Below are 72,089 nucleotides of genomic sequence, written 5' to 3'. Positions count from 1 at the left end.
GAGCTTATGGGAAAGGTACAGGATGGTCAGGAAACAGAGTTCAGCGTCTCAGATGATGGAGCCTTGTGGTTCCGTACTAGGTTATGCATTCCTGCCGATCCTGAGATCAAAAAGGTTATTCTAAAAGAAGCACATCAGTATTTGTATACTGTACATCCAGGTAGTACTAAAATGTACAGGGATCTTTGAGAGTCCCTCTGGTGGAGCAACATGAAGATGGAGATAGCCTAGTATGTGGATCAGTGTTTGACGTGCCAGAAAGTGAAGGCTGAGCATCAGAGACCGGCGGGATCATTGCAGCAACTCCATATTCCTGAGTGGAAGTAGGAGCATATAGTGATGGATTTCGCCACAGGATTACCACTGGCATTTTGTGGACAGGACGCTATCTGGGTAGTGGTGGATCAACTGACAAAGACTGCCCACTTTTTTCCTATCAGAGTTAGCTACTCCATGGATACATTAGCTAAGTTATATATCCAGAAGATAGTTAGACTCCATGGCGTCCCAGTGTCCATAGTTTCAAAAAGATACCCACGGTTCACATGTCATTTTTGGAAGAGTCTACAAGGGGCCATGGGTTCTTAGTTGTCATTCAGCACAACTTTTCATCTTCAGACAGATGGGCAGACAAAGAGGACGATACAGATTCTGGAGGATATGTTACGAGCATGTGTGCTGAACTTTGGAGGTTGTTGGAAGCAGTATTTGCCACTGGTTAAGTTTGCGTATAATAATAGCTACCAGGCCAGCATTTTGATGGCACCGTATGAGGTGCTGTATAGCAGGAGGTGCCGATCCCATTGTATTGGGATGAGATCGGGGAGAGACAGATATTGGGGCCAGAGCTGATACAGTAGACTCAGGATAAAATCAAACTCATCAGAGGCAGGATCTGAACAGCACAAAGCCGATAGAAGAGTTATGCAGATACTCATCGACGAGATTGGAGTTTGACGCAGGAGATCACGTGTTCCTAAAGGTGGCACCAATGAAGAGGATTATGAGGTTTTAGAGGAAGAGTAAGCTAAGCCCTAGGTATATTGGACCATTAGAGATTCTTGAAAGAGTGGTCCAGTTGCCCATCGATTGACATTACCATCGGTCCTATTTAGGATCCATGACGTATTCCACATTTCTATATTGAGGAAATACGTCCCAGATCCCTCTCATGTGATCAACTATGAAGCACTAGAGTTGAGAGATACTTTAGCTTATGAGAAAGTGTCAGTGTAGATTCTTGACTAGAAGGAACAGGAGCTATGCACGAAGAAGATTCCACTGGTGAAAGTCTTGTGGCGCAATCATGCTATTGAGGAGGCTTCCTGGGAACTAGAGGATCAGATGGGCCAGAGATATCCACACTTATTCAGTGGAGTTTAGAGTTGAGCTAGTCAGAGTGAAAAGGAATAATATTGTATGTTTTTATTTGTAAAGTGTAACGTAGGATAGATAGAGTTTTTAGTTTTTGGAAATATAAATGGCTTTGGGAGAATTTTGGAATAATTGTAATTTCCCAAAACCCTCTTTGTAACTACGGTATTCCTCCGCCATAAATGAGCGTAATTAATAAAATTTGGGAGTGTTTTCTCTAAGGATGGGAAATAGACGAATAACAAATTTCGAGGATGAAATTTTTATGAGGGGAGAATGTAATAACCCAAAAAATGATTATACAAGATTAGTGGGGTGATTTCCAAAAATAAAAATAAAAATAAATAAATATAATTAAAATTAATTAATTAAATTAAAAATTAAAAAATAAAAAATAATTAAAATTTATTTTGATTTTTATTAATAAAATATATTATTATTAATATTAATTAAATATTTTATTATTATTATTATTATTATTTTATATATATATATATATATATATATGTAATCATCCTAAAGCTTGAAGCTTCAAGATGTTTTCAGAATTGGCGCAATAGAGCCCCTCCTGGTTCTCTGAATTCTCTTTCTCTCCTCCCGTTCTCTCCCCCTCTCTCATCGGTTTCTTGACGGATTTTCGCCCGATTGAAAATCAGAAGATATCGTTGGGCTCTATTCTCCGTTGCCGTCATTTCTATAGGAGCGGATCGGTGGTAGAAGCGGCATAGACGTATCTCTTGGGGTAAGCCAATTTCCCCGTTTTCTTTAATTTCTTGCAAATTATAAGCCTGATTGACGAACGGACTCCACCATGAGAATTTAGGGATGATTCTTTACAAGTCTAGTAGGACGGAATTCTCGTGGGGTCGTCGTGGGCAAAACCCCAAATTTGGGGTACAGAGGTTATTAAGGGACTTAATTTAATTAATTATGATTAATTTAGAAATGCTAAAATGTTGAGCATCTGGAGTTGAAGTAGAATTTTTGGAATTTAGGGTCCGAGTGAGAGCCGCGGGTGTAATTTTGGGACCCACAGGCAAAATTCAGAAAATTAAGTGGGGGTCTCAAATATTGGTTTAAATGTTAATTTGGAGTACATGGGGCCTAGGAAAGGCTAGATGGGTATTATTTTGGGAAAATAAGTTAATTAATCTGAGAAAAATGTAAATTTTAGGATTTGAGTTTCGGGCGCCAAGGACGTGAGATTTGGGGTTCTAATGAGACTCACAGTAAGCCAGGTAAGTTGAATAAACTATAGTAGTATTTTTAGAATTACTGTTTGAATTAATATATGAAAATGAGCATATTGTATTTTGCCTAAAAATTATTATGATATAAATATTAGATAAATTGTGTGACATTTGAGTAATATTAATTTGTGATGCTTTGGAGTCTAAAATTAATATATTATGAATGTTAAATGAAAATTATGTGGCACATGACATGTGTTGAAAAATGTGAAATATAACGATGGGTATTTTCTGAGAAAATATTGAAATGAGAATGATTGATGTGATTAGTGGAAAATAATGAAATATGGTATTTATATGTGAGTGGAAATTATTTGCATGAAAAATGAGTTTGTACAAGTTACTGATATGACTATTTTTGGAAATGTGCAAATACGTGAAATATGATATATATTATTATGAAATGATGAAATGTGCACAAAAAATTATGAGAATATTTATATTGAACTGAATTGAGAAATACTGAAATATGATTGATGATATGCCAATACCGCACAATAATTGCAGGTGGATGGTATTCCTTTCCTATTAATACCGTTAGGGAGGTATGCTCAGTATGAAGATTGTGTGTGTATGTGAAGTTCCTACTAACGCCGTTAGGGAGGTATGCTCAATAGGGAGAATGTGTGTAAGAAGTTCCTACTGATGCCGTTGGGGAGGTATGCTCAGTATGGAAATTGTGTGGTGAAGTTCCTACTGATGTCGTTGGGGAGGTATGCTCAGTATGAAAATTGTGTTGTGAGGTTCCTACTGATGCTGTTGGGGACATATGTTTGGTATGAAAATTGTGTTGTGAGGTTCCTACTGATGCCGTTGGGGAGGTATGCTCAGTATGGAAACTGTGTTGTGAGGTTCCTATTGATACCGTTGGGAAGGTATGCTTAGTATGGAAATTGTGAATGTGTTGAGAATTAGAATTATGTGATATATTGTATTATATAAAGTACATAAATGTGAATTTATGTATACATAGATATGTAATGAGTTAGAATGGGAAATGATTATGAGATATGAAGGAGTGTGTGTTTTATAAGATAATAAATTGAGACAAAGTGAAACTCTCCGCCTGAAGGCTTACTGAGTAAGGTGAGTGCCCTGATAGGTATCAGTTGTGGTCATACCCGGCTGCATAATGTGTTAAGGCAGAGGGAAGCTACCTGTATGGGCGGGTAATCTTCCCTATTCTCAGGAACTTTGCAGGTAAAAATGTGTTGGAATGACTGATTTTGAGAAATGATTTTAAAGCTTATAAAAGCTTGTGTTGTATATCTATATGACTACGAGAATATATTTTCCAATGTATTGTATTCTAACTAATATGTATATACTGTGTTTCGTTGTTAGGTTGTATAATGAAATAATTTTTAACTCGGTACTCAATGTGGATCGGGTCATATGAATGGTAATATGGTGGTTGACGTGACTGATTTATGGATGTTGTCGATGATGTGTAAATAATTTATTATTGTTATGAAAAAAAAATTGTACAAAAATCGGGGCGTTATAATAACATTGAAGGTAAAAGACTTGGAGCTTAAAGATGTGCTTATGCATGAAAGTGATGGGATGAATTGTAAAAGAGGTTCACATCTTAAATTATTCATCACTTATAATTATTGATACAATATTGAGGGATCAGTTCAATATACCACACAATGAGACAACTCTAAACAAATTATATGTTTCAAGCATTCCATCCATTGTTAAGCTAGTTATATAGTTAGTTAATAGTTATAAATATGGGTAGAGAGTTAATTAGTTAGGAAGAATATTGTTATTACTTAACTAATTTTCAGTTTGTAATTTTTTTATCTGTTGATTTAGGTGTAATCCCAAGAGGGGAGGGGGTGAATTTGGTATTTTAAAAATCCTTTCAAACTTATTTACTAATTAATCCCTCTTCCTATATTTAACAAATTACTTATCAAGTTTGTGTGAGATTATTCGACATACATACATGCAATGTAAATAATGAAGTGCGTTACAGAAATTAAAAGATAAGGGAAAAGAGAATGCAAACACAGTTTTTATGAGGTTTAGCTAACCTAGTCTACGTCCTCGTCTTGAGTAACCCACTCAAGGATTCCATTATAATCTCTGCTCCTTAAATTAGGATGGAGCTTCCCTTACAATCCACTACTTACAAAAGGTACAACTTCCTCCTACTCTGCTACTTACTCTCCACACACCCGGTTCACAACTCGAACCGTGAATACAATGAAATCTGTAAAACACTCAAAGTTGCTTCCAACAAAAGTTAGTGAGTACAATTCAAATTCCTAATTCATGATCATATGATAAAATTTGAAGCTCAGAATGTATGAAATGATACAATCGTTTATGAATGATTATGCTTCAATACGCAATTTCCCTTCTAACCAAAAACTCCCAAGTAATGATATATTTAAATGCTTTGGAGAATATTAGGGTTCTAGTTCACTTTGTAAAAATGCACAAATATATCTAATGTGAACTTATTCAAAAAAATTTTCTTGAATATTGAATCAATCAAAATCAACAACTTACTTTCAAATATTCAATCACACAATGATCTTTGTAATAAGCCAATACATATATATATAATATGATTTTCAAAGATCACAAAACTGAATATATTGTTTTTCCAGAAAATATCTCTCAATAAAAAGTATATTTATAAATACCAAGAATATTTAATCAAGTGTTAATATATCTAAAATATAGATCCTTTAACAAAACACACACTTGAATCAAATCTATTTAACCAATGATAAAACCCTTTATCAAGTAGTGAGATTATCTAAATAATATATATATAAAGTATACTCACTCTCTATCACTCAGCCTATTTCAACTATAGATTTTGAAATGAGTAGTTCTTTGAAAAAATATATATCAATGGCAAAATAAAACTTTCTCAAGTAGCAAACTTGTCAAGAAAAACAATCTCTATATAGTTAGGAACACTCAAGATCAAACTCTCTAACAATATTCAATAACAGATGATGATATGAGAATCTCTTGAAAAACACTAAACGGATTTACCAAACCTCAATACCAAGTTGAAATCAAGAAGTGTAAATAAATTCCCTTTGATTTTTTGAGTTGATTTGACTAAGCTTGATGATTGTAAGTTGAAGTGCAGACAATCGTATATCAAGACGTTCAAGTTTCTCAATTCTCTATTCAACAAGATGGTCTCTTCTTTTCTCATTTTTCTTAGCTTCCACACTAGGGTTTAGATGTTCAATATATAGGTGCTTAACCCTTAGAAACAATATTGACCGTTGGATTAAAAAATATCTCGCAAGTTGTAAGAACCCGAACCGTGAGATGTGGGTTTATTATGTAAAAGAGGGGTAAAAATGGAATTCTATAGATTTCATCAATGAGGCCATAATTCGTCGATGAAGCTAGTGAAGAATTCATCGACGAAATTCAGAAGCTCGTTGACGAGTGAATGCCGAGAGGTTTAGAAAAATTGGAATATCTGGCTCGTCGATGAGGCTGTCGATTTGTCGACGAGGCTAGTGAAGAATTCGTCAACGAGGACCTCAATTCGTCGACGAATCCCCCCGGGTCAAAGGCTTATAAAAGTTCTTTTGTGGGTTGCTAAGTTTGGAAATTCACTCTCTCTCTCTCTCTCTCTCTCTCCTTGATTGCTTCGCCGTTTGTCGCCGGAATCGCAAATCCAAAGTTACTGCGAGGATCAGTGAAGGATTCTCTACATTTCTAGCGGATCGGAATCTCGTTTCTGAGGATTTCGATTTTCGGGTTAAAATCGAGGTAAGACTCAGTTTTCGTTTCTGATTCAGTATATGTGTAGTAGTATGGATTGTAAGCCTGTACTGTACCGTGGTTTGTAGGTTTTGGAGTCTCGGTTCGTAGTTTTGAGGACCATAGAGTTTCTAGTTGGATTTCGGGTTAAGGTAAGGGGGTTCAGTTTATATTAGTCCATTTTTTAAATCAGGATCGGTAAGCTTATAGGCTACGATCGTATGTATGTTTTGGCTACTTATTTGGAAAAATCTATTAGGTAAAAATGCACAATTTTCGGGTTACAGTTTTCGAGAAAAATTGGGGATTTTGGGTACCACCTCTACTTTGTTTGGAAAACTGTTGGTTATGCTAAAATTGTATCATTGAGGTGACCGTAATCCATATTTGCATAAACTGTATACTTGAAATTGTAAATGATATGATTTGCTGTAAACCAAATAAGTGTGGTATGTATGGATGTATGTATTTGTTCCAGGTATTTGTAAAATAGCTTTGTGGCGGCTAATTACCGTACACTGAAATGTATAGGGACGTGAGTTCCAAAATGATTCCAGGGATTTGTAAAACAGCCATGTATCGGTTAACTACCGTGGGCAAGAGTGGCCGGCTCTATATCTGGGGTGTGAAATATCACTAGTGTTAGAAAAGGTGTATTCCCAAGAGGGGGGGTGAATTGGAATTTAAAACTTTTTCTCCTAGGTTGCTTTATCCAACAACAGTATATACACAACCTAGGGTCAGTCTATGCAATTTCCAAATACGCCGATAAATATAATATATGGAAATTCAAATCAAGCGCATCATTCACATAATAACACACACACATGCGGTAAATATAAAGTGCGCAAATGTAAACAAACACACGATATGTTATCGGGATTCGGCCAACTGTGCCTACGTCCCCGCTTTTAGCTCGCAAGCCAAAGGATTCCACTAAAGGCTCACTTAAGGGTGGAGCGACACCGTTTACAACCAGGTCAAATTAACACAGGGTTGACCTCAACCTACACCAGGTCAATTAGCGGGGCTGACCTCAACCTACACGCTTTAACAAGACGACGCACCTAGCTTTCCTAACCGGGTCTAAGCTAATCTAGGACTATTCCAGGGCTAGTCTCCCTCTTCAGGCCCGTGCCTAGAAATACAATAGTATTTGAAATACAATCAAATGGTACAATGAATAAGCTTTCGTGTAAAACAGATATGTACCCAAATGCGCGCAATAATATACACCACAATATGAAATAATATGTAAGCTCAATATGGTCTAAATGGTTCAACTCTCAAAAGTGTTTTCTATATGTGTAATGCGTACGTGAGAGTGGCAAACAAGCAGTCTTTGTATCACACAATATTCAACAAATAAGTTCACACAAAGATGTCAAGTCTCCAGTATTTCAATTAGTAAGATAACTCAAGCATGTAAGCTTTAAAAGATGTATATGCTTGGTTTGCAAAAGATATGTAATCTTTGTATTCAGCAAATAATATATGAGTGAAAGAATATTGCAACAAAGACCACTATCATACAAACAAATATCTCTTCAAATATTTTACAAGATTAAAGTGCAATAGATATTTGGAAGTGTTTGAAAAGTTTTTGCAATCAAAAACAAATACAATCTTCTCAAGATCTTGCAATGAAGGTGCAAGCTTAGAAGATCTAACAAAGTTTTCTTAAGATAGACTTATCAACAAAGTCTCCTAACAATCCTTAGGTTTCGCTCTCAAATAAAATCATGTCAAGCAACTAAAATAAGGAGAGCAAACCTTTTCCAACACACACTCAATCCACTTACTGATGATGTAGGCACTAATAAATAATAAGCATGAGTGAATGGGGCTAAAAAATGAGTAGTATAAGGTTTTTGATTTTCAGAGAATTTTCCCTTAATTAAAGTGGCTAATCATGCTTAATTTTCTTAAATGAACTCATATATATAGGCATAGGAGAAAATATGACCGTTGGGGACCTATTGGGTATCATTAGGAAAGTTTAATGATGTTTAAAGCATTTTAACCCTGTTTAAAAATATTAACTGCGGTAAAAAAATTAGGGCAACCCGAGAGGTCCGGTCGACCAGAAGTGTTTCGGTCGACCAAGTTTCAAATGGTCCGGTCGACCAGGGGAATTTTGAACTGAGGTCGTGGTCGACTAGGAGAGGGCGATTTTCCAATTTTTCGAGTTTCGATCGACCAGGGCATTTTGAACTGCCTGATTCGGTCGACCAGACCGCTGGGAATTCTCCCGAGGACCCTTCAGTCGACTAGGTAGTTGGAGAACAAATGTTCTCAGTCGACCAGATGGTCAATTGTTGACCCAGGAGGGTTTCGGTCGACCAGGGCCTTTTCAACTACCTCTGCTGGTCAACCGAGTGGTCAAACTTTGACCTAAGGGAGTTTTGGTCGACCAGGGCCTTTTGAACTACCTTTGCTGGTCGACCGGGTGGTCAAACTTTGACCCAAGGTGTCTCTGTCGACCAGGCCAAAATAAACTGGTTTGGCTGGTCGACCGAAAGTGCATCGTGTGTGCATTTTAGTCCCGTATTGAAGCAAACAAGCTCTATTCAAGTGCCTAACAAATATACGTGAAAGTGTGAGTGTCCTAGGGGCACTTGGGGTCCAATTTGAAGACACCGAAAAAGTCCGGTGTCGATCGACCTTCCGTCAACCAAAAGGAAAACCTAAGGTCTTTCTAAGGTCCCTTCTCATTTACAGTTTACGTAATAAATCATACCTGTGATGTGTGTGAGCTTATTACAAACCAAATATCTACTTACTATTACAGACCAATACAAATATATATTACAATTCTGAATTATAAATTGGTCTTCTAGCTTTTCTTGCTTTGTGCACATCTTGATCTTATCACCCTTAGTTCCTGCACAAAACCTCAAACACTCGTTAGATACAATGAGTATTTGTCATAATCAAAACCGGGCGTGACCCATAAGGTCAACAACTAGTATTTTCCAGCTGGTCATCGAAGGGTGTGTTCACCGTATGTAGCAATGTAATCAATGTGGGCCTGAGTCATCGCAGCGTAGTTGTGCACATGGCAATGTAATCGTGGTGAGACTAGGTGACCTTGTGTAGTTGCGTATGTGGCAATGTAATCACTATTGGGCCCAGGTAGTCACTTCGTAGTTGTGTGTGTAGCAATGTAATCGCTATGAGACTAGGTGACCTTGTGTAGTTGCGTATATAGCAATGTAATCACTATTGGGTCTGAGTCGTCGCATCGTAGTTGCGTATGTAGCAATGTAATCGATGTGAGACCAGGTGACCTTGTGTAGTTGCGTATGGAACAATGTAATCACTATTGGGCCTCGGTCGTCGCAGCGTAGTTGTGTATGTAGCAATGTAATCGCTGTGAGACAAGGTGACCTTGTGTAGTTGCGAACTAGTGTGATGACACTGACCGTATGTTTTGGGTATCGTATGTATTGGAATGGTTTTTGTGAAAATACTGGAACTGTATGGAACTACATGTATATGTATGAAACTGTATGGAAATGTTTCAAACTATATCGTATTTATAGTATTATGAAGTATGTAAAATGACACTGGTATGCCACACACTGATATAACCTACTTTCTCCCTTACTGAGAGGTGTCTCACCCCGAATATATACAAATGTTTTTCAGGTCCCTCAAGTAGCCATAGGTAGTATCCTAGCATCTAGGAGTAAGGGTGTCGTAGCTACTGCTAGTACCTACTAGGTACGAGTTTTGGTATCCAAGCTGTCGGGATAGTTTTGTGGACACCTGGAGTATGTGTTGTAATTATGGGAATGTATATCCTAGTTTGTATAGACTCTGGTATGATACTGTTTATGTATAAAAGACCATATTCCGCTACGTATTATGGATGAGTATGGATGGTTGTAAGTATGTATGTGGGCATCCGTTCACCCCACGGGATTGGACCCTCTATTGTATTGTATCATGTACGTTTAAATTGATACAGAGACAGGTTAGGTTACTCAAATTGACCCCTGAGTCCCATTTCTGGGTTCGGGGCATGACACGAGTTCTCTTAATAAAAATTAAATTTTTAAGTTTTCCCGCAAGTTCAGGAGACTAAGGTCGATGCCCAGGCAACTGAAGTTCCTTAGTGCTTCGAAAAAAATCAACCTGAATACAGGGTCAGGCGACTGAAGTGGAGTTCAGGCTCTTGAAGTGACAACTTTAGGCGACCGAAGTCTCAGGTTCAGGCGACCAAAGTGCCTCGGCCAGGTTCTGTGTTTCACCATTAATTCTTTAGGCGGCTGAACATAATCTTTAGGCTTCTGAAGAAATTTTTCAGGCAAATGAGGTTGAGTTCAGGCTACCGAAGTTGCCATTTCATGAATTTTTTATTTCTAGTTTAAAATTCTACTTTGCTCACTTTCTCAGCTCTTTTATAAAAGTATTTTCCAAGGTTTTGAAAATATTTCTAAGTCCACGAATGTCCCTTAATGATGTTCATGAAATGCATGAGTCCTAAGATCATTCTAGTTTATGATTTGAGCCTCAAATTAAATCATATGAAAATGTAAATACATGAGTTCTAAGTACCCATTCCCATGACGCCCTTGAACTTGGTGCTTGTATCTTTATTCATGTATTCTTTGAGTTCCATGGATTTTCCAGGTTATGTATGCTTTCATCTTCATGGCTTCCATGATTTGTTATCCTTCCATGCATACTATATATATAGTTCTTGTTCACAATCTCAATGCACAGATCAAATACCATGTGATTTGTCATCATCAAAACAGGATTGGACTCATAGAGTCAACATTACCTATTTTGTTTTTGCTTGTTCTCGTGTAGTTAGTTTCAGCTAGAAATACCTACTAATGTAATGAATTATATGAATGAGAATTCAATATTTCTCTCCATATATGGTTATTTCTTCACATGGTATCAGAGCAAGGTTAGAGAAATTCTCCTCTCATAGGTTCGTCTGCAACCTCTACAGACACTTATTATTCTCCTATCAATTTTGGTGTTGATCCGAGCTCAAATCCTTATTACTTCCAGGGCAGTGATGGTCCAAATCTGCAACTTGTTAATAAGGTTCTTACTCAAGAAAACTATCAGACATGAAGCATGTGTGTTACAATGGAACTAAGTGCCAAGAACAAACTGGGGTTCATTGATGGAACTCTGGTAGCTCCTCTACCTACTGATGTGAATTATGTCACCTAGAAATGAGGCAATGGCACTGTGAAGTCATGGATCCTCAATTCATTGTCTGATGATGTTTATTCTAGTGTTATGTTCATCAAATCAGCAAGGGATATATGGACTGAACTTGAAGATTGATTCTCCTTGACCAATGGACCTAGGATTTTCCAATTACAACAATCTATTTCTAATCTAGCATAAGGTCAGATGAATATTGTTGATTATTTCACACAATTGAAGTCCTTATGGGATGAACTGATGAGCTATAGGCCTATTCGTGAAACATCCCCTGCTTCTTTGAAGGTCTTGGCTGATTATCAGAATCAAGATTATGTAATGAAGTTTTTAATGGGTTTGAATGAGTCATATAGTCATATTAAAAGCCAAATCCTTCTTAGCAATCCCTTACCTCCCATAAACAAGGTATTTGCATTGCTTGTACAAGAAAAGATGCAAAGGGAGATTAGTTCAGTGATAATTACTTAACCAATAGCTATACTGGGAAAAGCTACAGGAAATCAAGGATACAAACAGAATTTTGGCAAGAAAGAGAGACCTTTGTGCTCTCATTGTGGACTTCTAGGACACACAGCTAAAAAATGTTACAAACTATATGGATATCCTCCAGGGTACAAGTCAAGATCCAAGCACAATGTTTCTTCAACAAATCAGGTAAACTTGGTAACCAATACTGAGCAATCTGGTGAAGTGCGGCAGCTTCCATTCACTCAGGAACAACTCTGACAAATCATGGCAATCATGCATCCCTTACCTGAAATGCAGCCACAACCTATGGTTGCTCAAGTGATTGGACATTTTCTTCAAAATAAAAATCCTTTTTTCTGCAGATCATCTTTTCTCCACAATGATAGGTATTTCTTCTTGCTCATCTACTATTTGTACTTGAGGCCGAACACAAAATGGCCTCACTTGGATCATTGTCACTAGGGCCACTGATCATATGGTAAATTCTGTCCACTCTCTCACTACTATAACAACTTCCATTAATACATCTATAAAATTACCTATCGGTGCTCTTGTTCCAGTCACACACATTGGAACAATTCGTATAACACTTACCTAACTGCTCACTGATGTTCTTGTTGTTCCTTCTTTTGTCTACAACTTAATTTCAGCCAGCAAACTTCTAAAATCCATTTCCTGCTGCCTTATTTTTCATGGCAAATATTGCTTTATACAGGACCTATAAACATGGAGGATGATTGGATTGGGTGAAGAGAGGGCAGGTTTATATCATCTCCTCAATAAGCATTCAGCTATTTCAATCTCCAATACAACTTCCAATAAGCGTGGCCTAATTCTTGTACCTGTTTCATTGTTTGTCAATAATTCTAATTTGGATGTTTGGCATTATAGATTAGGACATCCCTCCAAATCTAGACTAGATTTGTTGCATAAATCTATTCCTGAAATAAAAGAGTCCCATTCTAGTCATTGTAATATATGTCCTTTTGCTAAACAGCAAAGGTTGCCTTTCCCAAAAAGCAATAATAAATGTTCAAAAGCTTTTCAACTTGTGCATTGTGATATTTGGGGTCCTTTTTCTATTAAATCAATTGATGGTGCAAGGTATTTTTTGACCATTGTAGATGATCATACCCAATGCACTTGGTTATACCTAGTGCAATCTAAGGTACAAGTGAGATATTATGTGCAATCTTTTGTCTCTTTTGTTGAAACTTAGTTTCATATTACTATACAAACCATTCGTACTGATAATGGTACAGAATTTCACATGCCTGATTTCTTTATTTCCAAAGGCATTGTCCACCAAAAATCATGTCTTTACACCACAGCAGAATGGTGTTGTTGAACGAAAGCATCAACACATTCTTGCTGTGGCTAGATCTCTTAGATTTCATTCCAACTTACCTCTTCATTTCTGGGGTGAGTGTGTTCTAACTGCAATTTATCTCATTAACAGGCTGCCCACTCCAATTCTCAATGGTAAATCTCCTTTTGAAATGTTGTTTCATAAACTTCCTAGCTATTTTCATCTTAAAGTTTTTGGTTGTCTTTGTTTTGCCTCTACTATTTCACATGGTCGAACCAAATTTGACCCTAGAGCAAAGTCTTGCTTATTTGTAGGCTATCCTCATTCTGTAAAAGGCTATAAACTATATGATCCACACACTCAAAAGATACTCATATCCCGCGAAGTTGTGTTTCATGAACATGTTTTTCCTTTTCAAAAATTTTTACATAATCATTCTTCTACTATTCCTTATCCAATTTTGCCAAATTGTGTAAATTCTTCTGATTTTATCACTTCAGAACCATCCACTTCTGAATTACCTTCCCATAGTCCAAATATCACAATAGATACAATTAATGTTTCTGTTGATTCTTCGAATGTTTCAAATACCTCAATTCCTTTTGTTCCTTTGAGAAGGACTTCAAAACAAATTCGTTCTCCCCTTTACCTCCAGAATCATCAATGCTCTCTGCCTTCTTTGACAACTTAGCCTAGTTCAGCCGCTGTTGCAGGTCCAGGCTGTCCTCATGACATTTCTCCCTACACATACATTTCCAACCTCTCTCTTGCTCATCAGGCTTTTGTGTCCTCAGTCACCAACCTTGTTGAACCAAAATCTTACAAGGAGGCATCTCTACATATTGAATGGAGAAAAGCTATGGCTGCTGAAATCAAGGCCTTAGAAGACAATCACACCTGAACTTTGACAAAATTACCTGCTAGAAAGGTTGCCATTGATAATAAATGGGTTTACAAGATTAAGTTCAAATCTGATGGTACTTTTGAAAGGGCCAAAGCATGACTTGTGGCCAAAGGTCTTCCTTCATGGAGACCTTGATGAGGAAGTCTATATGCATGTGCCTCCTGGATTTGCTAGCAAGGGGGAGAACATTGTATGCAAGCTTAAAAAGTTACTTTATGGGCTTAAGCAAGCATCACGACAATGATACTCAAAATTATCTACCTCTTTGACAGAATTTGGTTACAAACAGTTACTTGTAGATTATTCACTCTTCACTAAGGATACTAGTGAATCATATACTACTCTTCTAGTATATGTAGAAGATGTGATTCTTACAGGGAATGATTTACAGGAATTTAAGAGTCTGACACGTTTCCAACATGAGAAGTTTAAAATTAAAGATCCAGGAGAATTGAAGTACTTCTTGGGGATAGAGGTAGCAAGGTCCAAACAAGGCAAATCTTTCTGTCAATGAAAATATGCATTGGATATTCTCAAAGACTCAGGTTATATAGGCTCTAAGGCAGTCAAATTTCCTATGGAGCAAAACTTGAAATTAACTACAGAAGAAGGGGATTTACTTGAAGATCCCACTGCCTATAGAAGGTTAATTGGGAGAATGTTGTATCTAACTATTACAAGGCTTGACATATCCTATGCAGTTCAGGTTTTGAGTCAATTCATGGATAAACCAAGGGCACCTCACTTGACTGTAGCATATCGGGTGCTAAAGTACATCAAAGCAACTCCTGGTCAAGGATTGTTCTTTTCAGCTTCTTCAAACATACATTTAAAGGCCTTTTGTGATTCAAATTGGGCAGGTTGCATAGAGACTAAGAGATCAGTCATAGACTACTGTGTTTTCCTAGGAAACACTTTAATCTCATGGAAATCCAAGAAACATAAGATAGTCTCTCGATCATTTGCAGAATCAGAATATAGATCCATGGCAACTACTGTCTGTGAAGTAACTTGGCTGCTTTCACTACTTAAGGATTTAAAGATTGAGCATACACTGCCAGTTTTGATTTTTTGTGACAATCAAGCAGCACTACATATAGTTGCTAATCCGGTATTCCATGAGAGAACAAAACATATAGAGATTGATTGCCACATAGTTAAGGAGAAATTACAAGATGGAATTATCAAGACACTGCAAGTCCCTTCGCAAAATCAGTTGGTAGACATTCACGAAACCCCTTGGATATTCTTCCTTTACTTCATTGCTTCCCAAGATGGGTGTAATTGATGTTCATACTCTCTCACATCCATCTTGAGGGGGAGTGTTAAGCCAACTATATAGCTAGTTAATAGTTGTAAATATGGTTAGAGAGTTAATTAGTTAGGAAGAATATTGTTATTATTTAACTAATTGTCAATTTGTAATTTTGTTATCTATTTTTTTTTCGCTTGTTCTTGTGTAGTTAGTTTCAGCTATAAATACCTACTGATGTAATGAATTATAGGAATGAGAATTCATAATTTCTCTCCGTATCTAGTTATTTCTTCACATCTATCGCTGTGGTTTACTAGGTGCAGGTTCTTTCTTTGTGTTACATGCTTTTTGCACTCTAGTTTTTTTTGGATATTTATCATATTGTCATCATAGATTTGAGAAGAAATGGCATATTTTGCACCCAATGTAATATTTATCTTTAGTGGACATCTTTTCATATGCAAGAAGAAGCAGTAGTTGATATTCTCTGCCTGAATTTATTACCTGTTTCAAAGCTGCATCCTCAAAAGAAATTATGCGTTTTGGTTGTTACATCCATCAATATGATCTATTGGGTACAGGTTCTTTCTTTTTAATTCTGCTAGGTTTTTTGGATTTTTGTTTGGATATGAATCCTATTTTGTCATTCTAGATTTGAGAAGAAATGACATACTCCATTATCCATATGCAAGTGGAAACAGTAATTGATATTCTCTTCCTGAATTTTTCATCTGTTTTAAAACGTCATTCTATATTATATATATTTGCTTTGCAGATTTGGTTGCAATTGCATAGAAAATGGTGATTGTTAAGCATAAGATACTGGTTTATCTGATGAACGTGGGATTGGCACATTCTTTGCCCAACTCATTTGCGCTAGCAGCTATAGAGTACCGAATTGGTCTCCTGGACATTGACATTTGTTACCCAAGCTTCCCAAAGATTTTGGGACTAGAAGGTCATGATATCCACCAGAGCAACCTTTGCTGGTCTTCTGTCAATGTTGAATCATATCATGGTGTCATGTCCATTGGATTAATGCTAACTCCCCCAGATGAACCTGTCATATGAAGGAGACCACACAAAAAGGGGATTATCATGCGGTTTCTAAAGAATATGTGCTGGGGAGAGCTTGATTTTCTAGTGGTTGATCCCCTGCCAAGGACCCTTGAAGAGCAGATCTCATTCGTCCAACATCTCCAGGCTACGGGAATAGATGGCGCACTCACAAGTCGCTCATTGGTGCGTAAAGTAAGCTTTTGCAGAAAGTTGGCACGTGGGTTCTTGGGTTTGGTGAGAAGAATTGGCTTGTTCTACAACCCGTGAATCATTCAGTGGTGTAATTAAACAATATAATTCTATAAACATTTAAACAGGTAGCAGTGTCTTTTTTTTTTTATTTAATCTTAAAATTGCTAATTACCTGAAACAGTGGAACTCAGAGCCAGCCCGATGAAGTTTCCTGTTGCTTTGATTCTGCACAATTATTGACAAATTCCATATAGGAACTTTTTTCCCCTTTGGGAGGATTGGGGAGAGGATTTGCATTTTACTCTGCATGAGGAGCATGCAACCTACCTTGAACACAGAGAATGAGGGTGTCCCCCACAGTTGTTCTGTAGAATAAGATGGAGGTTCAGGCGTGGTATAGTATGATATTGTATGGTATGGTGTGGTGTGGTGCAGTAGCAGACCCTACAATGGACACACAAACATTCCTTTACAAAGACACCTTAAATCAGGAACAACAATGTTACTGTCAAAAACTCAAGCAGGCTGCAGGTTTCTGCACAATGAGAAGCGGGTATTCGGATGGATCATTTCGACATAATTTGGAGGCTTATATCGAAGAATAGGGTCAGTGATTTTTATTTTTATTTTTATTTTTTCAAATAATTATAAAAATTTCAACTTATTTTTTAGTTTTTCAAGATTTTTATTAAAAAAATAAAGAATTTGATTAGCTACAAAAAAAAAAAATTGTTTATTTTCATTTTAAATTTTCAAATAATTACAAAAGCACACCTTGTTCTTTCAAAAGTTATCTTAAAAATAAAAAATTTAGATTTTTTTAATTGTCCTACACAAACATTGAGAAGGGTAAGATATTGACTTTTCTTGAGATTTGACAAAAAGACACAAACCTCCTTGAGGTTTCAAAAATCCTACAAATCTCCCTTAAGATTTCAAACATGGCACAAATCTCATCATGATATTTGATTTTTGGGACACTTAAATCCATAAAGAAGTTTCTCTTTTTGCCAAATATAAAAGAAATTTGTGAAAATTTTGAGGTTTTTCAAAATTTTGAAATCTCAGAGGAGGTTGTGTCTTTTTTCCAAACCTTAAAGAGACTTAATGTCTTTTACACTTCAAAAAATTTAAAAATTGGGTTGCATTTATGTAATTATTTTAAAATTTAGAAATAAAAAATAATTTTTTTTCACAAATAAATAAGGTCAACATCTATTATTCTTTTATTTTTTTATACAAGTATTGTAGAACTAAAAAATAAGCTAGATTTTTGTCATCCTTTGAAAAATTAAGAAAAAAATTATTTTTTATTAGGAAAAATTATATGAATGATTCCCATAAGTAAATTTATGGTGTAATGTTAATATAATACATAAAATGAGATACAAGAAATTTAACGTGGTTTTCTCTAATATTGAGGTACGTCCACGAAACACGATAGTCTGAATTTGCACAAAATGGGCACAAAAGACACAAGCCTTACAAATACACAAAAGTGTATAGCAAATGGAGCAAGATGAAAAAACCTCACCAAATGTTGTGAACAAAGCTTCATAAAAAATCAACCAAAGTAGAGCACAATCCAAAAAAAAAAACCCCAATATTCTATTGATAATCCACAAGCAGAGTCCAGGAGTGAGGGTAGCAGCAGGTTGCTGCAATGGAGAAGACGACCAGTGCAGGCGTGAGAAACACAGTGCAAAATGGCCAAATAAAAGGAACACCTCAGCATCTTTTGCATTCTAGGTAACATTGTGCTCTCCTTCCTCTTTTCATTAAATTCTTTTTGTCTTAAAAAATAAAAAAAAAATGTTTTCAATTCTCATCTTTTATTTCTTTTGTTAAAACTGTGGACTTTTTCAAAAAATCGACACTTCACATGCTTGTCTCTAGACATTACTTTTGTCATCATATTCAAACCATTGTCATCGATGTGAATTTTTTCAAGTTGCAACAATTTTTTATCCAACACATCCCGAATCCAATGATATTTAACATCAATATGTTTTGAATTTGAATGGAAGATAAAATTTTTACTCAAATGAATTGCACTTTGGCTATCACAATAAAGAACATACCTTTCTTGTTTCATGTCCAACTATTTCAAGAATCTTTTCAACCAAAGCAATTCTTTGCAAGCTTTGGTAATGGCAATAAACTCAGCTTCTATAGTAGATAGAGCAACACATTTTTGTAATTTAGATTGTCATGCCACAGCTCTCCCTGCAAAAGTCATCAAATAACCCGAAGTTGATTTTCTAGAATCAACATCACCGACCATGTTGGAATCTGTGAATCCATTGAACATAGATTTATTATTTCCAAAGTACAAACACACCTTCGAAGTGCCTCTAAGGTATCGAAGAATCCATTTTACCGCTAACCAATGCTCCTTTCCAGTATTAGAGAGAAATCGATTAATAACTCCAACGGCATGAGTTAAATCCGGTGTTGTGCAAACCATTGCATACATTAAAGAACTAACAACCAAAACATAAAAAAATTTCTTCAGCTCTCCCTTATCTTTCTCACTTGTAGGACTTTGTTTTGTACTAAACTTGAAGTGACTAGCAAGTGGGCAACCAACGGGTTTTGTTTTATCAATATTGAACCTCTCAAGCACTTTTTCAATGTACCTTTCTTGAGACAACCAAATTTGCCCTTTTTCATGATCACAAACAATTCTCATGTCAAGAATTTGCTTTGCCGGTCTCAAGTCTTTCATAGCAAAAGACTTGCTCAACTCCAACTCCAACTTGTCAATTTAGGAGGAGTCTTGTCCTATAATGAACATATCATCAACATAGAGTAAGAGAATAATATAAGTACCATCTGGAAATTTTTTTTACAAACACACAATCATCCGAAGAGGTTTTTAAGTAACCATGATCGATCACAAAAGAATCAAATTTCTTATACCATCTCTGTGGTGCTTGCTTCAACCCATTCAAACTTTTCTTTAATTTGCACAATAAATTCTCTTTCCCTTTTTGTTGAAGCCTTCCGGTTGTTCTATGTAAATTTCCTTTTCCAAGTCACCATGTAAGAAAGCGATTTTTTATATCTAGTTACTCAACTTCTAAATTCAAGTTTGCTGACATGCCAACAGCAATCCGAATAGATGACATCTTCACAACTGGTAAGAATATTTCATCAAAATCAATTCCCTATTTCTAACCAAAGCCTTTTATCTCAAGTCTAGCCTTCTACCGAAGGTTCTTTCCATAGTCTCCATCCATTCAGCTTATTTTCATGTTTCATGGCTTTTTGATAGCTTTTGGGCTCCCCTTCATCCGTTAGAGTAACATAATCACTTGATGGATATTTAGTTGAAGGTCTTGACTCTCTTGAAGATCTTCTCAATGGAGCTTGCTCTTAAACTTGTTGCTCCCCAGCCCTCATTTTCATGTTCAACATCACTAGGAATTTCATCATTTCCAACATCTTCAAAAGGTAGATGAACATCTTCCATATTTTCATCATATGTCAAAGGTGGAGAAAGTGACTTTGAGTCAACAAAATCATTCCCATTAGATTGTGATTGCTCAACCGTGCCAAAATTTTCAATTGTTTGATCTTCAAAAAATACAATATCCCAGCTTCTAACAACTTTCTTGTCAACCGGATCTCACAATCTATATCCAAACTCATCATGCCCATAGCCAAGAAAAATACATTGCCTTGTCTTGTCATCAAGTTTGGATCTTTCATCTTTTGGAATGTGAACAAATGCACGACAACCAAACACTTTCAAGTGATTTGGCAATTCCAAATTTTTTCAGGAACTTTACCAAGTAAAGGAGTTGAAGGAGACAAATTAATCAAGTCTACCGTCATCCTCATTGCTTCATCCCAAAATGATTTTGGCAACTTCGCATGAGAGAGCATACATCTCATTCTCTCCACTATAGTGCGGTTCATCCTTTCGGCAATTCCATTTTGTTGAGGGATTTTCTTGATGGTCTTTTGATGTCTAATGCATTGGCTATAACAATATGCATCAAATGGGCCAATGCACTCTCCACCATTATTCGAGCGCACACATTTCGCCTTCTTTCCGGTCTCCCTTTCAACTTTGACCTGAAAATGTTTAAACACATTTAAAACTTGATCTTTAGTTTTCAAAGTGTAAGCCTAAACTTTTCTTGAACAATCATCAATAAAAGTAACAAAATAAAGTGCACTACCATGAGACTTAACTTTCAAAGGACCACATACATCAAAATGTATCAAATCTAGAACATTAGATTTTTTAGTAACAAACTTTGTACGAAAATGAGCTTTATGTTGCTTACTAGCCAAACAATGAACACAATCTTTAAGAGGGGTACCTTTCATCCCGTGAAGAAGTTTCTTTTAGAAAAAAAGTTGCATTCCTTTTTCATTCATGTGCCCAAGCCTCTTATGCCACAAATTGGTGGAAGAGTGACTCTCAATTGCATTCACAACCTCATTACCAATTTTACCTCACATCATGTAAAGTGTACTAGTCTTCTTGCCTTTAGCCACCACCAAATTACCCTTTGTGAGCTTCCATTTTCCATCACCAAAATGGTTGTCAAACCCTTCATCATCAAGATTTCTAGTAGATATCAAATTTAGTCGAATGTCGGGTACATGTCTCACATCTTTAAGCACCAACTTGCATCTAAGATTTGTTTCCAAGCAAACATTTCTCATGCCAACAATTTTTGACAAACCTTCATTTCCCATCCGAACAACTCCATAACTTCCTTTGGAATAGGAAGTGAAGAAATCTTCCCAAGAAGTGACATGGAATGATGCACCAGAATCAATAACCCAATTAGTTTTTTGACTTGTCAAATTAATGCAACTTTCATCACAAACAATCATAAGATCACCATTAGATGCAATTAAAGTTGTTTCTTCATGCTTTTTCTCAAAATTTTTCTCTTTGTTTTGCTCCTTGAATTTCAATTTTTTACACTCTTGCTTCATATGCCCTTTCCTATGGCAATAGTGACATTCAATATCCTTTTTTGAAACTGAGCTAGACCGGCCTCTTGATTTATCATTACAGTGAGAAGATTTACTCTTGCTTTTACCTTTTCCCTGGTTTTTTGTCACAAGTGTCTCTGAATGAGAATATCCAATTGATTTTCTTCTAATTTCTTCATTCAACAAACTGCTAGTTACTTGGTTCATAGTAACAATTTCATTTGCGAATTACTAACTGTCACAACCAAAGTCTCTTAACTTTCCGGCAAAGAGCTAAGAAGCATTATGGCCTTCATAGTAGTAAGTTAATTGATAATATTTTTCATCTCATTCAAATCCTCGGTAATAAGAACACCATCTTTATATTTCAAGTTCACCAATTTTCGAGAAAGAAAAGTTTTATTTGTGGCTGACTTTCTATCATAAAGACCATTTAATTGTTTCCACAATTCATATGCTAAAATTTCGATAGAAACATAATGAAAAACACTATCATCAATCCATTGATGGATGACACCAACGACTTTTCTATTAAGCCTATTCCACTCATCATCACTCGTGTTTTTAAGTTTTCGGCTGTCACCCTTAATAGGTTCATCTAAATCTTTGCAAAATAAAAAATCTTGCATTTTTATTTTCCAAGTTACCCAATTGCTTCCATTAAAACTAATCATACGGCCAACATACCATTCATGATTTACATAATCCTAAGGAGTCCAAAGAACACTGGTCTGATACCACTTGTTGGGAAAAAATATATAAATGATTCCCACAAGTAAATCAATGGTGTAATGCAAATAATAAATAAAATATGACACAAGAAATTTAACGTGATTTTCTCTAATATTGAGGTACGTCCACAAGACACAAAGGACTGAATCCACTATTACCAAATTTATACAAAGTGTGCATAAAAAGAACAAGCCTTACAAATACACAGAAGTGTATAACAAATGGAGTAAGATGGAAAAACCTCACCAATATTGTGAACAAAGCTTAAAAAAAAAAACCAACCAAAGTAGAGCACAAAAACCCAATATTCTATTAATAATCCACAGCCGGAGTACATGAGTGAGGGTAGCAGCAGGTTGCTGCAGCGGAGAAGACGACCGGTGCAGGCGTGAGAAACACAGTGCAAAATGGCCAAATAAAAGGAAACACAACGGCAGCTCCGCAGGCGTGAGGAGCTTCTGTAGGTGGAGAGAGTTGCTGCAGAAAAATGAATGGGCTGCAAGCTGCGCATGAAGGCAGGCATGGGAAATCTGCTTCCTTGAGAAGCCAACAAACATTAAAGAAAAGAAGCCTCAAGGAGGGACACCCAACATTTTTGGCAGTTATCTATTTTAAAATCTATAATCTTGTTGACAATAGTAACTGCCATGGAACACGCAAATTAGAACATAATTCTTTTTTTCTGGTTAAAAATTGATTTCCATACCTCGTTGAAATTACTTACAGGAAATCTTTTTGCCCTCTCCTTCACAGTCCTACACCCACACGCATGTATTTTCCTTAAATTGACGTATTTGTCCAGTACATGACAAAGCAAGGCAATTGGTAAATTTGGAATCTTCATCAATTGGTTAAATTTGGGCTTAACCTCCGTTGAAATAACCAGTGGCTGTAGTTTAGTGGTAAGAATTCTACGTTGTGGCCGTAGAGACCTGGGCTCGAATCCCAGCAGCCACATATTCTTGGTTATTTTCGTTCTTTTTTACTATGCCCTTAATTTTTAGTGTAAGAAAATCATTTGTTTGTGCGCTGAATGGAAGTCACAGCATCAGTGATGCAGAACAGCTCTGTAGCTTAAACTGAATGATTATCATTTTTTTAACATAATTTGTTTCTCATACTCCCCACGCTGCACTATCTTTCCAATAATTGGTATGCTAGAATGGAATCAAAAACAAAACTACGACGAATATGTAAAATTACAAAGAATAAATTACATTCTGATCCATTGAAGGATCAATTTTTTCTCTTGTTTTAGACACTAGTTTTAGGGTTGAGTATGGTTTTAGGGTCAGCTCTCTTGGTTTGGCATTTCGAAAATCAAGCAAACCAATAACCTAAGATCATCAGTGGAGGACTCTTGACAAATTGCTCCTCACACTTGGTTGTGACCTAGTAGATGTGAGGATGATTTCACTGATTGAAGTATGGGCTGTGCGGAGACGCAGCAAAACAGTTTTTACAGAACCAACTGGGCTATGCCACCAATTCCCATTTCACCTTAACAATGCTTTCCATACAAATCCATTCAGTATAAACATAGTACCAGCTAGTTGAATAGTGAAACTAGGGCAAGAGGACCCCCATTGGAAAAGCAAGTGCAAAGCCAACAAGACAAGTAAAATGTTTTGAATAACACATAGAGAGAGATTCTGAAAACCACCATTGTGTTCATTTCATCAATAAACTAGGAAAGCATCAACTCTAATACAACAATCAAGATCGATTACAATGATATACTCCTTTTCAGGCAGCAGCAAGCACATATGATCGTCACATTTTTAAGCTTGCTAAATTCAATAACATTTTCAGGGACTATTTTGAAGGTAGTCCGAGATAAACACAGCCAATGCAGAGACTGAAAGACCTAACAGAGGGCCTGCAGGAATTACCTTGCGAGTAGCAACTAATCGTATACCTGAAACAATAGAGAAGGCTCAAAGTCTTGAACCACAAAGTGTATAATTCTTCAACCTAGACTAACGGGGATCATACCAAATATGCATGAGAAAAGGAAAGCAGATCCAAACCCAAGGGCATCCCCTATTTCTTTTGTCTCTGGTGCTTGAATAAGAACATAAGCCTACATGGAAAACCACATGTTTTGCATTAAAAAACCAACAATAAACCAGCCCCGATTTTATTTGGAGAAAATTTTCCAAATGCATATATATATATATTGTTTATTTTGGCCCGTCACATAGTCTATTCAAAATAAATGAAGCATCTATATTTGATGGCATAGAGAAAACAAAGTACCATGCTCAATGGCCCAGAAAAAACAGAGTACCATGCTTGATACTGTCATGAACTGGTAACAAATTACCATATATATGTTGTACATGTGTGCTGCTACATAACCCAATGAACATGTTCTATAAAAAATAAAAAATAGAAATAAAACATGCGTTTTCATAAAATTTACCAAAAGATACGTTCCCAACATTGTTTTTGTTTCCAAATGAGTAAAGTCTTGGGACTTGAGTAATCCCCAGGGGTTGGGATTGGTGGCAGTGGCGGGATTTCAAGGGAATGCTCAAGTCTCAACAGCTATGGGCTCCCCAAGCTCAATTCCTCACCAATGCATCCTGCCTCTACTAGACAGGGCATGCCTGGGGGGCAGGCCTCTGCCTCCAATTTGGTGTCACCCGGGAAGATCCGAAAGTCTAGTTTGGGTTCTGGAGTTCTGAGTTACCGGAAAAAAAAAAGTCCCAGCTAGTAGGCAACAATAAATATTTGCAATTTATTTGTGTCTCTGTACCAAGTGTGAAAGCTAGACATGACACACAGAACAACACAAATGATACCTATAGAAACAATCATATACCAACATGCTTACCCAAATATGTGCAAATAATGCATTGCCAAATAATTATTAAACACAAGTCGGAACGAAATTACAATATCTGAATTGTACGTGTGCTGCCAGAAAAGCCAATGAAAATACTCTTTAGAAAATAAAAAATTAGAAAACGACAAACTTTGATAAAATTTCCTAGCAGACTTATGACATGTAGACATGTTAAATAGGTGGGTATGGGTCAAGATGGGTAGGATCAAAATAGCCAAGGTCATTTATGACTTTCCTCTGCCAAAAGTGAGGGTATATCAATAAATAATTAGGAGGTGCCACCCTCTTTTAGTTGAAAAAAAAAAAAGTCATTTATGTTGACCCATTTATATAAAATATTTGACCTATTTATGACTCATACCCATTTAAACATGGATCAACCCATTTACCCATTTAATTTTAAAGCATATGAAATTGAATACCAACTAAAATTTATAAATACCTTCAAACATTATCATTGTCACAACTGATCACCAACTTTGAAGGTTATTCAATCTATTACTCAATTGAAAAATCTGTATGTAATTAGATAAATTACATGCATGTCTTCAGATTAATTGGCTTGCATAATTGAATTGAATCAATTGAGTATGCTCATAACTGCATAATTACGTAAATATTTGAAATGAAGTGTCAATAATTACAAAATTATGTAAAAATTTACAAGTTATAGTATTAATTACGCAATAACTTATATAGCTTAATTTCAAATGGTAATTATAGCAAACACTATAATTACATGTCAATATAATTATGACATATCTTAATCAATGAGTTATGTATATTAATTGGTTTGTATAACCGAACTAATTATGTACACTCATAATTGCATAATTGCATATATATTTAAACCGATGTATCCACAATTACAAATTATGTATATAGATTTTCCAAATTATAATATTGATTTTGTAATCAATAATATAGTCTAGTTTTAAGAGGTAGTTGTAACCATTAATAATGATTACGTATGTAGCTATAAATTATAGATATACCTTAATTAATCAATTATGTAATTACGTACATGCATGCATGCATATTAATTGGTTTACATAAACAAATTCAATCGATTGTGTATGCTCATAATTGCATAATTACGTACACTCATAAGTAAAATAAACCAATTATGTACATATAATTATGTAAGTGCTCACAGATCCGAACCAAATTATTAGCATATTACAAAATTATGTACATAGATATCCGAATTATAAAATTCATTACACAGTTATGAATTTTAATTTCAAATTATATGTATAATTAATACTATAATTACATATTTATATGATCACAGAGATATCTAAATTAAATCAATTACATAATTACATACATACATGCATATTAATTGGCTTGGAAAACAAAATCAAATCAACTACGCACATACATAATTGCGTTATTACTTACATATTCAAATGGAATTGTCCATGATAATAAACTTATGTTCATACATTTTCAAATTATAGTATTAACAATACAATTGTGTTGTTTAATTATGTAACTACATAGTTACGATTTAAATCAAATCAAACATGTATATGTATGAACCAAACCAATTGTATATATTTATAATTGCTCATAATTATAAAATTATATACATAGATTTTAGAATAACAATATTAATCAAGTAATCATATAATTTAATTTCAAATAGTTAGTATAGTCAACAATTAATATAATTACATACTCATAAAATTACAGACATATCTAAATTGAACCAATTATGTAAACTATGTACATGCATTTATACTAATTAGTTTGAAAAATCAAAGTACATCAAATTACTTACATTTACATAATTGTATAATTACGTACATATTGTAATCAAGTTGTCCATAGTTATAAAATTATACATGTAGATTTCTTAATTATGATTTTAATTACATAATTATATAATTTAATTACAAATAATGAGTGTAGATAATACTATAATCACATTCCGACATAATTACGTACATGTATGAGCCAAACCAATTATGCAATTACAAACGTACATGAATATTAATTAGTTTGAAAGTCATGTCAAACCATGTACATAATTATATAGATATTTAAACTGAACAATACATAATTACATTACGTACGTAGAAATTCAAATTATAATATTAGTTATTTACTTATAATATATTTTTAGATGTGATAAATTAAAGAGATTAATTAAGGTTGGAAATTTAAATGGATTGATGGGTTAAGCAGGTACACACCCATTTAACCCATTTAATAAATGGGTCAAAATAGGTCACCCATTTATGACTCATATAATTATATGGGTGTACCCTAATTCTTTTATTTATCATGGATATTGATGGATTAATGGGTATGGATAGTAATTTCCACCATTACAAATGAATAACATTTTTTGGTAGGAAATGATGTTCTATAATGACACTTCACCTTACCCTAGGTTGTTGTGTCTTTGCGTAAATGAGTTAGACATAACACCTAGAGAGCAGCCTAAGAGAAGCAATCACACCAGCACACTAACCCAAACATGTACAAATAATCTTTTGTCAAATAGACATTGAACAGTGGAAATGGATTCAATTGAAATTATCAGGTAATAATAAGGATTTTTTTTTTCTTGTCCAAAAAGGAGGCAGGGGACAACCAGCATAGCAACCTCATCTGCGCATTACCATAGGGGCTCCCTACCCCCCCTCCTTCCGGTTGCAAAATGTCCAAATTAAGCCATAGCTGTTGACTAGAAGACCAGGACCATCACCATAGCACCACCAAAGTATTAGAGATCAAGACCCCTTTTGTTTGAAGGTCAGGCATTACTCCTGCAAGCAGTTTCAACTAATCTCTGACTCAAACTCCCGACCCTAGAGATGTGGAAGATAAGCCCATAACACTAGGCTACCACCTTAGTGGTAATAGTAATGGAATGGAATTTGGATCCAGCTTCTAAAATTATCCCACGATTCCACAGCCTACTTTACTGTCTCTAAAATTCTCTCCTACTACCAACCAATGCACCACTGAAGTACTAGAGATCAAGACCCCTTTTGTTTGAAGGTCAGGCAGTACTCCTGCAAGCAATTTCAACTAATGTCTGATTCAAACTCTCAACCCTAGAGATGTGGAAGATAAGGCCGTACCACTAGGCTACCACCTTAGTGGTAATAGTAATGGATTGGAATTTGGATCCAGCTTCTAAAATTATTCCAAGTTTCCACAGCCTACTTTACTGTCTCTAAAAATTCTCTCCTACTACCAACCAATGACTTCCTTAGAGAAATCCACGGGAGAACCTCCAAAAGAAACTATATCATCAGATAGAAGACCTCAACTTTTGTTTTTGGAGAGGTAAGAAGACCTCAATTATTGTAAAACAAAAAAGGATCTGGCATGTCAACCATGCTATCAGTTCTCCAGATAAAGGCAAAAGTTAATTGACAATGAAGCTTAATATCTTAATGGAATTATAAGTCCAGAGAGAAAAAGAAAAAAATAATAAATGCCCTGTGCCGATAAGACTAGTTGTTTCAAAGCATTCAAAGAAATTCAGGCCACTCACAACTTCTTTTCAAGATACCGATCTTGATGGATGAAAACAAAACACTTCAAATTCTCTCATGGAGCAAGGGCAACTCAATTAATAGAACCTTTCAAAAATTTTAGTAGGTACAAATTCAAAGTCCAACTGGGTTTGTCTTAATATAAGTTCAGAACTCCATGTGATTCCACCCTTCAAGATTCTGATTGTGTTACAAGGATGCTGATCTTGGAATGCCATCAACTTCTTAAGCTTTGAAAAGAGACATGATTTTTTATTCAAAGATATACTTTGAATTTCTAAATAGTTTCACACTATGTTTGGAAGCATGGATTTAGGCCCTAAATTTGGAACTGTGCGCATAGACAAAATGAAAATATATATTGCCTAGAGTTCTTTCAAATTTCAACAAAAATCCAAGTCCATGGCTCAAATTTCATATTTCCCGAACACAGGTTAGAATCTATATTTGGCACAATTACTATGGAAGCAAACTGCATTGACATGATAATGATTAATCCTTTCCATAATCATTTTATTTCTATTCAAGCAGTCATTATTGTCAATATGTCTCATCTTTACTTAGAATCACTAAAAGATTACCTTTAACCCAGGCCTTAGTACGTTCACTGAAAAATACAGCACACAAACTCAAGCTAAGTTCCTCACTAAAAATCACTGAAGTGATTACCTTTCATGCACCACAGGAGCTTTCATTTCAACACGCTATAGACATCCAAAACACTGAGAGATCACAATCCTCCACATTTTTCAGTATTTATGGGGTTCATAACAAGGTCATTAACATCTTATAAAATTTAACAAGACGACAAAAATGATGCTGTTATACTTACTGTTGCCATTAGAGCGGCTCCGGCAAATCCGCCGAGCAAAGAGCCCTTGCTTCTTGACCTTGTATCTGCGTGAATAGGAATGCAAACTCGTGGCAATTAGGAACCCCACATCCCTCCAGGCAATCGATGAGAAAACTCTCTTGAAGAAAATTTGTCATAAATTCCATAGTTTTTATTCGGTTGATCAATTTTCCCGAGAACCAAGCGAAGGGGAATCAGTGAGGGGTTCCTGTAGATGATTTAAGAGGGGAGGGATCTTACAGGCAAAGAGACCGCCGCCGAGAAGAAGGACGCCGTAGGCGGCGGAAGTGGCGGGGGCGAGGTCGGCGAGTCGAGAGTTGCAGCGGAAACTGCAGTGTCTCCTCCTCGAACTTACAGCGGGGACGGTAGTAGAGATGGTGAAGAAGGTTGAGCATTCCCCTTTCAACTCGGAGAGAGGACGGAAGGAAAGGGAGAAATGGGGTCTTGGGAGGGGACTACTGAAGCTCCCCATAGCTGTTGCAGAAATGGGTAACAATGAGGACGCCATCATCTTCTTCCTGAACAACCTCTCGTCTTCTTCATGGGCTGAGCTACTGCTTCCTGCCTACTCTTTTACTCTTCTCTGTAGCTTCATTTTTAAACAAATAATAATAATAATAATAATAATAATAATAAATATACAAAAAGGAAAAATGAAAAATGTTAGTTTGAAAGCATATTATGGATTTATAAATATTTTTTTACTTTTAAAATACTCTTAAAATAAATAAAAGTATACATGTATTTTCACATAAAATTCAATGAAATAAAATATTTAAAAATTATCCAACTCATTAAAGCATAATATCAACAAAATAATTAAAAAAGATTATAAATTAGTACATAATTTAAATACTAATTAAATTGTGTGACTATTTTTACAACAGCAACAATAATATTAAATATGCGACTTATATGTTATTTTTCAAGGTTATTTAATCATGTGCATCAAAATTCAATTCTTAACTTCGTATTTACAAACTCTTTATGATCATTTATAACAAAAAAAAAAGAGGGAGGGAGGGGGTTGAGAGGCCCTTGTGACCTCTAAAGCTCAAGTTAGGATAAGGATTAAATAATATATCATCGTAAACATAGCTCTTGGAGAGTTTTAGAATGTCTTTTTTAAGCTCCTCCAAGGGTTAAATATCATAGCAATAGGGTTAGGGTTATATATCTTTATATCCTCCATTTAATTTTATAACATGGTCTTCTTTATTAAAATGACTTTCATACCATTGTGGGGCATAACACATTTTTATTCACATAAAATGTCCCCACATTCCGAAGTTTGAAAGTTTTACAAGTAAAATGGTTCATTTTTTTTATCAACTATTTTAGCCTCGGGCTATTAATTACCATCAAGCGGCTTGCTCTTCAAGACTATTGCCAAGATTATCACCTGGATTATTTGCTAAATAAACCTATTTGACTTCGTACTTTAACCATTTTAGGAAGTGAATATATAAGTTATAATGAAGAATTATATAAGGTTGGAATTCCTCAAAATTAATGAGGATTCTTGGGAATTTTTTTTGTTGAATCTATTGACCTTAGATTTTGATTTTTGAGCAAACCCAACAATCTCCTACGCGTGTGCAGAGAGTTATCAAAGAGTGCATCAAAAAGGGGTAATTGCATTTTCATTCCGAACATATATAGAAGGATATTTTTCAATCCATTTCTTGCGACGTAAGATCCATGTGAGGCCTGCCATCAAATCTACACAAGCATGCTCTTTCAAACTCTCATTTCTGAAACTAGGAGGCATCTTTCCTTTAGGAGGGCATCTTTTTTTCATTTTTGCCCTAAAATTATAAAAATTTGAATCTTTGGCTAGAGAAGAAGAGATTACTCTTTTTTCTTTCTTTCTTTCTACTTTTTTTCCCTCTTCTTGGCTGAGCAATCCATGCAAAGTTCATTAATATTTTCTTATCTGTTCAATTTTTCTCTATGATTATCTATTCAAAATGCAAGAATCTTGCTAAAGGATTGTTGTTTTTATCTAAAAAGGCCAAAGAACACTGGGTCGTGGTTCGCTGTAATTGTTGGCTTTGTGCAACACACCTAGCAATGGGTTCTCTCTGGGTTTCCTCTGATGCACCTGAATGGGATGAGGCATAATGAGCACTTATCGACCCTCCAAGATTGGAAATAAATTGGTGAAATGTGGAATTGAATTGTCCTAAAACAGGTTTGTCTTCTTTGGAGAGATCAACTGACTTGATTGGTTCTTTGAGTGTTTAAGAAGGGCTTAAAAGAGGAGGAATTGTGAATAAGGGTTTTGGCTTTTGATGAAATTGTTTGAGTTGGGGAAGAATAGGAGTGGAAAGAGAAGGCGGGTCTTGCTGCAAAGTCATCAATGTTGGTGATTCTGAATTTTTCATTCTCTTGTTACCTCTTTTGCTATCCACCAAGAATTCATAAAAAAAGCATATGCTCCATTTCAAGAGAGTTGGATAAAGGAGAAAATACTCTTCATATGATATAGACATTTGTAACTCATTGTATGGAAACATTTGGGGCTTCTACAGAAAAGTATTAGGCACTTGAATGGACTTGTGTCAAAAGACTATCCACATAATCATGGTGGCATGACATTGTGAAAACTCTTCTTCCCGTTTCTAAAAAATTTACATACACAATGAGGCACCACATGGTGAAAGCATGTTTTTTTTTTTTTCCAATGAAGCATGTTAGGGAAAGAATGAAGTAACAACATTAGATCCTTGAGAATGCACCTCAATGGGGCTCAAGTTAGGTTAGCAACTCAAGGGATGGCAAGTCAGGTTAGCTATGTGCTGATCATGTCATCAAGGGTCAACCACGAGTGAGGAAATTGTCTCTTAAGGGGCACAAGCCAAGTCAATCTCGTGTTGACCATATGACCGGAAAGCTCCCGATGTGCAGATTAGGATGAGTCATGCAAGAGGGCTGAGATGCATCAGTGCGAAGAATGAATCTTGCTGAATACAAGCAATTAAGGTACAACCATTCTACTGCTGTTACACACTCACGCAACACAAAAGCTAACCCCTTGTAATGAAGTGTATGGGGAATCTAGGGCGATTAACCCTATTGCAGTGTTTTTTTTTTTTTTTTTTTTTCTTCATAGAAGAAAAGTTTCATATATTGCCAAATATATGAAAACTATAGAGTTCTCAAATTAGAATGTTAAAACTGCGAACAATTAAGTGTGCTGTCTATTATCGACAGTCTCGCTACATGATCCATATTTAAAGGAGTTCAAGCAGATATTAGAGAAATCCTTATCGTTCAGGAGTGAGAGACAGCAAAAGAGTTTAGTAACTTGAGCAGCTCTTGACTTTCCAAGCCCATCTAACCAATTAGTAATTCCATCCTAATTCGGAACACTATCAGTTCCTATATCTACTTGTTACATATTTGCTGAGGCTTGGCATTCAAAACAACAGGCAGTTCCTTGTTTCCACATGGTATGCTTAGTCCAAATGATGTCATATCAGGAAATCTTTGTTTCTTTTCTCAAATAAGCTCCCAACTAAAGGGTGAAGATACCTGAATTGGTCATACTCCAATGTAGCTCATCTTTATGAACTAAGCTGGGCAGAAAAGACACTAGACTTCACAAATAGTTGACACTTGGGGTGATTCTTCTTGGCAATGACCAATTATTATCTTTTGAATGATGGAACCTAAGTGTGCAAACTTTGCTATACCAAGATCTTGAAGGAGTAGAGGACCATAATAATTAAGAAGTGGACCATGTAAATGCCAATTATCAGAGTATATTGAGTGACTTGCCATTTCCAACAGTCCATTTGATGTTCGGGTACACCTTTGACCTTAGTATGAGAATTTTCCTCCAAATCCATGTGTCTCCTAGCGATTCCTTTAATTCCCATAAGCTCCAATCTTCGATTTTGTAGGCATGAAGCCAAGCCAAGCCAAGTCACAAGAACTTGCTTAGATTCACAATAATGCCAAATAAGCTTGATAATAGTGGCAGCACTCCATTCATCCAATAATAATCCTATCCCCTCTTCATCAATAGGTTTACAGATGTCATTCCATTTAACCTTCAACCAGGAAGTATTCCAATCATCACAATGATTTAAACTTTCTTTCCAACTCATTAACTACAAAAAGAATAGTCTGCCTGCATACCAGAGTAGCTTGTGTGTGTCCACATCCTCCCAGCAATTTTCTCTGGCAAAATCTCACATTCAAGTCTACTAATTCAGTTCGAAATAAGAAGAAAACACAGATATATCACCGGTAGCTTATCAGCAGGAACCCAAGTTGCTGAGCAATTATATCAACATCATCTAGCACAATGGAGTAGAAAGGATTTTAAGACTAATTTATTTTGATTAAGAATGCTTCCACAAACTGCAATATAAAATAATAAAAAAAACAGCGAGCACACAACCAAATAGCTAATCAATTAATCAATCAATCAATCAAATCCCAAATTGTGCCAAAATCAATCAGCTTGTACTGCAATTCATCATCGCTATCAAAGTGTTACACTATAGTACTATGGTTAAAATGATGCTCTAAAGGGCTACCAGTCCCATTGGGAAACTCCCATGTATGCTTACTCATTTTGCAAATAAGGGTAGTTAATGGTCTGCAAGCAGGAAAACAGCCACCACCAAAATTAAAAAGAGGGGGAAAAAAATATACATATATACATAAACACGCGCACACACGCACGCACGCTCGCGCGTGCGTGTATATATATATATATAGAGAGAGAGAGAGAGATAGTAGAAGCTCATAACCACAGCCTCATCAATTATTATTTATAATAGTAACAATTAAGAACCAATATGCATAAGATTATAGCATATTTACATTGTTTTATACAATTCCTATAGTACTGCACCAATCCAAGCATGCATACATTATAATTTATATCAATAGAAAATATAAGCTTACAACAAAGCAGAAGAAAAAAAAAACGAATGATTTTTTTTCTTCATTAGGGAAGGATTCATATAGCCAACCCCACCTAGTGGGACTTAAGGCTCGGTTTTGTTGTTGTTGTTGTTGTTGTTGTAGGGAAGGACATCAATTTAACAATCTACCCATGGCATAAACCTGGCGTTGAAAAAGAGCCAGTTGCATGTCATGCCCTAAAGTTCCATTGACATGAGAAGCCTTTGGTCTTTTGGCAAGGGAGATGAAGCAGAATTTACAGCCTGCAGAAGGCAAATGAAGATCCAATTGAGTAAATCTTGACCAGAAATATATGTATGGTGAGAAATAGAGAAGTGCAAATTCCTCAAAAAGCCAATGAATTTCCAGCACGTAATAAAGACAATGTATTGAAGGAATAAACATGTAGAATAGTGCTATTCAAAATTTTTGGACTAGGAAACTAATTTTCACAATAAGATTCAATTCAAAGCATATAAGGGAAAAATCAAGGTTTATGCTATCTGCTTGCAAGTTTTTCATTCCTAAACTAGCAAGGTTAAATATGAAGCAACAATTCACCATCATTTTCCCCTTCAAAAAGCAGGATTATTAGAGAAGTTCTGAATTTTGCAGATTCAAAAGTGCATCATATTAAGAAACCAATGTCCTTACAAAATCTCACTCTAAAAAGAAAATCCTTTTACATAAAAGAGTTGAAAAGAGTCTGAGAAGTATCATATTTCAACCAAAAGAGTCCGAGAAGTGCAGTATTTTTAAATTAGAATTCAAAGTTCTGTTACAATTGACTGGATAACAAATAAAAATGACATGCATCATGGATACAAATTGCAAGTTCATTATATTTTACGAAACACATGACCCTCACAGCAGCTACTATCAAACTTTATTTGATAACTTTTGAAAATGAAATGCATCTATAATACATAGTGCACATTGACAGTAGCAAACCAACAACACCAAGATTCACAAATATATGCAAATTACAGAGTTGACAATTGCATAGAACAACTTTAAACTTGAAGATGCCTGAATAGATCTTGCTAGGAAAACAAGACTGTTAGAGGTTATTTATGTCTCTTAATATTATTATTAAGCTTGTTAGTATGTTAATTAGTGGGAGTTAGGGTATTATTGTCATAAGAATGTATTTGATTTGTATTATAAATAGGAGAGACCTATCTTCAAGTTAGGCCATTCATTTAATAAAAATCTCAACATGGTATTAGAGAGTGATCCAACCTAAACCCTATCATAATCAGCCATTGCCGGAAAACAACTTCCCATCGCTGCCCTTCTCAGATCCACCTCCAACCATTATTATTTCACAAAACCAACAAATAGCCCAAAACATAGCCCTCTGAAGCCTACCCCCACAAAATCCCATCACCAGCAAGTGCCCCACATGCCGCCATGTGCTGGCCAACTGCTGGCAGTGCCAACCCCACGCACCAACGCGTGAGAGAGTTTCCTGCCACCTTTTTTTTTTTTCCCCTGTCATGTTCTGACTCCTCTAGACAATATTACCAAGCTGTTGGGCACTTGGGCATGTTTTTTTTGCTCAAAGATCCAACATTTTTCGACCATGCGCTCGTGGTAATCCGTTAGTTGTTGTTTTGTGTTCATAAAGGCTTCTTTGTGAGTTTCTTGGAGCAGTGGCAATTTGGTAAGTTGAGTTGTGAGGCTGTGGCAGTGGTATATCAGTTGGTAAGTCAAATTCACCTCATGTGGTTGTGTTGGTGTTTCACATAGTTTGTGATTATCCCAATTAGTTTTGATTGTTCTTCTTGTTTGACATTGGTGTGGCTGCAAGTTTGTGAATGTTGGGATGGAGTCTATGAATCCCAAAAACATGTTTCCTTCATCGCTGCCAAAGATAACAACTCAAAAGTTAGATTGAAAGAATTATGTTCAATGGTCTAAAGCTGTTCAAGTTTATTTAACAAAATTAGGAAAATCTGACCACTTGCACCAATCTGATCATTCTGATGAGAATAGAAAAGAAGTGTGGATTCAAGAAGATGCCTCGATTGTTTCCCTCTTGTGGAATTTGATGGAGCCACAAATTACATGAATGTGCATGCATCTAGATACGTGCAGGGAGATTTCGGATTATGCCAGGTTTCTATACTCTAGTAACATTACACGCATGTATGATTTATCCCAAAAGTACTTTCAATTTCAACAAGGAGATAGGAGCCACAAATTGCATGGATGTGCATGCATCCAGCTACGTGCAAGGAGATTTAAAATTAAGTTAAGTTTCTATACTCTAGTAACATTACACGTATGTAAGATTTATCCTAGGAGTACTTTCAATTACAACAAGGATATAGGAGCATTGCTAATTATTTTGGAGAGATGAAACGTATTCATAAGAAGCTTAAACGTTGTGCAACCTATAACTGCCGACGTTTGTCAGATGCAAAAGCAGAGGAACAAATGATAGTTCTTCGGGTTTCTAGCAAGCTTGAGACCTAAGTTTGAGGCAATCCGATTTCAAATACTTAGTAGTGCAGAGTTGCCATCATTTTCCGATGTTTATTCTTGTGTCCTTCGTGCTTTCCTTTAGCACACATTCTCTTGCTCTTGCATCTCCCTCTGAGAGGACAGCCTTTGCTACGCAGAGTGATTCTAGTTCTCTATCAAACAACCATAAAAGTTATAAAGGTGGTTCTAGTGGTCGTGGTGGTAGAGATGGATGAGGTCGAGGCACTCTTCACAAGTGCACTCATTGTGGACAAGATAATCATACTATTGAGCAGTGTTGGGATCTCCATGGTAGAACTTCACGTGTTACCAATGCAGCCACCACCGACTTCACACCTTTGGGGGCAGCCAAATGCAGCTACCACCGACTCCACACTTTTGGGGCTGAGTTGGGGGTGGGGGGGGAACGTACTATATCCATGTCAAAGGAAGAGTATTCTGATTTCCAATAGCATCAAGCATCACAACAAGCTTCTCTTCCCATTGTATCCATTGCCCAAACAGGTAATCCCGCAGTATGCTTGTCATCCAATACTTGTTGTCCCAGTCTGAGTCATAGACTCCTCTCCCATCACAGGTATACATAGTTTCTTCTCTACTGAAAAGTATCCTGCAAATTTACCTAATGTTACTCCTGCTGATGGATCCACCACTGCAGTCAAGGGAATTGGGACTATAAATCCCACTTCTTCTATTTCTCTTCCTTCAGTTTTGTATATTCCCAAGTTTCCTTTCAATCATATGTCCATTAGCAAGATTACTAAATTTGTGAATTGTTTAGTAACATTCCCCCCCTGATTTTGTGGTTATTCAGGATTTGAAGACAAGGAAGACGATTGGCAGAGGGCATAGAGCTGGTGGACTGTATCACTTAGAGCCGCTATCTCCTTCTATCGCCTGCACTGCTCCTACCACACCTCTCCAAATTCATTGTCACCTTGATCATCCTTCACAAGAAAATTTGAAACATCTAGCTCCTAATTTAAGCTTTGTTTCTAGTCTTGAATTTTAGTCGTCAGTTGGGAAAGCACCATCATGTCCTTTTGGCTTCCCGAGACAATAAAAGGGCTGCAAACCCTTTCATGTAAGTCCATTCTAATGTTTGCGGCCCTAGTAAAGTTGTGCCCAAGTTACGTTTCCAGTATTTTGTAACTTTTGTGGATGATTATTCAAGAATCACTTGGCTATATTTAATAAAAGCTCGTTTTGAATTATTTCTTTTATTTTGTGCCTTTTGTTCTAAAATATAGACTCAATTTAGTTTGCCAATTCAAACACTTCGAAGGGATAATGATGTAGGACAATTCTAGGAACCCTAGTCCTACCAAAGACCCTCTCACAAATGTGCACACACCAAATACACTTTAAGATGAGAATTTAATTAACCACAATGAACAATATAAATTATATGCGAAAACTACAAATTGTGGAAAATTCAAAAAGTTATAAATTCATGTAGACTTGTCCTCAAGGACCTAATCAAGTTGGATAAGATAATTACTTGAAAGATGGTAAATTCAAGCCTTAGAACTAAGCATAAACATGCAAATTATATATCCTTAGAATAAGACAAAATCAAGCATTCAAGTATGAGAATCTTTTGGACTTTGAAGAGTTTGTCTACAGAGATTATTCAAAGACATGCAATGGATATTTTGAAAAGGCTAATGGAAGATAAATATCATATTGGCTATCTAGGGTTTATTTTGGAAGTGATTGGAATGAACTTACTAAAATTATTCGGAATGATGAAAACAACACACTCGAACCTTGCTCGATATCCCGAATGGTGATTCTCGGCGCTTCTTGGGGTTGTGATTGATCTGTTTGATTGTTGAAGTAATAATCTCACACAACAGCTACTGGAATGGTAAGATGGAAAATGGAGAATGATAATCTCGTGGCCTCTCACCACTCAATCTCCAAAGGAGAAGGGATGTGGTCTCTCACCACTCACTCACAAAGAGGGAACAAGCTTAAAGCTTAAGCACAAGGCAATAAATCTTGATTCAATTCAAAATACTTGATGTCCCTAATAACTTACATGTCCAGCTATATATAGAGATGTTGGAACAACCCTCCAACCATAGGTAAATAAAATATAACAAGCTTTGAATGGAAAATGATAAAGTGAAACCAAAAAGTCAAAAATGTAGAATTTTCAAAACAAATAGTCTCATTCTTCGGCCTTCTAGACGTTCCATACTTTGAATTAGCTCACCTACTATATACCAAATTAAAGATACGGAAGTCTTCTTTGCAACACACTTTGAACCACTCCATTTGGACTTTTCTTGAAAAAGTTATGGCATATTTGGTGAAAGTGTGCAGCTGTCCATGTGATGCAGAATTTCTGGACGAATGCCTACTGTTATTGGGCTGCCAAGCCATGTACAATTTGAACTTCATGGTTTTCCCTATACCCAAAGAAAGGTATGGGAGTCTTCTTTCCAACCCAATTGGAATCGGGTTATTTGGGCCTCTATAGATGAAGTTATGCATTTTCTTGTACAGGTGCGCAGTTGCCTTCATCCCAGCGAATGCGTCCACGTGACACCATCTCAGTGAATGTTATGTTTGGGGAATGTTGATCCCCATCATCTCTCCTTGGCTGAGAAGAATTCTGCCCCGACGATTTTTGTTGAAGATACTCGGTGTATAGTTCTGGGTTGAGGCGCAGAACTTCTTCTTTTAAGATCCAACTTCATTCTGATAGGGGCTTGCCTTTCCATTTGACCAAGAATTTTTTATATGATCCAGCCCGTGTGTGTGTTGTTTTATCATCCAAAATTTTTTCAATTTGCTCAGGTTTCTTGGGTGGAATTAATAGTGGTGGCAAAGGCAATTTTGGCTCTTGCAATTATGGTGCATCATCTTCTTCCTCTTCCTCTTCTCTCTCAATTACTAAATTCCTATTAGGGCATTGCCTGGCAAGGTGTCCCTTTTTGTGGCACTTGAAACATACTTCTGTGCCAGAATTTTGGCGAGAGGATCCCGTTATCAGGGCTTTCCCTTTGTCCACTGGTTGTTAGACTGTGGGGTTGCTCCCACGAGAAGTGACTTACCCTACAGATGCTCGTTTAGACTTATCAGTGCCCTGGATTTTCCTAGGATAGGTTTCATTTGAGGGGTTGCCATACCGCCTTCCCATTTGCCCTTTGTTCATCTGCTCAAAGTCATAAGCTAGATTAAATGCTTGTTCAAGAGATGTTAGAGCACCAGTGATCTTTTCCCATTTATAGACACAGATACTATGAAAAAGCCAAAATTGCCTTTGCCACCACCATTAATTCCACCCAAGAAACCTGAGCAAATTGAAAAGATTTTGGATGATAAAACAACACACACACGAGCTAGATCATATAAAAAATTCTTGGTCAAATGGAAAGGCAAGCCCCTATCAGAACGAAGTTGGATCTTAAAAGAAGAAGTTATGCGCCTCAACCCAGAACTATACACCGAGTATCTTCAACAAAATTCTTCGGGGCAAAATTCTTCTCAGCCAAGGAGAGATGATGGGGATCAACATTCCCCAAACATAACGTTCGCTGAGATGGTGTCACGTGGATGCATTCGCTGGGATGAAGGCAACCGCGCACCTGTACAAGAAAATGCATAACTTCATCTACAAAGGCCCAAATAACCCGATTCCAATTGGGCTGGAAAGAAGACTCTCATACCTTTCTTTGGGTATAGGGAAAACCATGAAGTTCAAATTGTACACGGCTTGGCAGCCCAATAATAGTAGGCATTCGTCCAAAAATTATGCATCACATGGACAGCTGCACACCTTCACCAAATATGCCATAACTTTCTCAAGAAAAGTCTAAATGGAGTGGTTCAAAGTGTGTTGCAAAGAAGACTTCCGTATCTTTAATTTGGTATATGGTAGATGAGCTAATTCAAAGTATGGAATGTCTAGAAGGCCGAAGAATGACACTATTTGTTTTGAAAATTCTACATTTTTTACTTTTTGGTTTCACTTTATCATTTTCCATTCAAAGCTTGTTATATTTTATTTACTTATGGTTGGAGGGTTGTTCCAACATCTCTATATATAGCTGGACATGTAAGTTATTAGGGACATCAAGTATTTTGAATTGAATCAAGATTTACTGCCTTGTGCTTAAACTTTAAGCTTGTTCCCTCTTTGTGAGTGAGTGGTGAGAGACCACATCCCTTCTCCTTTGGAGATTGAGCGGTGAGAGGCCACGAGATTATCATTCTCCATTTTCCATCTTACCATTCCAGTAGCTGTTGTGTGAGATTATTACTTCAACAATCAAGCAGATCAATCACAACCCCAAGAAGCGCCGAGAATCACCATTCGGGATATCGAGCAAGGTTCGAGTGTGTTGTTTTCATCATTCCGAATAATTTTAGTAAGCTCATTCCAATCACTTCCAAAATAAACCCTAGATAGCCAATATAATATTTATCTTCCATTAGCCTTTTCAAAATATCCATTGCATGTCTTTGAATAATCTCTGTAGACAAACTCTTCATAGTCCAAAAGATTCTCATACTTGAATGCTTGATTGTGTCTTATTCTAAGGATATATAATTTGCATGTTTAGGCTTAGTTCTAAGGCTTGAATCTACCATCTTTCAAGTAATTATCTTATCCAACTTGATTAGGTCCTTGAGGACAAGTCTACATGAATCTTATAACTTTTTGAATTTTCCACAATCTGTAGTTTTCGCATATAATTTATATTGTTCATTGTGGTTAATTGAATTCTCATCTTAAAGTGTATCTGGTGTGTGCACATTTGTGAGAAGGTCTTTGGTAGGACTAGGGTTCTTAGAATTGTCCTACATCAGATAATGCTAAAGAGTATTTCAATGCACAATTCACTACTTATATAACTCAGTTTGGTATTGTCCAACAATCATTCTATGCCCACACTCAACAAAATGAGGCTGCAAAAAGGAAAATAAGACATATCTTGCACCTTACTTTATCAAATGCATGTATCTAAAGTGTTTTGGAGTGATGTTGGACTTACTGTTTGCTATCTGATCAACAGAACGCCATCCTCTATTCTTGGTGATAAAATTCACTACTCCATTCTCTTTCCTAATCCACCTTTATTCTCTCTCCCTCCTCGTATAGTTGGATGTGTGTCCTTTGTTCATCAACTAACTCCTGGGGTGGATAAGTTTGTGTCAACCTGGGCTACTTATTTACTCAAAAGGGTTTTCATTGCTGTAGTCATGTGTTGCATCGTTTCTTTGTTTCTACAGGTGTTACCTTCTTTGACTCTACACTTACTACACCCAGTCCCTGAGTGCTTCAGCTCAATGAGTCTCTTCCTCTACCTAATCTTCCAGATTTTAGTTTGTTGTCCTTGCCCAATCAGCCATCTAAGTCTCCATGTAGTTCAAGCCCTTTTCATTGTCTCAATCATCCTAATTTGCAGGTGTATTCACGACGGCGGCTCCAAGGAATAGAATCCCCTTTAGCTACTACTACCATGCGTTTGGTTTCCTCATCTCATGATCATATTTCCTATGATGTTGATCCTCCCATTGCTATTCAGAAAGGTAAACACACATTTACCCAACATCCCTTTTCCACCTATGTTTGTTTCTGATCACCCTCCCATTATTGTTTTGTTACTGCTCTATCATCTACATCCCTTCCTAAATCTATGGTTGGTTGTCGCTAGGTTTACACTGTGAAAATCAACCCTAATGGTTTTGTGGCTCGTTTAAAGGCTCGTCTTGTTGATAAAGGGTATACTCAAGTATATGGTTTGGATTATTCTAATACTTTTTCTCTGGTTGCCAAACTTACATCAATATGTCTATTCATCTCCTTGGCTACCACTTGTCCCTAGCCTTTGCATCAGTTAAATGTGCAGAATGTCTTCTTGCACGGTAATCTTAAGGAGGAGGTCTATATGGTGAAACCACTTGGGTTTGTGGCTCAAGGGGAGTCAAGCTTAGTGTGTCGGCTAAAGAAGGCACTATATGGTTTAAAATAGTTTTAGAGCATGGTTTGGTTGTTTCGGTGTTGTAGTAGTCTTTGAAGTTGTCCAATGGATCATTCTGTGTTTTATCGTCATACTTCATCGGGTAGGATCCTTCTTGTTGAGTATGTGAATGCTATTGTTATTACAAGTGATGATGATAAAGGTATTCAAAGTCTCAAAACTTTTTTTTATGGACTAAGTTTCAAACCAAAGATTTGGGACCGTTGAAATATTTCTTGGATATAGAAGTATCTAGATCTTGTATGGGAACTAATTTGTCACAAAGGAAGTGTGTCATTGATCTGTTGAATGAAACTGGATTGTTGGGATCCAAACCGGTTGATACACCCATAGATCCTAATAACAAGTTAGCATTGGATATGGGTGATTTGTTGCCTAATCTTAGACAATATCGGAGACTTGTTGGAAAGTCAAATTATCTCACAGTCACTCGATCGGATACATCTCTCGCAACAAGTGTCGTGAGTAAATTTCTAGATTCTCTTGAGGACACGTCATTGTGACGCAGTAATTTGCATCTTGAGATGTATCAAAGGGGCACCTAAAAGAGGCCTTTTATATTGTGATCAGGGTCACACTTATATTCATGAATATCAAATGCAAACTAGGTTAGGTTGCCTTCCGATTGAAGATCCACAACCAGGTACTATATCTTGGTTGGTGGTAATTTGATTTCTTGGAAAAGTAAGAAACAAACTATGGTGGTCACGTGAAGTGTTGAATCAAAATATAGAGCTATGGCTCACACTACTAGTGAACTTGTCTGGTTTAAGAACATGTTGGAAGAATTGGGTTTTTCACATTCTCAGCCTATGAAGTTGACGTGTGATAATCAAGTTGCTCTTCATATTGCCTCCAAGCCAGTCTTTCATGAGCACACGAAACACATTGAAAGATTGTCATTTTGTTTGCGAGAAACTTGTGCAAAAGCTCATTACTACCCCTTTTGTGAAGTCTACTATGCTAATTTGTTTACCAAAGCTTGAGGGGGTGCCCATGCTAAATTTACTTATAATAAGCTAGGAGCATATGATATTTATGCTCCAACTTGAGGGGGAGTGTTCGAGGTTATTTATGTTTTTTAGTATTATTATTAAGTTTGTTAGTATGTTGATTAGTGAGAGTTAGTAAGGGTATTATTATCATTAGACTGTATTTGATTTGTATTATAAATAGAAAGAGAGACCTATCTTCAAGTTAGGTCATTCATTTAATTAAAATCTCAACAAAGACAAAGGGAAGACACAGTTTAGTTGTGTAGTGAATGGACAAAAAGAAATTTCACAGCTATTTGAGGCACGCATTTCCCATAGACTCATTACATAGTTCAATTGCAAGAAAAGAAAATAAATATAAAAATAAGAATAAAAACAAATGAATGATGTTGCTATTAAAAATATAGTTCAAGAAGTATTGATAAAGTTGACTTTGAATGAAGTACAAGAATAAAGCAAGAAATTCAATGCAAGGAACAAGAGCAAGTACGAAAGCATGTCCAAATGAAAAGCCTCCCAAGAAGACATTTCAGTCCAAAAACTATATGCAAAGACCAAACAATGCATCTCTACGGCACTTGGCAAAATAAGACATGAGAAATGTCTTAAATCAACATGAGATATGCTGAAATATAACTATGATTTAGGTGCCAAACCTTGAAACCAGTCTTTTTGTACAGTTCTTGAGCTGGCTTGTTGTCCACATTTACATGAACAAACAGATGTTTCATACCTGTTGGCATATCCAAAGAGGGGAAGAAAATAATGGATGATAAACACAATATTTGGATAGTAAAGGGGATAGAGAATTAATCATGCATAAGACCACTCTTTAAGTTGTTCACTTGTTACCTGCTAAGGTGGCAATGTCAGTTGCCAAATTAAGCATATTCAATGCAATTCCCTGACGGCGAGCAAACTTTGAGACGCAAACATTTGCAATGTAAGCATATTTATGTGCATCAAATGGCTTTTGGCTTGCCAATACGACAGAAGACTTTTTAAGCTCCTGAAGTTCAAGGATGAATCACAAATAAGGAAGTAATTCCAAACAAGCAATGCAAACAAGCATTCATATAATCAAAGCAGTGTTATTATATGTTTGTGAGGGGGAAAAAAAGGTCGAACACATACGCCTGGGTATGTTTCGCCTCGCAGATATTGCCGGATGCTTAGGTCCAGGGTACCCACCACACTGTTTAAAACAGTTCTTCTTACATTTTTATCTCCCTTCTTAACCTGCGGTATTCAAGACAAAGAACTATTGCTATTAAATACTAAACTGTAGCTTGGGACTTCTCTTAAAGTAGCCATACCGTAACCCATTTTGAGGATGTTACTACTGACAGCTAAAAGGGAAAAGGGAAAAGAGATATTATAGCTTTTTAATTATCCTCCAATTTATTTAACTCCAAAAACATAAAAACACAAAGAACATTGACAAATGTCATTTGCTTGCCCAGCTGCCTATGACGCACAACACACGCATGTTAAAAGAGAGACAATAAAAATGAGCCATGTTGATACAACATGGTAAAATGGACACCATGGCATGGACATGTGAAAAATAACTCAATATAATATACTAACCATATCTAAGTAACATACAATAACAATAAGATCAAACATCCATACGCAAAATTACTTTCATATGATTAAGTTGATAGACATTAATCAAGTTTAGTCACAATCAAGTCCCAGATTTGCTCCCTAGTCCAGCTTCATCTTCATAGAAAAGCATCAGTGAGAAGCTTGTTGATGGAACTTGCTTTTCTTTCAACTTTAAGGCACATTTTTAAATTTTATTTTATATTTCTTTACTTCCAAAAGGAGACCCATGATAATTTTTTTTTTTTAAATTAATTAAAACTCAGCCATGTCAGATCCATGTTGACACCATGTCAGAGCTGTCCCCATCCCATGCCCAACTTCAACATTTATATTTTTATTTGAAAACCTGTTGGAGGTGCACCCATCGCTGATACAAGTCAAACATACAACGCACCATCTAGATGCCAAGCTGGACCAGTGCTTCATACTTTATAGCTAGATGCACATCTAGCCAATTAGTCATTAAATCAGCCAATTGTTAAGGCAAAATTTTAAAAGCATAAGTTCCCAAGCAACAACTCTATTGCGTTGTGCTCAATAAAAACTCTATGGGCCAAAGATCTAACATGAGCATTGTAAGTTGTTTAAACCTTCTACTGAAAAAGAAAAATATCCAATTGCAAAAATGCAAGAGGATTTTATCACAGAGAGAGAAAGAGAGAGAGGGGGGGGGGGGGGAGAGAGAGGATGAGATGAAGGTGGGAGAACAAAGCCCAACCATAATGCAAATCATATTCATCATCAAATATAAAAAACATATATGACCGCCAATTAGTTTAATGGCATATATAAAAAGAACTTACAGAAAAAGGAAGACCAGGAGCAAGAAAAAACCCACGCCACCAGGGTCATTTTCTTTGTCATCACATAAACACATCAGCCATTCACTAAATCCTTAGCGAGAACCATCAAGGCAACAACACAAAGAAGCACAAGTTACACACTAACAGTTTTTTCATCAAGTGGCATCATCATCTCAGCTAAGAATATCATCTCCTTCCAAGCTTTTAGTGAATGTCTTACAGGTTCATTATCCATATACAACAAAAATCTTGTGCATTCCAGGTTTTACTGAAGATCAAATTTTTTTCATATATGGAGATTTCAAACCTTCAGTTATGTGCACCCAAGGAGCATAGTAATTTTGTAAACAAGTCACCTAACATTGAAGCATCTATTTTTAATGACATTGAAATATGTGATTTTCAAGTGTTATGTGCATATACCAAAATCAGCTTCTCTGAAGACACCACATCACGAACGATGTTGCTGCAACAGTGTTTTTATGCATTTAGACAAACAAATTAATGACTGGTTTCTAATCTATTAAAAATTTTGCAATATGATTCAAAAGACACCAATCAGACAAACTATGACTGGGAAAAAACACACACATGACTCAAATTTCTATTCTACTAAAAAATTTGCAAAATGTAAATTAAAAAAAAAGAAGAAAAACAAAATGCACACGCGCACACACATTATGAAAATTGATAACAAGACAGAAATTCAGGAACTGATTTGAACTTTCTTACAGATTTTCTAACAATCTTAATCATGCACTCGGCACAATATCAAAGCATAAAAAAGATAAACGACTGTTTTAAAGCTTAAGACATACTGCGACAAAACATAAGCACTTCAATGAATTTCCATCCTGCCCAGAGCATCGTCTTTTCAGAGCATAAAATTCCTGTTATGTAAGAAAAAAGGTTAAATAATTAAAAGCAAACAGAAAATAACTTGAGATAAACAAGAACAAGATAAAGAATAAATAAATTAGATGGAGAGAAATAATAAACATATACCACATTATGCATAATCACAAATCAAGGTAATTTTAATTGGCCAGAGCCTTATCAAGATGACTAAATGAAATACCAGGGATGACATTTGGAGATGAGCATATACTTCATATATAAATGAAATCTAAGAGTTCTGTACAAGAGAAAGGCAAATAGAAACCATCTTCATCTCTTTTTTTGGCAGTTCCAACGTCAGGCATTCCACATCATGTCAACACTCCAATACATCTATCATAAAAAGGTAAGATCCTTGGGCCTCTCCCTTTTATCTTTCATCTTTCATTTAACATTTTCTCTTCGAAATACCTCAAAATACCCCTATTTACTGCTAACCCAAAAGGAAAACATAAGGATGACTATAAATCATGCATTTTCAAAAGCAAGACTTCCCACTAACATATTTGTAACTTTCTATCAACAATATTCTCTCCCCTCACCTACACAGTGTGTACCATAAGGCTAGCATCTATAAATCACATGCTTTAGTATATATGTTTCTTATTTGTAACTTGTAAGCTTTTCATATTATTATCTTCCAAAATTGCATGTCATGATTACATATCGTAACACAATCCAATGCAAAATCAAACCACACTACTAAGGCATGTTTGATCTCATTGATATGGAGTGAGAGTCATGCTACATCCACCCAAGACAAAAATGATACCAACTATTAGCCTCTATTCATTTTATGCAGGTCCTAGAATATTTTTAAAAATGACTAACTATAAGTACAAATAAAAAATACTCCTTCAACCAAACGCCACTACTACTGCTTGTACACATGGTCTTAAATTTCCACGAAATTGTCGAAATTTCCGTCTAAATTTCTGATTTCCATCACCCTCGAAATCGAAATGGCAGTTGATTTCCGTCTTGCATAATTTCCGTTGAAATCTCAACGAATCATCCGAAATTTATCGAAATCTTGGAATTTTAGCGAAACTTATCGAAATTTTAACCATACAATGAAATTGTGTCGGAATTTAAATGAGAGATTTAGGAGTTAAGTGAAATTTTTCTTTTTATTTATTTTATCGAAACAAAAGATTATTACAAGTGCTTTTGAAATTATATGAAAAAAAATAAACTTACAGTAACATTTTATTTAATCATTCATGTCAAAATTATCATTATTTGTATAATAAATAATATTTAAATGATACATGATCTCACAAATATGTTTGATACACATGCTACTATACAACTTTTCCATCTCATACAAAATATAGATGTATTTAATTTGTTATATATTAGTTCTAAAAATTATATTATTATGTTTGTTAACCATTTCTAAAGTTTCACAAAGAATTTTATGTTTTACTACTAATTTTCATTATTTTTTCAAATAGACATCAAAATCGAAATTTCCATCAAAATTTCTGTACTTTTGGAGCTTCGAAATTTGAGTCGAAATCCAAATTTAAGACCTTGCTTGTACATCACTATTGATACATTTATGTTGTGTTTGGGAGCATGGACTCTGACCCTTGGATCTGGAATTATATGGAATTCAAAAGGATTTAACACAATTTTGTATTGCATTTTGCCTCAATCCTACAATTCCAAATCCAAGGTTTGAGCTCTATGCTCCCAATGGTAAACTTAATTATCATAAGTTCTTGGCGTGATTGAAGAATAAGTGAATATATGCTCCCCTTATCCCTATGAAAGAATTATTCCAAAGAAATCAGCTTACCAACTCTGATCAGTTAAAAATCAAATGCCTCCAAGCATTCCCTAGGTTGATTGTTAGGAATATTCAAATCATTATTTTCTATTCCATGCTAAAAAGAATGAGTTTATTTTAAACAGAGAATCTTCCTGCTCAGATATGCAATCTTAAGGAAATTAAATCCTATTGCATTCTTATAGCCTAGTTGAAGGTGATTTGCCTGCATTTTTAGTGTAGTTGGAACCAGGATTAATGATCCATTGAGCTTTTCTCATCTCATAAGGTGAATCTGCCCATAACAGCAACCCCCCCTCCCCACCCCACAAAATAAAAAAATAAAATAAAATAAAACAAAACAAAAAAAAAAATCTGAAAATAAGAGTTTCCCTGGCAACCATCCACTATTTTGATTATTTTTTGTACAACTTACTCGTTATTAGCATAAGAAATATTGAAATAATAACAAAATTCTGAGTTTTGTGAAGAGGTTGATTGATAAGTAAGCGTGGCTTGTCTAAAACAAATTGTAATTCTAACCCATAATGTTGAATGTAAATATTAGGTTTTATTACTTAATTGCACCCATTTTCTTCAATTTACTCAGTCCTTTACAAATGATGATATCAATTAAAAAAATAAAATCAAACCACCCCCAAACCCCCCCCCCCACCCAAAAAAAATAAAAACTCAGACCAAGGATTTATGGACATACACTTTAGAGTTTCAGTACTTTTTGGGGCTGTTTTAACTACTAAAACTGTAGGATATAGTTCTTTGGGAAGTTTAAAAGATGAAATCAAAATAAAAGCCCAGTAAAGTTTATCCATCCCAGAGTATCCTGTAAAGCTGAGTAGCAAGACATCTGTGAGGGGAACATGGAAGGAAAATCTGAGCATCCAATCAATACCCTAGTTATCACCAACTAGTCAAAGCAACAACCTATTCAGAACTAAGCCTTCATGTATTAAGTTAATCAGCATTCACCAAAGTCTAGCAGCAAAAAATGTTCCATAAAGTCTGGCCTACATAGCACAAGACCATTTCCAAGTATAACAGGTGGTGGTACCAAACTCCAAGGCACCACCAGACCTATAAAATTCAAGGGGCCCAAGCAGCCCCATCTGAGCAAGACAGAATCAACAGCCTCCAGGGGGGCTGCAAATGCCCTAAAAGAAGGACAAAAAAAAACTCATGGTTTAGCCCTGAAAAATAAAATTCATAAGCATAGCCAATAATAAAACAGGGGACAAATGTCCCCCTTTAGAAGAAAAAAATTAGGCAGATCAAAAAGAAAAAGAAAAATAATTGTCTCTCCTTACCATTACTAAATTTCACTGAAAGAAAAGAAACTCTCCTCAATCATAGAAAGAGAAACCACGTGAAAAGTGGAGCCGTGGACCATTCTTATCACTTTTTACCATTTAATTTTCAACTTTTGCACTCTTGCACAACTTCAAGAAGCACTAGCAAAAAGACAAGCATGCAGTCATGGAACTGTTAAGCATAAGGCCTTTTTTTCCTTTCTCAATTATATCATGAATAGAATGTAATAAATGACGGCTCGTTTGGTTTGGCAAAAATAGTTATACCTTAGAATAAGATGGAATATTGTGTAAAATTTGGGAATAGCTACTGGGCATATTCCCAATTATTTCATTCAAAATGTACAAGGAAGGAATATACATTTCCACGGTGAAATTTGGGAATAGTTATTCCTTGTCTATTCATTGTCATGGACTCATAAAATGTCTCATTGCTATTTGCTTTATAGTAACAACATAATTTCTTGTATAACTAAATTGTAACTAACCCATTATAACTAATCTATTCTTAGGAATAGGTATTCTGCGAACCAAATGTAACCTGAGAGTTCTGTCAGTCAATGGGAGCTGTTTACTAAAAACTCTGATAGGATTTCCTTGCCAGTTGCCACCCTTTGCAGGGGACAGCTCCCCAGGCATAGGTGCCCAGGAGCTGTTAATTTAAAAACCTACTTGAATTCCTGGCCATTCATTTTTTGCCTGTATTGTTACAGGGCTATTTTGAGGCTTGAATAATGGACTCAATCATAATTATAGGCACAGTCCAACTTTTAAAATTTTAAAATTTTACTAGTCTGTCACTACCCTTACAATTTGGCATGACTCATAACCTCTCTTTGGCACCTATATCTACTCTTCCAAGACCTGTCAATAATATACTTAGTCTAGAAGAAAACAGCACCACATCCGCATAAATTTAATCAAGTCTTTTGTGAGACAAAAGAATTTAAGATTTCAACCTCCAATATTTTTCAAGAACATATAAGTTTAAAAAGAACTAGATTAATTAATTAGACTGAATATTAAAGCTAACTATCAAATAAATAAAATATTTAAAAGAATAAAAAAAAATTAGTCTTCCATATGTTTAAAATAGCCCATCATTTAACACTGCTTTTCTTGCTAGCCTACGATGTGTTCATCTGAGTTGGACAAGACAAAACAAAACTTAGCATACACAGTAATTATCTGCAATCATCTGAAGTACATTTCAGGGGGAATTATGTTTTTTTCTCCCTTATTTACTTATGATTTTTACTACTTGTTTACCAATTATAATTTAAATTTCTACTTGAAATCAAAATAACGTACTCTGCCACAACATACCTGCTCAGCATACTTCCTTTTGTAATTATCAACATGCCTGAAAAATTGGAGACCATCAATAACTAATAGTAGTTTAAATTACTGAAATTTAAATAGTGAAAAATTTTGATACTGATGTGCACATACCAAATAATACTATTTTATGATATCAGAAAGATGGAAAAGCAGCACTTATAAACACGTCAAGAAACATTAAAAGCATATGAGAGTCATTAAATAGGGAACAGACCGCATATATGATAAAGATTCCCAATGGGCTTCTGCCCGCAGCCATGCTGCTGTCTGCCATGGAAACAACATGAAGGATAATAAATGAGTATATATATATATATATAAGACTACACTTTTAGACAGATGGCAGAAGAAATATATATATTGCTAAGGGAACAGAACCAGAAAGAGCAAAAAACCAACCCAATATTCTTCATCCAACACCGCTTCACGGGCAATATATCGGCCAAAATTTCGCCTTTGCAATCCACAATATTCCTGGTCACTGAGTTGTAACCGATTGAAAGAAAGCTCGGGCAGCCTTGTGCTATCACTATTAGAAACAGCCGACTGTCTAACACTCTGGTTATTATCACAATGAACTTCAAGAGTTTTACATCTTGAGTGCAAAACAGGAAAAGTCTCCCTACAATAAATTGGATCATAAATGGGTAAAAGTATTTTTTAAGGAAAAAAAAGCAAGATATTCCGCAAGGATGATGTATTAACTTTCAAGAAAACTAATATTAAATTACCATTTTCTTCAACTTTCTATTTTGCTCTATTCCATAGCAATAGCAATTTAATTTATACTGCGTTATAAAGGAACAATGCTTCCTAATTTTATCAGAATACTTCACTGAATTTTTCCTGAAGTCTTCATATAAATCTCATCACATTTTCTTTCCCAAAATTATAAGTGAGGGGGCGCATTTTTATAAAGAGAAGGAATGAATTTCTCTACTGGTAAATTGCCACTTGAAAAATGCATATATAATAGTTCTTCATGCTTGTATAGTATGAACATTGAGTTCAAACATAAAGAGGTGGCTAAATGTGTTCCCCCTATTCAGTATTCAATATGTTATGAATAATGGCAAAAGATATTGGGGAAGCATCACTGAAGATCCTATCCTGTTTATGAGGTTTTTTTTTTTGGGGGGGAAGGTTGAGATAAAGGGAAGGGATGGATTTCTCTACTGGTAAATTGCCACTTGAAAAATGCATATATAATAGTTCATACTTGTATAGTATGAACATTGAGTTCAAACATAAAGAGGTGGCTAAATGCATTCCCCCTATTCAGTATTCAATGTTTTCTGAATAATGGCAAAAGAGATTGGGGAAGCATCACTGAAGATCCTATCCTATTTATGCATCTAACAGAGGCATCATTAAGAATCCTGAAGGATTCCATTTCCGTCTCCAAGTATAGCAGACGCTCCTACATCTGTCCTTACATAAGCATCCTTATGTAAGGTTAGTGAGTTAGATATTGTCTTTGAGTAAGGCTATAAATAGTGTAATGGCTATTGATTCCATTATGATCAATATTCAACAATATTCTTAACGAATAGTTACGGGCCCGATAGAAATAAAAAAAGTCACAAAGAATAAAAAAAAAGGGAGGCTAAGGCCTTGGTTAGTTATTCATATTTCCAGAAAACCACTAATGAGTTTGATTTTGTAATATCCTAATTCAGATGACTATTCCATAACCTTTTGGAAAAGATCATTAATCTGAACCTGATTACAAATATGCTGCAGGCCATTTATCATACAATCTAGTTCTCCGCACAAGGAAAATATTAACAATGAAAAGGAAAAAAAAAAGTGCATTGGAGGTGAGACGCAAGCACACAAGAAAAGCACATGCTAACATCCTCTAATATTTAGTTTGATAATAAAAATAAAAGTTCTTTTATCAGCAAAAGAAGGATTGCCTAAACAGAATATTCGAAGATAGGCAACCACAAAGAAAAAAAGATACTCAACACGGCAGCTAAACATTAAATATCCTCGCCAACCAAGGGGGGATAAGGGGCAGTTGCCCGCCAAGCCTTGTTAATCGATTATATATATATATATATATATATATATAAATAGATATACATATATATAAGGACATTACTCTTGGTTTTTTCCTTAATTTAACTCTTTCTTTATAAATAAAATTATAACCTCCCCCCCCCCCCCAAACGACAACATTTCACCTTTCAATTTATAGAGTGAAATTATAAGTTAGTTTTTTTACCATTAGCTGAAACCCAGTTTAGTCCCTGCACCTTTATTTAGTATAATTTAAGGCTTATAATTATTAATTTTATTCAATTAAAATTGTCATCTAAAATAATTTAATAGTTTTTTATGGATTGAAAGGTAGAAATTAAAAGAAGACCCCTCCACCTCAAGGATTTGTCAGGCCACAATGAGGACCCCAATATCATATATATAATTTACAATAATTTTATGCTAACTATGCATCACTTTTAAATCGAGACCATAATGGGAAACCATAAGCACCTCAAGGCTAAAACTTTGATTGTGTGCGTGTATTGTGCGTTTTTTAAAAGCTAGGCTCCTAGAAACTAATAGTGATCCAACATATAATGCTACTTCAACAATCCATATATGCCATTAGACTTAATTAGAATGGCAAAAATCATTGCATGATATTAATAAGTACAATCCTTAATTGTACTAAGTAAAGTATAGGGACCAAAATAGATTTCACTTAATAGTACGTGGACTAACTTGTGACTTATCTTTTTGTACATGAAATATACTTTGACTCTGCAAGGTATAAACCCTGCGTCCGTCATTGTCGCTAATTATGAACATAAATAACTACATCTCTTAGATTCCTCTAAACTACAAGTGTAGAACATCAAAAGAGTAAAATTAATTAAAAGGAAGCTTAAAGACACCCCAAAACTCAAATGTATTTTGGGGGAAAAAAATATAGAGAGCAAAGAATGATGGAAATGCTGTCTTACATCAGCAATATATATCAACAAAGGTATTAAGCATAGCTCAAACACAAAATTATAATGTCCTTTAGCCTTGCCTTCCAACACGAATAAATTTTGATCAATACATAATCATTTTCCTCCAAAGACTGTCATCTATAACTTGAGATGCTACAGCAATAAGTTATAACTGTAGATGACTTTTCATGAAGAAAGAAACCCAAACTTAACCATAATATGTACACTCAGGTATATACAGATACGCCAAAAAGAATAAAAAACTGTTGACCCCAATTCTACGCACATATTCTCAATATAACACAAGTCCACAAAATGAGGTAAAAAATAGCTACAATAGAGAACCATAATGCATGTCTAGGCATTCTAACATTCCAACTGGAATCTCTTTCTCCTTTTGGATCCTCCAATAACAGGACTCTAAACACCCTCCAATACACAACAATTTTTGAGACAGTGAAGGTGAAATGGATGAATAATTCCCCTTACATACCCACCGGCTCTGTTTAGGTCCCATTGACTTATCTTTAACCAGAATGTAAACTGAGCTACATGATGGAACACCTACTTTTAAGAGATGAAGCAATCGTCACTTGCCAGCTACATCCTGCCTTAAGCAATTGGCTGTTCTCGCCCATTTACAGGGGATCCGTATCATCTGAAAACTTTTCCTGTCTCATTAGCATCACTAAATTTGAATATGATGACCCAAGTAAGTCCCCTACCTCCTCCCAAAAACTACAGATTTGGCCTTGCCGCACCCTGAATCAATTAAAAAGTTTATTAATTTGGCCAGCACAATCCTACAATCACGTGAATAGTCTGTCCAAACTTCTTGTCAATATGGAGATCTGTACCAGACCTGAACCAACTTAACATAAAATAAGGTCAAGAAAAATCCATCCACAAATTTAGAAGATTTTTCCTTCTTTCTCTTTAAGGGGAGGAATATACAGCTGGTCTAATATCTTCACATCAATTTGATTAAAATATTGGACAAATAGATTGACAGGTTTTGCTAATATCATCCAAGTGAGTTATCAATTTGATTAAAAAAAAAAAAAAATGCATATCTAATTTTTATCTGTGCATACAAGATGAAAAGCTCCACTAATCTTCATGCAACACACACAGAGTCGATACGCAGTTGAAATTTCCAATATAAATTGTATCAGAAAAATTACAAACCACATTCAACAACAGCTGCATAGAATCATAGAAAATAAGAAAACAATCATTAAGAAAATAAAAAATGGAAAAAATAATATCTTGCATTAGAACGAGTTCAGATCACGCATACCCGAAGGATGATTTAACCGTAAACCCCTGAGTCCGCTTGGAGAGCGCGTGAGCTATCTGCGGCATTAATCGAACTCGAAATTGAGGCACAAACGTTCCCTTAAGCTCCATATCCCAAAATCAATCAACTCTTCGTCCGACAAGCAAATTCTTCACATCTCAACCACGCGGGACTCAAGCACAAGATAAAGAATATCCCAACAACACAACAGCAACCCAAAAAAGACAAATCCAGACCAGACCAAATCGAATGAGTTTCCAAACGCTTACAAAAGAGAACAGCAACTTTGAGCTCTTTTGCGTCAGCAATTACGCTTCCACTTCGCTTTTGCTCAAAGTAAATCCCTTCAATCTTCCAGACATTTCCTTTCGATTTTTGATGCGCAGAAAACCCTAGTTCTAGGGAACATAAAATGAATTTGAATCAAAAACACGAAAGGTGAAAACAGAGGAAAAGATTATCAGAACAGAGAAGAAGCTCGGCACAAAATAATCAAAAATTCAAAATTCACAAATGCTTGCGATGATATTTGTGAATGGATATATATATTTATAGATACCGAATATCGCGAAATGGATAATTCGCTAGTCGTCAAAAAATAATTTTAAAAAGGAAAATGAAAAGAAAAAGGAAAGAAATGGATAAATCCGTGGCGCAGGGTCGTGTTCGGTTTGCCGGAAAGTTCGTATCAAACGGGATGAGATAAGCCACGTGGATTTTGTATTTAATTTAAAGAAACAAGTGGGACCTACCAAAGCTAGGAATAATTATTATAGAATAATAAAACTCATTAAAAAAAGTGAAGTTTTAAGAAATGGATAAAATTCATAAAAGTGAAGTTTAAAATTTCAAATTTTTAAATTTTTAAATTAAGCATTTATGTATTTTTAAATTAAAATTTTGGTACCTATTTTTCAAGTTTTATTTTATTTATGGTAACATGTTAAATTTTTTCTTTTTTTTTAATTTTACCATTTTAAGTATTTTCAATTTTCAAAAAATTGTAATTATGCTTGAACTATAAATTGAAAAAAATTAATAAATAATAATTTACGATCGATACTGTCATCCATGTTATTATGAAGAAAATATAAATTGGCATGAATGAATTTTAATAATTTTGAGTGCTAACAATAATTTCACAACAGCATTAACTAAATGCAAATTATTTGTAACAACCTTATCTAGAAAAAAAATATTTATCAACTAACTTTTTAATGCAAAGTTAATCAATTTGTATCCCCCATAATTTATTCGCAACACTTATTATGCACAAATAACATGTATTAAAAAATTAAGTCTTAATTAATTAGACTTGGAGTATCTAATTAAAAGTTTAATTGTTTGCTATTATTGCAATGATATAGTATTTATTTATTATTATTATTGTGTTACCTATGTCCGATCAAATATGCTCATTATTTTGTTTGGAATCACATGAAGATTACAGAAGACATTTTACCTGTTTTCTCAATAATGAGACAAATGAATTTCCTTATAATTAGTTTTTATGTTCACTCTACTTTTATTAACGTCTTTTAGTTGACATCACGATTCCCATAATTTACACCATTATAATTACCTTTATTTTAATTTGGACATAGCTTTTTTTCCCGTGTTCCTTGTGGTAAACAAAACACATTTTGACGTAGCCTATGAAGCAAAGACACCCTTAACATCATGAGTGTTGGATGGTTTATAGGGGTGACAAAAGTCAAGTTTGAGCGGATCGTAAACGGGTAGGGATTAAATGGGTTCAGGTTCGGGTTGGCCCGTTTATTAATAGGTGACTCGCATATAAACATAAACTCGTTCGTTTAATAAATGGATCATAAATGAGTACCCGTTAAGAATCCACTTAAAAATATAATTTATTTGCTTTTAATTTTTAAAAACATTTCATACAAAGGGACATAATAAGTTTGATGAAAATTGCCAATAAAAAATTAAAATCAAACATAAATTATGAGTAGCAATTGAGACTTCATATAGAACTTTGTATTGTACTATAATTCAAGACAGGAACATTGATTATTAAAAAAAAAAAATACCTTTGTATTAGATTTTATAATAAGTTTGATGAAAACTGCTAATGAAAAATTAATTTACTGAAGTAAATTTTGATATAATTGTGAGTAAAAGTCATTCATGTAAGAAGAAGGAAAATTTGCATTATTTTTATTATGATAAAAGTTAAATTAAAGATTGATTAGTTTTTATTATTTTTGGAAAGGATTGCATAGGATGCCAAGTCCAAATTTAAAAGAAAATGAATATCATTTTATAAATGAAAATTCTCTACTTGATTTGATTTCAAAATCCTTTTTAAGTAGAACTTTCCTCAAAATATTATTATTTTTTTTTTTTTACTTACATAGGAACTCCAACCACCAACAACGAGTCATTCGGACTCCCTGGTGCGACACCAAACTTACGGATCAACGTCCTCCGCCCCCAGGTCTCGCTAATCAGATTAAAGTCAGGATGTGGACACGGCTTCTGTGTATCAGTTGGATGTTCGGTCAACTCGATTCCCGGGACACATCTTCATTACCATCCACGATCTCCACTGACTCACAAAGACTCTCATTATCCACAGTCCCCGCTGACTCACAAAGCGAACTCTCACCATCTACGATATCCGCTGGCTCACAGAGTAAACTTTCACCATCCACAGGTATTGCTGGTTCCGTGAGTGTATCTACCTGAAATTGAACCTCCGATGCTCCTTCTTACTTGCTGATCCTTTTCCACCGCGCCATGTCGTGGGAGCAAAAATATTAATTTTTTTGTATTGTAAAAATAGTGTCTAAAATTAATTTACTTACTTATTCTCAAAAAGTTAAGTATGGATACTTAATTGGTACAATTCTCTTGTACGATCTTGCTTGTGAGGTATCTTAAGATTAATATAAAAGAAAATTGAATTCAAAAGGCCAAAAGTATTCAAGCGACACTAATTAAATTTTAAAATATAAAAATTTAAAGATCATAAGGGTAAAAATGTCAATTAGGACGACAAGCCATGATTTAAAAAATAAAAATTATTATAGCTACACAACAAATTTTACATATTTTGGCATTCAATTATAACATTTTTAAAATATTAATCTTCATGTATAGTAAAAATATTTTTTACAAGCAATCCATTTATTCTCTTTAGCCGGATTGTGATATTTATATTCTTTTTATTATTTTTCAAAATTTGAACTAAGAATATGTACACTTAATTTCACTATAAATAAAACTAAAGTAAAATTAAAAAAAAAATGGAGTAGATCATATCTTTCAAGAGTTGTTTAGTCGGTAAATTTAAGATTTTCGTCGCGATCCAAATTTTAACATTGTAATTTTTAATTAAGATTAAAATATATTATTTAAGTAGAAAAAAATAAACAATTTGATTAGTGACCAAGAAATCTCTATATTAAAATAATAAAAGATTTGAGTGGAACACCACTTTCTAGTTCCTTCTTTCTTAAGCTAAGAGGGTATTGAAAAACTACAAAGGCCAAAAGAAACTCTGCACTTAAAGAGTCCAAATTGTGATGTGAAAGGTCAGCAAATTGTGATGATATAATTGTAAGGGGTTGCAATTGTAGTTGAGAATAAATACTATTCAGCAACAGCATTCTTCTTGTCTCTTTGTTTTTCTTTTTCCATTTTTCCTTCCTTCGTCCTTTATATTATTTTATTTTATTTTTTGCCTAGAGCCAATATGGCATGAATCAAGAAGAACAAGAAGCACTTTTAATAATGGGTGTGTGTTAATATATATATTTTTTATGATCCGGAATTCTAATCCGAGCAAAGCCTTCTTATCCGTATTAAGGCAGCACCAAATCAGGGGAGTGAAAACATTGCCACCCGCTTATTAATGTATTCTTGATAATTATTTAGACAAATCACATGTAGAGAATCAAACTTGAGACCTTCGTGTCTACAATTAGGTCACATTATATTAGACTAGACTTGCATCCAAAGTATAAATTAAAAATTTTAGCAGGTAGTACCACCTATATTAGTTATATAATGAGAACACAAATTGTCGCATAAAATATCATTGTATTACGGATCATCCAATTTTTTTTCTTTTTGGTAAGAAGAAAAGATCATAAATTATGAGAATAGTTATTCCTTATTTATTTTTTGTTATGAACTGAAAAAAATTTTACATTATTAATTAACTTATGGTGTCGACATAATTTTTATATAACTAGTTATAACCAATCTACTCCTGTAACAGACATTCCGTAAACCAAATGTAAGATTAGGAGTTAAGCGCAGTTCTTTTGCTTTTTCTTGCAACATCAAGTGTGGAAGAGTAACTATTTTTACTACTAAAAGGGTCCTTTTTTTCCCTTAAAAAACTATACAAAAAATAGCTTCCAAGTTGTTTTCATTTCTTTTTTAAGCTAGGAGTACAATTTTGGACTTTAAAGTTGAATTTAAGTGAATTTGAACTATATTTAATGTAATTTTACATTACATATCGTACAAATTAATCCACAAAAATCCAAATTCAAAGTATCTTCCAAACATAAGGTTTAATTCTGGCAAATAGATTTCAACTTACGAATCAAATAATGCTCAAACAAAATGATACAAAAATTAAATTTACTGGGGCATGCCTTTTGGATGGACAATGCCTATTCTTATATATATATATATATTGGAACCATGGTTGGTCATATTTCTCTTTATCGACAAATCAAAGAAGCTATAATCATAGAATTCTATGATACTGGTGGGAATTCGTGTATTTTTTTAATTTAATAATATAATATTAAATAAATTTGTATATGTATACAAAACAAATATTTACTTTACAGAAAGGTCTTGAATGTTGTACTAAAATTGTAATCCGTAAAAATTTTATATGATTTCGAGAAAGCCGCTATGGTGAAATCAGTACACACGCTGCTCTTAGGAGACAGTGCTAGAGCATCTCGGTTCGAGTCCGAGTGGCGGCATAGCACCTTCTAAAATAAACGAGATACACTAGATCCTATAATGAATTCTATTCTTGATTTCCATTTCAATATATATATATAGGAAGCATACTTTGTACAATTTTTTGGACACAGCACCAAGCTCATTTTTCATTCCATTCTAAGGGAGAAACCAAATGCATTCCATTCTAAGGGAGAACTCTGCGTACCAAGAAAATTCAAAATTATGCCTACCTAGTTGGTAGGTGCAGCAGCTGTTGCGCTTTGAGGCAAACTCAACTGCCTGATCCCGTGATGCTCTGCATTAGCTTGGGGTGTCCTTGCAACGTCTTTCGATGTGTGGAGTCGTTCCAACTGGGCTAGCACATCTATCATTGCTGGCCTATACTTTGGATCTGTGTGGAGGCATTGCAGAGCAAGTGCAGCGGCAGCTTGTGCTCCTTTCTTTGAGTATTGCCCCCCCAACCTTGTGTCCATAATTCTGAAAACGCGCCTGTCACTTAGGAATGGCTTGGCCCAATCAACAAGTGTTTCTCCAATGCCACCAGTTCTGTCATCGTCCAGTGCCCGTCTTCCTGACAGTAGCTCTAGCAAGACTACCCCAAAGCTGTATACGTCACTCTTTGGCGTTAAATGACCTGCCCAAGCATGACAAAGCACCGAGACGGAAAAATGCTAAGTATATCACATGCATAAATCTTATTTCCCCTTTCCGTGAAAGAGAAGAAAAAAAGAAGTAAAATCAATACCCAATTGACTGAAAGAGGTTGTGGGATCATTAGTCAGACACTAAGACACAAACCAATTAACTATGAAACACTACCAAGGTTCTCACTGTGAAGAGCAAATACAAAGATAACTTTAGATATTGAGTTCACAAAAAAATTTTAAAATGAGAAATGTTATTTGAAGAAGCGCAAAAAATATGAAAGTGTGAATTCCACATAAAAGTGATGTTATCTCCATCCTATAAAAGGGAAAATAAATCCTGCAAGGGTTCCTCAAGGTAGCCTTGGTAAATAATGCACGATTAGGTCAATTTGATAGGGAATGGTATGATTTTTATTTCCTTACCACACTTGTGCAATTAAAGCAGCACCTAGAACCATATTGGTGAGAGAAGACTACTGACTAGTATACACATAAAAATGCCATATTAATAGACAAATTAGAATGTTTCAGATCATTTAAACCCTGCTTTCTCTCTCAACATCATTGATTAGTTAGGGAGTATGCGGCAGCTGGCCTGCTAGTAAGGGCTGTTCATGGCCATGCTACATGCTTAGTTTCAAGTCTTCATGTGCACCTCCAAAATTGAGAGAGAGAGGGGGGGGGGGGAGAGAGAGAGAGAGAGACGTAAAGCTAACCTGTGGCAATATATTCTGGAGCAGCGTAACCTCGAGTTCCAACGACTTTGGTCGAAACATGAGTCTTATCCCCAGTAGGACCATCCCTAGCTAAGCCAAAATCTGAAAGCTTTGCTCCGAAATCCTACAAAACATAACCATAGAGAGTTCCAGTAATCATCAAAACTGATTGATGAATTCAGCCCTGATTCATAATAACTAGTTTTTTCCAATATTAGGCTTACCGAATCAAGTAGAATATTAGACGCCTTTAAATCCCGGTAGATTACGTTGGCATCTAAACCATGTAAGAAGGATAATCCCCTCGCCACATCAACTGCAATACTCATCCTTGTAGGCCAAGGTAGAGGTTGAACACCTTCTGCAGAGAGAAACCAAGATATTATGTATCATTTTTCTTCTTTTTTTGTGTTTTTTTTTTGGAGTGGGGGGTAGGGGGGGGGGGGGGGGGGATGGTGGTGTGTGTTCATCCATCACATGCCGGAAAAAAACACGATCTGTATGGATGACACATAAATGAGCACAATCAATTTCGACACCACATTAAAGTAAAAAGAATGAAGGCTAAAACCATTCCAAAATGAAAAAAAAAAAATTATTGGAAACCACGATGTTACATTCTTAAAAAGATATTAAAATCCCTGCGCCTCACCAAACTTCTTAAGATTCTAGGCAGATCAGTACTTAGAGATATGGTATGGGGGCCTCTTTGAACAAAAAATTTCAAATTTGATGCTTGCCGCATTCTTCTAATTAAAATTAGAAATTTCAGCAGTGTATGGCGGGCCTGCGCTTCTTGCACTCTTAAAGCCCAATGCTATTTCATGTGCGAGGGAGGGTGTGCAAGGTCTGTCCTAGTAACTTCAGCTTTTAGGTGAATCAGTTCTTTGACTTGTAAAATGGAAACAAAAGAAATTATGCAGACTACTAGAAGCTCCAATGACACTCCAATTCCACATAATTGCTGCCCCTTAGTCAACTCTGAATGCCAATGGCCATGAAAATGGAGCTCGTTTTTGGCTGGCCATTCTTAGTGAAGTTGCAACAAGTAGATTAGAAGACCATATACAAGGCTTTGTCTTATAACGTGTGTGATATGTTAGGAATCTCATGCTCACTTGTTCTTAAATTGCCCTGTGGCTTAGAATATATGGAATAAGCCTTTTGGTTTATTTGGTGAATTCAACTTTTTTTAAGGTTATTTATAGATTTGTGTCAGAAGTATTAGGAGGCATAAGGATGCAAGGAGGCAGTGGTTGTGTGCAGTTTTTTTGGGGCTCTGGTTCATTTGGCTAGAGAGGAATTCTCGCATTTTTCATGATTGCCTATGCCCGTGCTTGTGATTTTTTGGACAGGATTGTTTTGCCTCCTTGTGGGCATTTTCATCTGGTTGCTTCTGCAGGACTGGTTTCTCAAATCTTAGCAGAATGGAAGGAATTTTTGCGTTGTTTTTAATTTGGTTTTTCCTTCTTTTTTCCTTTTCTCCAGTCCGTCCTTAACAAGATATCCTTCCATGTACATTCTTCTTATTCTTAATTTTTTTTGTTGATAAAAAAACCGTGTTTCCTTTGATAGGCTCCACGCCTGCATAAGTAATGGGTAATTTTGGTCGAACTTGTTTCTTGCATAACTAAGATGGAATCAGTGTTATTTACATTTAATGTTTATTTTCCTTTAAAAAATACCAAAAAAAAGAAAAAACTTCTCCAATTCACATCTTAACATTGCTTATTCTCCTGGGTTTGCAGCATTAGCTGATCACGTAATGCTCCCCCATTTTCATTTAGAGGTAGAAATTCATACCTTGTAATATATCAATTATTAAAACTTGTAATTTGCTTTATCATCTCGCTGACTTCACCTAATGAGCAACTCTCAAGTTCATAACTTCATATTGGATTGAAGGAAAAATGTAACATATTGTTGACCATATTGACTGGTTTAAGCAATCAGGCAGTAAAAACTTCGTATCATGCAAAACAAATTTTAACACGAGAAGAAGCCGTATCACACAATACAAAATACTTTTAACCAGTCACAACAGTTAGTCGACCCAATCACTTAAAAAATCTAATTTATTCATTTATGTAGTTTTTTATGTTGGGTTAACAACTCTAAAGGACTACAAGATCTTTTACCCTTGGTTCCTTGCACCTAGCCCATCTTTTCTATCTTCCTCATCAAAACCAAAATTTTGGCTCCGTTTGCTCTAGAAAAAAAATTCTTTTCTCATCTTGCCAAGGCAGGTTCTCAAATCCATCCTTTCCCACATTCCTATAAGTTATTGGCTGTGGTTTTTGTAGAGTTCTTTGTTTTCTTTGATTTTGGGTGCTTTGTCGTAGTTTGAGTGAGTTTATTGCTTGGAGGCATGTGAAGCTCCTTGGCACTTTGTCTCCCTTTAAATTTAAGAATGGTTGACAAAAGGAAGGGAAAGAAACGGGTTAACCCTGTATGGGATCATTGCAGATGTGTTGAAGGTCGCAAGGGCCAAGGGTGCTGTGCAGAAGTTCTTTTGGTAGAATAAGAAGAAATTCATTAAGAGAGAAGGATCATATACAAAAAGGATGTGATCCATCCTCACATACAAAGCAAAGCAAAAACAAAAGCAACTACAAAGAGAAAAATAAAGAACTAAGCTAACAGTACTATGCTCAAGTTAACTAGAAAATATTGAAGGAAACAGTATTGGGATGCATTTATGAAGCAAAGAATAGAGCCAAGTAGAAAACTGAACAATGTCAATCATTGCAAGAAGAGATATTTTCATATTTGTGAAACTATCGACAACTATTAGAATTTACATCTTTGGACCCTTCATGTGGCAACCTATCATCTTAATCCCAATGAAGATTCACATTTCTATAATTTTACATCTTGGTCAAATAATGCAACCATAAGCCAGTCTTTAACAGGCTCTTTATTGTAAGAATCACTATGATCCCAAATTTAAAACCAATCTTGAAGTGAATATTGGCTGATCTACTACCACTGATAGGATGTGCCCTAATATTATTACAAGTGCAAGATGGATGCAAAAAAGGAGAAGCTTCATAAAGTGGAAGGTCTGTGGAATGAGCATAGCCAGTATCTCTAGAGACAAAAAGAAACCGAATAAATTGCTCCTAGTCTTAACACCAGTACTCCTTCACAATATTTTGTTCATCATCTGCAACTTTTTGGTTACAACTTCTTGTTGCTGTGAATTTGGGTTAGTGCTATGGTGAAGAGTTGTTGGAGTGCATGCAAAGAGCTTCAAAGGCTAGCTGTATGGTGACACAGTTTATTAACCTTATTTGTAGTGCCATGGGTTGTTAGAGAAATTGAACCACTTTTGATCAAGTTCACTCTGAGAAGAGGAACCATTTAGATAGACAAAGACTCAATGCTCTTGTGGTTGTCAATTATAACATCAACTTGAAGATGAATTGAAGAAGAAACCAAAAAGACAAACATATGACTCTATTCATCTATCTAACATGGAATCCAATGATGAGTAGATGATGGAGAAAGAAGATGCATCCCTTCCGTGGGCCACTTGTTGAATGGACATCCAATAATGCTTTAAGGTTGATGAATTTGAGCCTAAAAAGGGATGAAAGAAAGAGAAACTAGAAGATGCATCCCTTCCGAGGGCCACTTGTTGGATGGACATCGAATAATGCTTTAAGGTTGATGAATTTGAGCCTAAAACAAGAAGAAAGCAAGGGAAACTAATCAAGTAAACTTTATATTTATAGTCTACGTGCTAGTTGCTTACTACTTTGTAACTCAAACTAATTCGTATTTTACAAACAGTATATTAGCAACGCCTCATGATGTTTGGTGTTAACCACTTTTTTTTAGGACCAAGAAATTTACGTGAACTAATGAAAAGGAAGAAGAGGGTTGTTTAAGAAGATAATATTGAAGAAATCATTGATTTTGAAAGGAAGAGAAGTTTCTCATGGATTTTAGAGATGATGATGTGGATAATTGATGGAGATTAAGAGATGATGTTGTTGTTCTGCTTTTCTTTTTGACTTATGAGTATAGCACAATATAATTTCTCATAGACTAACAGTTAGTGATTACATGATCATATTTTTAGGAGTCTATCAGAAGTAAGTAAATATATTTTCTACGCCACACAGCCATACTAGAAGATACAGAATCAGTACATGCTTATTGGCATTTTTGGTACATACATAGAGAAGAAGGTTGACTATCTTAACATTTTTTTGGTACATGGACACAACTATGTGACTCAGGCTCTCACTATCAATGAGAAGTTGTTATATATCAGTTTTAAATTCATTATTGTCATATAGTTGTGTTCTCATACATTAGCAGCTTCGTTTTTTTTGTAAAAACTATGGATTGTTCATGTATCTAATGGTACACAAAACACAATACAAACACACCAAAACCACCAAAAAATAATATAAATAAATATATAAAACAAAAACAATAACAAAAAAGAGAAAATTGAGACATGATATTATTATTCACAACACCTTGCTGTGACTCACTATACTGCAAAAGATAAGATGAGAAACATCTCATACAGCCTATATTACCGACCCCATCTTTGGGAGCTTAGAACCTTGGATTTGGATTTGTCTAGATCTAGATAAAATGCAATACAGAGTTGTACTGAGTTTTGTCCCAATCCACACAAACTCAAATCCAAGGCTTGGCTCCCAAGCACAACATGAGTGAATTCAAGAAAATGTAAACATTTATTGGTGCAGACTGTGCAGTGAAGTTCCCTGGGTAGGCATGCTGCATGTGTTCTGCAACAGTCAGGACAGAGTGCCACATAAACATCTGATAAAGCTATTAGCACTCAGCAAATTCGTGTATTGATAAAGATTTATAGATGCAGCGGAGTTCACCATTTAAGGATGACGCATGTGTTTTAGTAAAATAAGAAGAGATGCCACCTTGCAGGTGCAATGACCATGATTTTAGAAGCCCTATGTGGCAGGTCCATTTGAAAGGAAATGACTTGGCTGAGGTGGATGGTACTGTGAGGGGTATTCTTAAGTTAAGCTGAGTAAAGAAAAAAGGGATCCACAAGGCCCGCACCAAATGGTTGAGACAAAGGCTCGAATGTTGTTTTTGTATTAGAAAGAGTGCTGCTAACCAGGCAACTTTTAATTTATTTAAGTAATATCCACCAAGCAGATAGCTACTATCATCATTTCTTCGCAAAGGATCCACCATGTATAAACCCTTACCTTCTAGGAGTTCATTGACAATAACATTATAAGAAACTCTTGAGAACACACTTAATGTACTGAAGAATATTTACTTACTTCTGAATAAATGATTTTCCAGACTTCCTTTTGGCATGAACTCATAAACTAAAAGCCTGTTGTCAGATTCTGAGCAATACCCAATGAGTTTCACAAGATTCTCATGGTGAAGCTGACCCAAGTAGTTGACCTCGGCCTGCCAAATTGAAAGGTCAATCCAGAGTTAAGCTCAGATAATAACTGAACATGCTGAAAAAAGAAACGGCTTAAATTAGAGGTCAACTAGCACATACAAGCCATTCCTTGTGGCCTTGGAAGCTTTCTGTCTTCAGTTTCTTGATGGCCACCACAATTCCGGTCCCTGGTTTGGTGGGTGCCAATGTGTTCTCGTCAATCCATCCTTTGAATACACACCCAAACCCTCCTTCACCCAGAAAACTTTCTGACCGGAAGTTTTTACTGGCATTCTTGAGATCACTGAAACTGAAGGACTTGAGGTTGCAGATAGATACATCACTTTTGGATGCTATTAGAGATTTGTTCAAACTTCCCGAAGATGTTTGCAGACTAGAAGGAGTTAAATCCTGCTTTCCCTCACCAGGAGATTTTGTACTCCCTGGAGAAGAAAACATGGAACAGATGAGGCAACTAGCAGACTCGTATAAGAAACAACTGAACGCTGTGATTGGTTAATAGAGTTAAAACAAGAAAGTGAAATAAAGATTGACATGCAAGCAATCATCATTTTCTTTTTTGGGCTTATTTCAGCTTAAATGAACAAAAAGATGCTCCTTTGAGTAGCAGTCAAACTTCAAATTAGTCAGATCTAAAATGCCACTCGCAGAAACAACAGAAGTAAAAATTTAGATCTATTGGAAAATTTTCATCCTGCCAAATGGAATCTTATTAGAAATACCAATGAAGTCAGAAGTTATGCATTTGATGGCAATGCAAAATGTCAACCACAGCATGCTGATTATCTCTAGCCAGGTCATGGGCCGAACCTAGATGATCTAAGTCCAGCTCGAATCCCATTCAATGATGAGTTTACCACATATGCCCGTTGACCAAACCCAACCAATTTGTCTACCAGGAGAGGCTAGCTTTAGAAATTTGATGGAGGGAAGTAACTCATTGCAGAAGACACAGGTTCATCAGTGTGTCTGAAGGGCAAAGAATGACAATCTAATTGCTTTTCAGGTTCAAAACTTCGTTGGGACGTTGTGATATTAAAGTGGGGACTTGATCATACAAGAAAATTGTTGAGAAGAAGAATAAGAAACAGCAAATGGTCAGAAAATCAAAAGCAGAAACAGCCAGAGCACTACACTCCGCACAGCTGTTAGTTTTCAACTGAATATTCAAAATTAGAATGAAATTACACCCACCACACTCAGGAGTCAAGACATGAAAGAAGGATGTCCAACTACTCCAACTGGAAGAAGAAAACCAACCACAATTAGAAGTTTCTGATGAAGTTATTATGCGTGATTAACAACAATGAACCTTTCTACAGCACTCCACAATAAGTACCCCAGTAAATATTAGATAAGAATTGAAATGGAACTTAATTAAAGCAGATGTTAAAATCAATCACAAACCCAAAGCCAAACCCTATATAATCCTTAGTTCTTCATGTAAAGAACCCACTTCAGAAACATCAAGATTGCAAAAAAAAAAAAATTTTAAAATCAAAACAAAACAAAAGAAAAGAAACTGCAAAACCCCTTCCAAACACAAACTAATTACAAAACAAGAATCAAGAAACATAGGGCAGGCTCCTCTTCTGTCTACAGTGATCAGAAAACGAAATGGATCGGCGGAGAAGAACAAATCAAGACCCAAAAAACCCGCAAACGCATAACCACGAAAAGAAAGAAGGAGAATAGACTTGCCAGAAAACAGGGTAGATGAAGCATGAGCGAGTCTGGCAGATGCAGATCTTCCACAGCAATTTCCCATTTGAGACAAATCTATCTATCTCTCAGCCACCATCAACTCTACTGGGGACGAGGCCCTTGAAATTAGAGCCGAAGAAGAAGAAGACGAAGGGAGGAAATAACAACAGGTCCATGGAAATGAGGAAGAAGCAACAGTAGCTGCAGAAGTAGCTGGTCAATGCCCAAAATCCCCATTCAAACGAGCCGGAAAGCGATTCACCCGCATCGGCCCCACCGATCGGCATTAAAATATTTGCAAACCATAAAAAATTGCAAATTTTATATTGACAACGAAGAAAATTCAAAATTCCCAACAATAATTGGGATCCGAGCGCCCTAATTCAATACCGGCCCGAGTACCGGCTCGCCGATCCATCTCCCCTGGAATTTTCAACATCTCTGACGATTAAACGCAGAGATTAGAGATAGATGGGGTTAGCTTGCCGAGATTATTAATGAATTTCTTAGGTGATGCATTGCTGTTGTCAGAACTCGGGCGCTCTTTGAATATTCGAATTTGGGTGTGGATGTGGACACTGTAAAGTTCAAAATTGACGTCTGCTTGGTCGACGGTGGCGGAGGCGTAGGGGAGAGCGAACAAAGTCTTGCCGTGATTCATATTTGATGCATAATTTTTATGATATTAATTATTTTTTTAAGAAAATATAAATTATTTTTTTTGTGTTTATATCCATAAGTGTTTGTTGATGAAAATTTAGGAAGTAATTGATTTGTTGAGTTATTTTATTATTTATTGAGTTATGATAATAAATATCAGAATCCAACGATAATGACTTTAAGAGTTTTTTTTTTTTCTAATATATGAGTTAGTGGAAATAATTATTTATGTGCTTGTGTCTATAAATATTTGTTGATATAAATTTAGGAAGTAAATTTAATTCGTTGAGTTATTTTATTCTCTAACAAGTTATGATAATAAGTACAAGACTGCATCGGTAAAGAGTCAAAGGATAATAAGTTCAAAAGATTTTTTTAATATTTAAGTTAGTGGAGTGGTAAAAAAGAAGAGGAAAATTTTAATTGAAATTGAGTTGCGTGAGTGAGTTGAAGGCTATAAATTAAAAATAATAATTTAATTTAAATTATAATCGAGTTGTGTGAGTGAGTTGAAGGCTATAAATTAAAAAGAATAATTTAATTTAAATGAGTGTAGCAGTTTAACTCATTAAGATTTTGTTATAGCAAATAGGTATGAGAATGTGGTAGTAACTTTAATTTGATTTAGATAATAGCAAATTATTTTGTATTTGCGCTTAAGTTGTTTTTAACAAAATTAAAAAATTGAAGTTAAAGAATTAAGAGAAGATTTTTGAAAACTTAATTTGATTTAGTTGTACTTTTTATTTTCTCAATTGTATTGTATTTAACTTGTGAAACTCTAAAATATATAAGGCACGACTCAAATGAGTTTAAACTGAAAATTAAAAACAAAAGAAGATCGAACCCAACCTTGGAGCTAGGGGCGATCGGCTAATCTAGGCAGAAGCTGGAATCAGTCAATCAACCGTAAAGGCAATCAATTGGTCTAACAACTATTACATGTAATGGTCATTTTTTTCTCTTTAATAACTAGTGAGCAGTTGACAGGGTCCATTTAGTGGTCGACCACCTCGACCTATAAGAGGTTCGAACAAACAAAAACCAACAAATTATTCTCTAATCTCTACATATATGCCCTCCAAAATATTAAGAATGTCAAAAAGATATCAATATTGAATTGTCAAGTGCCTGATCATTCTATAAAAGTGTCCAATAAAATTAAATCTTACTCTATTCTCATAGGATGAAAATACACGAATAATGTTGAATTGTAATAAATTTTTCTTTCTAGTTTTTAATAGTTTCGTTAAAATGACTCATGCTTTTGTGTGGGACTCATTCATCCATCTCTTTATATTTAAAAAAAATTAAAATACTTATTTTGTTATCTTAAAAGTTATATTTTAAATATATGTGCATTGATTTTATTTTGTGCCAAAAAAAAAAAAAAAAAAATTTTCTGCCAAAGGATATAAATTGCCTAACCTCAAAGTATTAACAAAATCACAAAGCCAATGTTGGTGGTCAAAGATGATAATATGTGGAATTTTGTGGCATGTAATTAATGCATTCTTTCAAAAATGTCAAAGAATTAAAAATATGCACATGCAAAAGAAGAACACTAAATAATTAATTTAATGAAAAATTTTAATGTTTAATAAAGTTCGTTTTATAGTATTTTTGGTCAATGAAATTTATTGACTACTACTAACTGCTTAAATTATTGAAAACTTATTGTTCCATTTAAATTTATATAGAAAAGTTGAAAAAACATCTTCTTGTTATTTTTAAAATTTTCAACTCTTACTTGGATCTTTGACTTTGATTTATGCGAGTTTTTTTTTGTCAAAATTCAAACCTCCAAATGATTCTAAATATTTCATTATAGGCTTTTTGAAGAATTGGATAATTTTATTTTATTTTTTTGCA

At 35.3% G+C, this 72,089-nt stretch overlaps 3 protein-coding genes and 1 non-coding gene across 7 annotated transcripts; 1 reads left to right on the top strand and 3 right to left on the bottom strand.

Annotated features, from left to right (window-relative positions):
* Nucleotides 1-23,342: 23,342 nt before the first annotated feature.
* On the top strand, nucleotides 23,343-23,414 carry TRNAH-GUG (transfer RNA histidin (anticodon GUG)). Its single transcript has one exon. It is a non-coding gene; the product is annotated as a tRNA-His (tRNA).
* A 691-nt stretch (nucleotides 23,415-24,105) lies between these two features.
* LOC131148574 (protein FATTY ACID EXPORT 4, chloroplastic) lies at nucleotides 24,106-30,289 on the bottom strand. Its single transcript, XM_058098368.1, has 4 exons — nucleotides 29,920-30,289; nucleotides 29,659-29,723; nucleotides 24,453-24,540; nucleotides 24,106-24,375 (listed from the first exon to the last, which is right to left on the bottom strand). Exons 1-4 carry the CDS (start codon nucleotides 30,188-30,190, stop codon nucleotides 24,266-24,268), a joined length of 534 nt encoding a protein of 177 aa, XP_057954351.1. The 5' UTR covers nucleotides 30,191-30,289; the 3' UTR covers nucleotides 24,106-24,265.
* Nucleotides 30,290-34,428: 4,139 nt separating this feature from the next.
* LOC131149029 (GCN5-related N-acetyltransferase 6, chloroplastic-like) lies at nucleotides 34,429-56,807 on the bottom strand. Its single transcript, XM_058099067.1, has 9 exons — nucleotides 56,104-56,807; nucleotides 52,240-52,462; nucleotides 52,055-52,107; nucleotides 51,826-51,862; nucleotides 47,319-47,390; nucleotides 45,221-45,325; nucleotides 44,939-45,095; nucleotides 44,743-44,819; nucleotides 34,429-34,865 (listed from the first exon to the last, which is right to left on the bottom strand). Exons 1-9 carry the CDS (start codon nucleotides 56,211-56,213, stop codon nucleotides 34,800-34,802), a joined length of 900 nt encoding a protein of 299 aa, XP_057955050.1. The 5' UTR covers nucleotides 56,214-56,807; the 3' UTR covers nucleotides 34,429-34,799.
* Nucleotides 56,808-61,112: 4,305 nt separating this feature from the next.
* Nucleotides 61,113-70,209, bottom strand: LOC131149228 (probable serine/threonine-protein kinase PBL18). 4 transcript variants are annotated; one of them, XM_058099489.1, is made up of 7 exons: nucleotides 69,555-69,638; nucleotides 69,048-69,094; nucleotides 67,953-68,275; nucleotides 67,720-67,855; nucleotides 62,647-62,783; nucleotides 62,423-62,546; nucleotides 61,113-61,693 (listed from the first exon to the last, which is right to left on the bottom strand). In XM_058099489.1, the coding sequence occupies exons 4-7, from the start codon at nucleotides 67,754-67,756 to the stop codon at nucleotides 61,290-61,292; spliced, it is 702 nt and encodes a 233-aa protein (XP_057955472.1). In that variant the 5' UTR covers nucleotides 67,757-67,855; nucleotides 67,953-68,275; nucleotides 69,048-69,094; nucleotides 69,555-69,638; the 3' UTR covers nucleotides 61,113-61,289. The 4 variants fall into 4 exon arrangements, with proteins under 4 accessions (XP_057955472.1, XP_057955469.1, XP_057955470.1 ...); XM_058099486.1 differs by lacking the exon at nucleotides 69,048-69,094 and having other exon boundaries at nucleotides 69,555-70,209; XM_058099487.1 differs by lacking the exon at nucleotides 69,048-69,094 and having other exon boundaries at nucleotides 67,953-68,271; nucleotides 69,551-70,124.
* Nucleotides 70,210-72,089: the final 1,880 nt, after the last annotated feature.

This window comes from Malania oleifera, chromosome 2 (assembly GCF_029873635.1).
Source record: "Malania oleifera isolate guangnan ecotype guangnan chromosome 2, ASM2987363v1, whole genome shotgun sequence".
Classification (NCBI taxonomy): domain Eukaryota; kingdom Viridiplantae; phylum Streptophyta; class Magnoliopsida; order Santalales; family Ximeniaceae; genus Malania; species Malania oleifera.
Note: the sequence above shows the minus strand (reverse complement) of the source record. Positions and strands in the feature narration are given on the sequence as shown.

Coding starts and splice junctions, on each gene's coding strand:
- LOC131149029 (XM_058099067.1), bottom strand. CDS start 56,213: ATGGAGCTTAAGGGAACGTTTGTGCCTCAATTTCGAGTTCGATTAATG. Junction 52,108..52,239: donor TGTTGGATGAAGAATATTGG/GTTGGTTTTTTG, acceptor TTTCCATGGCAG/ACAGCAGCATGGCTGCGGGC. Junction 44,820..44,938: donor TGACATTGCCACCTTAGCAG/GTAACAAGTGAA, acceptor ATATGCCAACAG/GTATGAAACATCTGTTTGTT.
- LOC131148574 (XM_058098368.1), bottom strand. CDS start 30,190: ATGATGGCGTCCTCATTGTTACCCATTTCTGCAACAGCTATGGGGAGC. Junction 29,724..29,919: donor CGGCGGCGGTCTCTTTGCCT/GTAAGATCCCTC, acceptor CTATTCACGCAG/ATACAAGGTCAAGAAGCAAG. Junction 24,376..24,452: donor CCTTTTCTCATGCATATTTG/GTATGATCCCCG, acceptor CTATTGTTTCAG/GTATACGATTAGTTGCTACT.
- LOC131149228 (XM_058099486.1), bottom strand. CDS start 69,621: ATGGGAAATTGCTGTGGAAGATCTGCATCTGCCAGACTCGCTCATGCT. Junction 67,856..67,952: donor AAGGCCACAAGGAATGGCTT/GTATGTGCTAGT, acceptor TCAATTTGGCAG/GCCGAGGTCAACTACTTGGG. Junction 62,547..62,646: donor CTAATATTCTACTTGATTCG/GTAAGCCTAATA, acceptor TATGTTTTGTAG/GATTTCGGAGCAAAGCTTTC.